Source organism: Prunus avium, chromosome 1 (genome assembly GCF_965620075.1).
Source record: "Prunus avium chromosome 1, drPruAviu1.hap1.1, whole genome shotgun sequence".
NCBI classification, from domain to species: Eukaryota; Viridiplantae; Streptophyta; class Magnoliopsida; order Rosales; family Rosaceae; genus Prunus; species Prunus avium.
Genome location: NC_142284.1, coordinates 4,896,034 through 4,956,981, shown reverse-complemented (window position 1 = coordinate 4,956,981; position 60,948 = coordinate 4,896,034). Strand labels below are relative to the sequence as shown.

Sequence of the window (60,948 nt, the reverse complement as noted above, 5' to 3'; positions counted from 1 at the left end):
GTCAGGGAAAATGTTTTCTTGACAGAAAAAAAGCGTCAAGTATGTGGGTACCCTCACTGGCATTCGTGATGCTTTTTAGCCGTCAAGTAAATAGATTCATGACACTTTTTAACCGTCACTAAAGGCAGTTTTTCTTGTAGTGAAGAATAAACATCCTTCATTCCCATCTTGTAGGGTGGGTTGATTCAATGTGGGGAGGAGTATGGTCTCTCTTTAAGCCTAATTAATAGAACAAAAAGGCGAGGAACATAAAGTGGTAATAATGACCACATCCCATGGGCAACTTTGTCCCCCTTCATTTCCTCTCTCCTCTCTCGTCATTAGCAGTTCTTGTCAATGGACAAATTGCAGAAGCAATAACAAATAACTAAAATAAAGTGGCATTGGTGAGTGGGGTATACCCGATGAATATTTGTGAATTCCCCTTTTCCAATTGTTTGTACTAAAAAAAATATTATTGAAATTACCACACTAAGTTTATTGTAAGCATAAATTAAAAAAAACCTCATTAATAAGCTCTTGGAGTTAATCGAAGTGGTGAGAGAGAGTGAGATGACGAGTTAATATTAAAATACCTAAAGTTATTTCTCCCCTATGTAATATTAATATATATAAATTTTTTTTATTTTAAAAAAAGCCTCATAAATACCAAATCGATAATATGTAACCAAGTCCACTTGAGTTTTGAAAACCATTTTCCGATTTAGTTAATTTCATTTTAAGACTGGGTTGCAGTTAGTGGGTGCGTATAAATATGGTTCTCGAGTCCTAAACTTTAACTATGCTTGGCTCCTGTGTGGTGCGTATATATTGATCTTCAGTAGCATATGGCATATTGGCATGCACAATATGACTTTGGAAATCAGCCCCACACCATATCATGTGAAAGTGCAACAAATCAAAGATAATGAGCACATTTTTAATTAGTTATCTTCAATTTGGCCATCCACAGGGAAACCTCACACTTACTAGAACAGTTCCTGATGCTCCACTACATAAACCCCAAACCACTGCGATTATGGTCAGGCCATTTCTCTCCAAGTAAAGAGAGATGAAGAACTTTGCTGTTCTTGGTCATAGACTAGAGATGCTTTCTAGCTATTCTTGCAACAAACTGCCTTGCTTCTCCCAATCTTTTAAAGCTCAAATTCGATCAATTTTTCGTGTCTTGCTCTTTCATGCCAACCCTTTCTATGTCCAGCTTGTTTATTTTGTGATGCTCTCTCTGTTGGGTTATTTGGCTTTGATGTTCACAAAGCCAAGAACTACTAGGTCCAAGGACGTTGATGTGTTCTTCACATCTGTGTCTGCGACAACAGTCTCAAGCATGTCAGTAGTGGAAATGGAGGTCTTTTCCAACACCCATCTCATTATTTTGACCATTTTGATGTTATTGGGTGGGGAGGTTTTCACTTCCATGCTTGGACTTCAATTTACAAAGTCCAAAATTATTCCCAAGTTTCATGATCATCAAACAGACAGTAGAGGTGATGTAGTCGATACCAAAAACCATTTCCCAGACTCTAATGCTGATCAAATTGAGTTGGGTTTGGCTACTCATTCACATTTAGAGAATGAGAAACGGCAAATTATTGATCACATAGATGGTGTGAACAACAACAACAACAATATCAAGTATAACTCTATTAGGTTTTTGGGTTATGTAGTTTTGGGCTATCTTTTAGTGGTTCATATAGGTGGCTCAATTTTAGTTTCCTTGTACTTCACCCTTGTTCCAAGTGCAAAACATGTACTTGAAAAAAAAGGCATTGAAATCCAAACATTTGCTGTCTTCACCACAGTTTCCACCTTTTCAAACTGCGGTTTTGTCCCCACAAACGAAAATATGATAGTTTTCAAGAACAACTCAGGTCTTTTGCTTCTTCTCCTTCCTCAACTCCTTCTTGGCAACACTTTATATCCAGCATGCCTAAGATTTCTGATCTGGGTTTTGGAGAAAATTACCAAGAGGGTGGAATTTAGTTACATGTTGAAGAATTATAAAGGCATGGGCTACAGCCATCTGCTATCTAGTCTTCGTACTTTTCTTCTGGCCCTTACTGTCTTGGGCTTCATAGTAGTTCAGGTTATACTATTTTGTGCCATGGAGTGGAAATCTGAAGCCATGGATGGTCTGACTGCCTATCAGAAATTTGTGGCCTCAATCTTTCAGACCATGAATTCGAGACATGCCGGTGAATCCGTTATTGATCTCTCTGTTATCTCCCCTGCAATCTTAGTGCTCTTTGTGGTGATGATGTGAGTCTTTGTCTCCTCTCCGTCTCTTAAATCTACTAGCATTCATTAAATCCTTTATCAAATTTTGTTCATCAAGTGAGATTATTTTCTCAATATTTTTTTTCTCGATATTATCAAATTTCCACAATATACTAAGATTGATGAAAGAAAAAAAGATAGTCACACATTCACAAATAATTTAGTGAGTAAATTTTATTAACAAATTTGATGACCGTAGCATTACTGCTTATGATCATTTGTATGAATATGGAATATTAATTTCCTTTACATTTATGAACTTTTAATTACTCTCATCATATGTGAGAGTGCATGGACAAGTGTGAAAATCTATTTTTCTTTGATTATTGAAGGTCAACTAATAATTTTGAAATTAAAATACTATTTTCTTTTGATTATTTAAAAATAATCTCGTATAAAATATTTAGCATGCATGTTATGTTGCAAGATTATAAATTAAGATCATACATCCAGATACATGTAAATTTCTCCTAATCAATGATTTTGATTCATTTCCACTAAATCAATATAATGTCACTATCCTAGTGATTAAACCCACGCATGCTCAAATTGTCCAATTCAATATAGCTTTCTGGTGTCTTGTGATTTCATTTCATCTTCTCTTCTTCTCTCCGGCCGTATATCATTTTCGTATTTGCTCTCATCAATTCCTGTAACTAAATCCATCTTTGTCACTGCGCAAACCTATTTCTGCCCAGAAAATTGGACTACTTTTGAATATAAGTGTATGCACTTTCCTTGCTAGAATCTCTCATATATATTTCTAGAATAAATTGGAAAAATATATATATATATCTCTCTCTCTTATTCTCATTACCAGAGATCCATGACTTCATGGTCAAATATCTAAGATACTTTTCCGGGCTCAAATTAACTTATTGTTTGCACTGTATAATATTCTTGCCAAAAGAAAGCATGCATGACTTTTCACTGTATGAAAGTGTCTCTTTGATGAGATTTTGCATTTGTTATTTGATCCCACTCTTTTGGTGTTCATGCCAGTTGGGGTTCCTTATTCTTGTAAGTATAAAAGGAATAAAGTCAATCAAATATGGAGCTGATGCTCTACAAATTTAGGCAATTGGCCGAACCTGATCCATATACCATCATTTCCAACTTTATGTATATATTGCATGGGCTTGTAGCTGAAGTGTTTAAGAGCATTGAGGTCCTAAGTTCAATTCTTCCCTCCTCTAATATCGATTGTAATAAAAAAAAACTTGAAGTATATATACTTTTGGGAAGAAGTATATATAAAAAAAGATAAATAAATTGCATATTGTGGTTGTGAATTTTAATAATTTCTTTAATACAATTCAGGTATCTTCCACCATATACTACATTTCTTCCAACAACTAGCGATTGCGAAGACTCTGCCTCAGCAAAGGGCATTCCAAACGCAAGAAAGACTTTGGTGGAGTCTCTAATATTTTCACAACTGTCTTATTTAGCAATGTTTATCATTCTCATTTGCATCACAGAGAGGGAAAAGATGAAGGAAGACGCCCTCAACTTTAGTGTTCTTAACGTCATTATAGAAGTAATTAGGTAAGTATATACGTAATTACGTGCTTTATTAATTGTGTTCAACTTATGTTTTACTATATTTAGTTCTCTGCCTTCAACAAGTACACTGGTGTTTTCACTTAGGGGCCTTAGAAACTCACAGACGGCCCTGGCGGTAGGAAACACTAACAATCCGTTTGGATGGAGTGATTCTAAATCTAAGGATTTAGATGACATTACAAGGTTATTAAGTCGTAAGATTACACATTGCTACAATCCATGCCAAGATTTTAAAAGCATATGAAGAAAACAATGGATTTCAACTGACTCATTGCATATAGTCATCTCAAATCTATTACAAATGTACTAGTCTGATGTTTTCTAGCTTGATATCAAGTTTAATTAGCCTTGTTTTCAAATACAAATCGTTTCTTTCAAATACCGCTGTCCAAATGGAGCCCAATGTAATTAACAAAAACTGCGTTTGATTTGTAGTGCATATGGGAATGTTGGGTTCTCAACTGGCTACAGCTGCAAGCGTCGACTGAAACATGAAGGTGATTGCAAAGACGCATGGTCTGGATTTTCCGGAAGGTGGAGTACCCAAGGAAAGTTTATACTCATCACTGTCATGTTCTTTGGGAGGCTAAAGAATTTCAGTACTAAACATGGCAAAGCTTGGAAGCTATCTTGATTCTAAATTAACTGATCGTTTAGGTTTAATTTCATACATAACATCTTGTACATATGCCTGCAAGCGAGTTGCATGTAGTTGTTAGATTCCTGCAAATTAGCATATCAACGGTGTGTTCCAAATAGATGTAACGAGAGCTCTTCCCCATTACATGTAATGTACAATAGAGTGTTTGGAGACAAGTACGATCCTCTTGGGCTTCTTTAAGAACTTCTATCCTTAATGTTGTGGTATTAAACTAATGGGCGCGTTAAACTAATTGGGCTGATTGGGCTTTAGTATCTAAAAGTGGATATATACTTTTGACTAAAAACAACCTACACAGATATGTTCTTTTTTATACAAGCTATTTTTGGAGAACAGAAGCTTGAACATATGACCTTGGGTGTAAGGATAAGTGCTCTTAACTACATCACCTACAAACCCCGCAATATATCAAACATTATGGGTTATAATGGGTTGTAAAAGAGCAGGGTGGCTAAGGCTAATGCCTGGCTTTTGTTGTGCCCATCTAGGTAGTTATAAACATATATGGCATCCCTAGCATTATTACTATAATAGCATACTAATTAGCCAATTTTCCATCTACGTAAACAATAATACTAGAAACACCAACTTTTAAATACCAATCGATGAGGCAATTTTTACAGTGATTAAATAAAGTCTAAAATAATAAGCACCAATTCAAAACAAATGAAAACACTGCACCGTCATATCATTTTTAAAAGTTGGTATAGTAATTTTAGTGTCTACAATATTCCTTGTAAGTAAATAAATTAATAGTGGACACGGCTTGTACGCGGAGGGGTATCTAAATATTCAAGTGTAGATGTTGTCACCTTGGTCATCCATCATCAATAATAATGTTCAAATTAATCTTAAATTATTTGAGAAGATCAATCAGACTTTTAGAATAAACAAAACTCACCAACTTTCTAAGACCTTTTCTACTTTAATTCCATTTCAAATATATTCCGTATGTCATGTGGGCAACTATTCTTATGTTCGAATTTTCTATGGCAATTTAGATGTATGTGATGTGGTTTTACAATTATGCGCATTACTTCCTATACTTTTCCACACTCAATGTATTATGTATGCACACATTGTGCCATATATATGTTGCCAATTATAGTGTCTTAATTTCCTAGTCCTTATTCTAGATCCAACTCACATTCATTGTTTGTTATTATTGGCATATACATTTCTACCATGTTTACTAATCCGTAATCAGATTGAGGAGGATTCGAATTGAGGAGAGTTAGAATCCGAATTCCTATGAAATTATTTACTAAACTATATGGAATCGGGGTAAGAGTGGTACTGATTCCTTATGAGCTGTTTACTAAATTACCATGAATCGGGGTAAGAGTGGTATTGAAATCCAATTTGATTACTAAAATGCCCGTGTTATTGGGTTAAAGTAGATGACAAATTTGGAATTTTAAAAATTGTGTGAGGATATAATGGGTAAAAAAGATAGACTCCAGATGGGTTAGTTCTCTAGGAATTATCGAGAGACATTGTGGATATCGTATAAAAAAACCAAATAACTTTCAAGACGGAAGATATCTCAGAGTGAGATTGGTCATTCACGCATACTCAACGTACATCATTCAGGGCTTGTTTGGGACTGCTTCTTTAGGAAGCACTTCTGCTTATAACCGCTTCTAACAAAAGTGCTTTTATTATAAAGACGTTGAAATTTTCATAAGAAATCGAAGTGCTTCCTGGAAAAGCACTTGGGAGTGCTTCTTGAAGAAGCACATGTCAAGAAATGGATTCTCGCCCTGCGTTTAACAAGATATGGTCACTAAATTGGCGAATTTAGAGGTGATTTTAAATAAGAGAGACTTTTATTTTTATTTTTTATACAAGTGATACTAGAGGAGGGAAAATTCAAACACAGGACCTCGGATGTAGGGTAACTGCTCTTAACCACTTAAATTATAAGCCCCTTGTTAATAAGAAAGACTTTAGTTTCCCTTATTAGGTATATCCATAACAACTACGTGATTTGGTAATAAAAACTATCTTCTATGAATACGGTGATAAAATTTCTAAACATGTCTCAACAAAATTCATGTTGTGATGTACCATGAATATGAATGTTTTATGCAATGGACCAAGTCATAAGATTGGATGATGTACCGTTACATTAATATTTGATCAAATGAAAGAACCTATGATACTAAAAAAAAACTACTCCACGTGAACCTCTATTATTTCCTCAATCATTCAATTTTATATTTGTAAGTATTGTATATAGGAATATCCTATAGCACTTGCATATTGTTAGACATGTAGGCCTGTTTGGGAGTGCTTCTGAAAGGGCTAAAAGTGTTTTTTGACAACTAATAGCATTTATGACAGAGTTTGGCAAAAAAGTTTAGAAGCGCTTTTGGGTCATATAGTGCTTCTCCAGAAAGCAAACCACTTGGATTTTTTTATTTATGAAAATTCAGAAATTTTATAATAAAAGCGCTTGTGAGCAGAAATACTTTCTAGAGAAGCGGTCACAAATGAATTCACACACCTATAGCATATTCTTTTTATTTTGTTTCTCATCCACGTGTCTTAAAATTCTACAAATAAATAAATCATCATTTGACATATAATGGCTCAAATATTCGTTGTTTGCGAGGAAATATTCACTGCTTTCGAGGAAATTTTGAATCCAAGTTATTGTTTAATTTTAAATAAATAAGAAGAAAAAAAAAATCCATCAAGAACGTTTTCTTCATATATAAATACCCCCACCCTATACGCACAACCATATGCCACACAAAAGTTTCCTTCAAAACGATTACTAAGCAAAGATGAACAACTTTGTTTGTTTTGGCAAGAAATTGCAACATCTTTGTAGTTGTTCATTTCTCAAACTAGCCAGTCTTAGCAAATCCATGGGATTTCTACTTGTATGTTATTATCGGTTCGTCCTCCGTATGGCAAAGCCATTTTGGATCGAGCTAGTCTATTTTGTCACCCTCTCCTTTCTTGGTTTTGGGGTTCTCAAGGCCTTGAAGCCAAGAACCGATCCTTCTTTTCGGCCTAGGAATTTAGATTTGTTTTTCACCTCTGTCTCTGCCTCAACTGTTTCTAGCATGTCCACTGTTGAAATGGAGGTTTTCTCCAATGCCCAGCTCATCATTTTAACCATTTTGATGTTCATAGGTGGGGAGGTCTTTACCTCCATGGTTGGACTTCAGCTGTGGAAGTTCAAGCTCATGCTGCTAACAAAAGAAAAAGTTGCTTCAGCCAGCAGTGATATTAGTCCTTCATCAACACCCACAAATAATATTGTTTTTTATCATGTTGAATTGGGCTCATTGGCATCCAAGCCTGAATTCCAAGACTTCAATTTGGGTGTGGATGTTTATGATCAGGACCAAAGTGATAAACCATTAGATGGTGAATCTTTGAAGTTTAATTCAATCAAGTTTTTGGGTTGTGTAATTGTAGGTTATCTTTTAGTGATTCATGGTCTTGGGGTGCTAATGGTTTCACTTTATCTAGCAGTTATTTCAAGTGCAAGAAATGTACTAAAAAACAAGGGGCTAAACGTGCACACATTCTCACTCTTCACCACAGTTTCAACCTTCTCAAGCTGTGGCTTTGTTCCAACCAATGAAAACATGATGGTCTTCAGCAAAAACTCAGGCCTCCTCCTCATTCTCATTCCTCAAGTCCTTTTCGGCAACACATTGCTTCCCTCATGCTTGAGATTTTCGATTCGGGTTTTGGGGAAAATTTTCAAAAAGAAAGAACACTTATGTAATTACCTTTTGAAGCACACAAGGGAAATTGGGTTCCTCCACTTGCTTCCAAGTCTCCATTCTTCACTTTTGGTTGTGACAGTTTTCGTGTTCATCATGGTACAGTTGATAGCATTTTTGTCCTTGGAGTGGAGTTCAGACAGCTTAAGTGGCCTGAATTCTTACCAGAAAATCACTGGCGCTTTGTTTCAAAGTGTGAATTCAAGGCATACCGGTGAAACTATTGTCGACCTCTCGATCATTTCTCCGGTCATCTTGGTATTATTCGTCGTGATGATGTTAGTTTCTTTCTCTTTGCATCCATCCATCCATCCATGCATCTAACTATTTATTATCTATAAATACATACAAGTAAGAAAAATCTTCTATGTTTGACAAACATGTTTGCTGTCCAATTGCCAATCATAATAATTATTCGTTAAATAGAATCGCGTTTACATCTATAGTCCTATGATTAATTATTATAATTAATCATAATATTTATAATATAACATATTAGACTGTCATAAAAAATATTTTTATTACTTTGTAACATACTAATTGTCGCATCATCATGAGATTCGAACCAAAATTCGGTTTTTAGTATATGGAACTTAATGAATTTTGGCAACAAAAAAAAAACAAAACCTTAATGAATATAAATTGATCCACAGAGAAGTAGATGAACAGAAAATTAATCCCAACATGTAAGAGTGGTAAACTAGTCAGTAAAACGAGAAAATGTTGGACTAGTTAGCCAATGAGCTCTTTTTCCACACATTGTGGATGACAAGGGCAAAAAACAATGAATGAATAAAAAAAAAACCTAGTTTTCATAGCCCAGATGCCAAAAGAGGCAAATAAAATGAAATATTAAATAAGCATATGCTAACCGGTGGAGATCCTCACTTAGAGGCACCAACTCAGCCTAGGCCTAGGGGAAAGGGACCCACATGCATTTCTACTAGAATTATAGAAGAAGATGATGACTTTTGGTTTAGGTTTTGTTATTGTTCTTCCTTAGTTTGCCACTAACTAAAGACATCACAAGTAATATATCAGACAAAGACTAACCTCAAATTACATGCTTGTTTCAATCTCTCTCTCTCTCTCTCTCTCTCTCTCTCTCTCTCTCTCATCAATGACACAACTAACAGATGCATCCCAACTCAGTTTTTATTGGAACTAGATGAATCCTCTGTTGAATTAATAAGGTCCCCTACGTAACCATGCCAATTGGTTTTTCTTTACTTTCTTGCAATAATAATGCTTCTTAAAAAAGCTTTTTCTTCTCAATCAGAATGCTAAGAATTAAATAACTCAATTATTTTGCAGTGGTTGCGAGTCTTATTTCATAAAACAATATAAAAAGTTCCTAGGTTGTTGTTTAAATCCATCATCCCATGATCTACACATATATCTTAGGCATATCGTTAGATTGGATAACACATCATTATCAGAGTACACCTAATAAATAGGCCACTAACCCAATGAAATTCAATTTTATCTGTTGAAACACAATCTAGCAACATAGAAACTTTTATATATTTTAAATATTTCAAATTAACCTTGTTAAATTCCTTAAAGGCCAATTAAATTATAAGCCTGCAAAACATGACTGATCCATTAAATTAGGCCTATAAGTTTTTTTGTGTTTTTTTTTCTTCATAAAATGAGCTGCAATTGTGGGTTATAACAGTTGTTTTAATCGAAGGTACCTTCCTCCTTACACTTCGTTCCTTCCCATAAAAGATGATGATCAAAATCCTCTACAACCTCATGAAAGGAGGAAAACGAGAAGAGGAAAGTTGGTGGAGAATCTCATATTCTCACAGCTCTCGTATCTGGCCATCTTTATCATCCTAGTATGCATAACTGAGAGGAAACAGATGAAGGAAGATCCCCTCAATTTCAATGTGTTGAATATCGTGATTGAAGTCATCAGGTAAATCAGATATACGAAACCCGATAAATCTTCAGTAACCCTTCTCGAGTATTTCTTTGAAAAGAAGGGCTTCACTAGTACTGCTTACAACTGAGATTTTGTTACTTGTGTTTGTAAAATTTTAGTTGGTTTAATTTTCTTTTAATATATTACAATGCATTTTGCCCTTTGCAATTTCGCTAATTTATTACCATTATCTTCTTTCCCGCAGCGCTTATGGAAATGTAGGGTTTACTACTGGCTATAGTTGTAAACGACAGATCCATCCTAATGGCGATTGCCAGGACAAATGGTATGGATTTTCAGGAAGATGGAGTGATCAGGGTAAATTAGTTCTCGTAGCAGTTATGTTTTTCGGAAGACTTAAAAAATTCAATATGGATGGAGGTAGAGCATGGAAGCTTCTGTAACTGAAATGCTTTTGGATACGAGCGATAGTTTTAAACTACTCTAAACTACTATAATCTTTTGAGAGAGTTTCAAACTTGGGTGTAAGAGGGTGGACATATTGAACAATTGACATTTCCATGTCATCGAGTACATAAAAAAAAAATTCGAATTTAGCGAAGACCTCGAATTTCTCCTTTATAAAATAAACCCAAACCTTCTTTTTTTTTTTTTTGGTCAACTAACCCAAACCTTCTTAGAAAAATCATCCATGAATGTGACGAAATAGCGAGCTCCAGTCCAGCCTTGGATTTAACCGGTGTCGACCCTCATACGTCTTTGTGAATATATAATCTAGCACACCTGTTCTCTTTGTTTTGTTGCTTGAATACCACAATTGGTTATTTTTCCATGGTACAATACTTGCATAACTCAAGTTTATGACCACTTACACCATCCAACAATTTTCGGTTGTGTAGTTCTTGCCTAACTCGCTAACTCATATGCCCCAACCTCAAATGCCAAAGCAGAGAGTATGGTCCGCTGAGTTCTTGCTGGTAGATATAGTTGCTCCACCTATCACTGTTGTACCAAAAAGTCTATATAGGCAGTTAGGTTGAATCTCACTTCATAATCACAAGTGAATCCTTCGAGACTATGATTTTCCCTCTCATGGTTTTGTACATGTAACCATTTTTATCAAAAGTACCAAGGGAAATTAGATTCTTAGGCAAACTTGAAATATATATTACCATCCTCAATGTCCTAACAATGTCATAATGCATTAGCTTAATCATACATGTGCCCTCGACTTTACAAACTGAGTCGTCTATTATCACAACTTCAACACCATCGACTTTCTCATACGTGTAAAGACACTCCTTGTTTGAGCACATATGATATGAGCACTCAGAATCCAAAATCCAGCAAGAAGAGGATCTCCAAGAAGATATAGAAAATAAATTACTATTAGTTTTATCCACAACACATAAAACCTCACCGTTGATATCCATAGCAACCCCGGCCGTTGTGCCCACTAACTTCTTCCCTTTGTTCATCTTCTCTTTCCATGTGGGACAATGCTTCTTCTAATGTTCTTTTGACCCATGCTCAAAACAACCATCTTTAGCCTTGAATTTTGACCTACTCATGTTACCTTTCTTACCTTAATGCTTACTTGAACGATCCCTCTCACCGACCTTTGCAACTAGACCTTCACCTTGAGAGCTCTCCCTATCATTTATCCTATGATGGAAGAGAATATCTTTCACAACCTCCTCAAATTTGAACGTGCTCTTGCCGAACTTAAGCGTTTTCTTGAAGTGTTTATATGATGAATGTAAGGATCTCAAGACAAAAAGAGCCTTATCTTCCGTATCATACATAACTTCCATTCTCTACAAGTCTGCAACACACTTATTAAAGGTGTTTAAATGCTCTAAGACATCTCTACCCTCTTCTATTCGAAGATTTAGGAGTTCATCCTTCAAGAAAAGTTTTGTTTGAAAGTGACCTTCCTACATACATATATTCGAGCTTTTTCAATGTTTGCTTCGCAATGTCTTCAATCATATTGAACATAGCCTCAGCAGCTATATAGTTCTCAATTGAACCCCTACCCAACTCGCTGACCGTGTTCCACTCCTCTGATGTCATGGTTTCCAGCTTCATGTCTTTGCCTGCCAAGACAACACTGAGACCCTGTTGGCCTAGGGTGTTCCTCATCCTTCTTTGCCATAGTGTAAAGTTATCCTTGTCGATGAACTTTAGCTCCATCATCTCCAACACACTAACGTCCTTTAAACTATAAGAACACTTGGGCATAAGCCAGCATTCGCTGCTAATGCAGTTCTGATACCACTTGAAGTGTGGAAAGACTCTAAGACCTTGTTATCGATAGAATATGATGAATAGAACACACGCACACACACACACGCACACACACACACACCAAGCAACAAAACAAACAAACAAAGAATACAAAAATTTATAGAGATTCTGTAACATCCCGACCCAAAATATTATTAAGTTTGGATTTTAATTTAATTAAATTTTGGAATTTCCAATTTTTGCCTTTGAAGTGGGGGCAAAAAGGTCAATTTTTATCCGGAGAGATTTTGGGGCAGCAAGTGGTGTTTTTAGAAAGGTGGTACTGAGCCGAGTCCGTAGACACGCGGTAGGCTCGATTCGGATTTGAAACGAAGAAGTTATGGTCGAAAAACCGTTAAGGGCTTAATTGGAAATTTTCAGAAATGAATTTTGTTAAAATCAGAAAATCTGATTATTTCTCATTTCCCTCTCTCTCTCCCGTGCGTCTCTCTCTCTCCCGTCGACTCCCTCTCTCTCTGCAAAACCCCCAGCCACCACCACTGACCACCGTAGCCCCCACCGTCGGAGCCAAGCTCACAGGCCCGGCCCTGCCGTCTCCTCCCCCGCCATCTCTGCCGTCGCCAGCCGCTGCAGCCGCCGGAAAACGCAGCAAAAGCTGCTGGAAAATTTCAGAAAAATCATGAAACTTCAACACCTTCGTTCTCCTTCGTTTCTCAACCGATTTTGACAAGTAAGGTATGGAAATCTATCTATTTTTCGTGCTCTAGCTGCCTGTTGGATAGGTTTCCCGAAATTTTGAGAGATTACAAGTTAAATTTCGAAGTTTAGCTACAGCCGGTTTTCAGTTGAAATTTCCGGCCACTTCCGGCCATTTTCTGGCCTTCACCCAAGAAGAAAAGTGGTTCCAAATTAGGTGTATTACCTAGGTTAGGAGTTTGGAGCCAAAATACTAAGTTTTTCCGGTCACCGGAATTGTGATCAAGCCACCCGCGTGCGGCAGCGCGTGGGGCGGCGCGTGGGCAGTCCGGCAGAGGCCACATTTTATCCTAGAATGATCCTTACGTTGTCACGAGCGCGTAGGAGTTTACGGATCTCAATTTGGATATCGTTTGGGCCTCGAACGAATTTTACCTAATCTGTGATTTTTGGGTTCGATGTGTTTGGCCCGTTGGATCAAACCCAATTTCACGTATGTTGTTCCAGGTATTCCTAGGATCGCATAGGAATTCACGGATTGTGAATCGGAACCCCGGATGTTCCGGTTCAATAATTTAAAGTTTATGATTTACGTTAACCGTTCGATCGTGAGTTTTGACCGTCCGGTTGACCGAGTGTTTTCCGAGACTTTTTCAGCGTTTGAAACTCTTAGGTGGACCCTAGGAGTGTCTCGTTCCTCGTGCGTACTAGAAACCCGGGAAAATTAGGATTTTATTTTAAAGTCTTATTTTGAAGAGTTGGATTTTTATATCGTATTTCTATTCTGAAATAGGTAATCCGACTCCGCCTTCGGAGCAGTCAGGACCCTCTCGGGGTCACGCAGCTTGGGACTACTTGTGAGTGGACTTTGTTTTCAAATAAATAGCATGGATTTATCTTGGAAATTGCATGTATAAGAATTTAAGGATTTACTGACAGTTAATTTGTGCTTTAAAGTGAAACTAATATGTTCGTAAGTATTTGGTATATTTTCTGGGTTTTGATATTCTTGAGTATATATAAATTGATATATGTGAATTGTTATCTATCTTTGAGGGCTATGTGTGGGAAGTACGGGGTTGTTTTATGAGTTGTGGAAAGATGTGGTATAGATTGTCAGTTTGAAGTGCTATAAGCACTACCCCGTGTACCTCCCCCTGGATTTGTGAATGGATTATGGAAATGTGATACTTGGAAATATCGGAACCCGGGGCATATCTTAACGGGGTGTCGCTGTAGACCCTTAATTGGGTAGTCTGCGCGCGTAGGACTGTTTACAGGCGTACGGGTCTTGATTCTTCGTCCGTACGTGCTGGCTGAGAGTTAGTCCCCCAGTTGGACGGCTTGTCCCTAGCCACATAGTCCGCTTGAGGGCTGATAATTGTGAGCTAGTCAACAATCCCCTGCTGGATTGTTTCCCCGGTACAATTAGGTGTGTCTTATATATATACAGAGTGTATCTCTCATATTTTAGTATTATGCAATTGTTCTTATTTTTGAGCGAGGATACTTCCCCGCTCGTCGTGCCGGTGGGCACGGGTTTCGAGAGTTTGATTTGAGTTTTGTAAGGAAAGGTTTGGGTGGGTTGATTTGCAAGTTTCACTGAATTTCGGATTTAGCTCGGATTGAGCAAACTATATATGTATGAATATAATGGTTTTTAATGTATTGAGTTCATGCATGGTTTTCTAACAGTGGGGTTATATTACTTTGGTTTAAATTGAACTAAACTTTGTTTTGTCCACTCACAATTTTCTGTTTTGCGCCCCACAGCCAGTAGTGACTGGTACGAGCAGCAGAGTTGTGTCGTGTGCCCTTGAACCGTGAACTTTGGTGCTCCGAGCTTTTGTAGAGCTTCGGTACCCTGTTAACTCGTAAAACTCTATTCTTACTGGTTGGTTGAATTCTGTTAGATGCTCTGTTATTGCCCAGTTAGAATTTGGTATTTTGAGGCCGGAGGCCATGGTTTGTAACACTAAGCTTTGTGTATATTTTTTTACGCTGGCTGTTGGGTTGAATAAATATCTGTGTTTTTGACAGGTTGAAATTTTTGGGTTATGTCCTGTTTACAGGGGAGACTGCCAAAATTTTGGTAGAAAGTCTCGGGTTTTAGTACATGGGCCCGGCATCTGCGGAATGCCGGATATTTAGGCGGGATCCGACTCGGGTTCCGAGGAAATCCGGGGCGGGTCCTGTCAGATTCTATATTGTGCATGCATCGCCCTGATAACTTTCACTAGTAATAAGAACACCGTTTGTTTACAAGAAAAGCCTCTTGGCTCTTATGAACACTAGATCTCAATTTCTCTCACATCCTTACTCAAGCCCAATTTGATGCCTTTTGTGATCTCTCTCACTTTAACCTAGCCCCCAAAAATCCTATTCATACTCATAAGCTTATGGACTACAAGTTTACAATAAATAGAAAGCAAAACCCTATTAAAAATAGAAAAAAAAACCCAAAATAATCTAAAATCCATAACAAATAAGCAACACACGCACTGCATCCAAATATCCCCATTAACTTTGTCGTTTTTACATGAGATGGACTCTTGGTAACTTCGTATCACCATAGCTGAAAGTACCCTTTGATGGAAAGGTGGAGCTCTTGTAACTTTATTTCACAATAGCTGAAAGTAGCCTTTGATGGAAAAGGGGAGTTGCGTTTTTGAATTTAGCTGCTCTGTGAAACTTGTGTAAGGCTATTGATAAACAAAATTTTAAATTTGTGGATTGATTATATTAAAAAAATCATTTTAATTTTTTTTGTTTTTAACTTCTGCTACCAATAAAAATCTGATCCAACCTGTTTTAAATATAAAAAGGAATCGTCACATAGTGTGTGAAACAAGGTATAATAGGAATAATAGAAAAAAAAAATTGTTAATTTATTTTGTAGAAATACTCTTTTGTTTGGGCTCGAGCACCCAATTTTACCTAAAAAAGGTCTTCGCTTTGCTATTCCAGAGAAGACTAGGTTGCCAGAAGTTAAGGGCATAACTAAACATAGAAATAACCATCATCTTTTTCTGGATAGTTTTCCGTCGGGAGCTTCTAAAAATGGACGTATAGAGAGGGGCTATTTTTAGACAGAGAGAAGCAGGACAAACAAACATGGCAATGGTTATATAGAGGCATGCATTTCCATAGTTGAAAAGGATTTTTAGAAAGAAAATCCCTACATAGAAGGGCTTGGGTTCTTCCTTGAGGTCCTTCTATGTGACAGAGAACACCCCAATATGGCCAATGCAAGAATATCTGACATCATGGGACTGAATGGTGGTGTTATTCTTCTAGGCTTTGCTGCCTTGGCTATGTTTTCTCGCGTGGCCGATGGTTTGTCCGGCGAATATCTTTTGAGTGAGGGTGTCCGTCGAAGCCTTGCCGAGAATGACACTGCTCAGGTGAGTAGTAAAACTCATATAATACATCTATTCTGAATTTTACCTGTTTTTTCCATGCCTTCTAGAATATTATTTGGTTTTGGTGTGGTGAGAAATGTCATAAGTTGATTCCCTTAATTTTTTTAGATCGCAACTTTGTTTTTTTAAAGATAAAAAATTAGCTACAACTTGCTTGATTAAAATATGATGTCAAAGGTACAAATTTAAAAGGATATGTGCTCAACTATAAGGTGTGGTGTGATTGACAAATTGCCACCTCCAATTGGTGAGTTACTTGGTGCCTCAATAGTAGGAGTTCAAAACCCTTTGGAAGCACTTTGTGACTAGGGGCAAGCTGAACTCCGAGCGGGGATTAATTCCACCATTCGATTATAGGGACACCTCATGGTATTTACCAACAACCAAAAACTGTGCTACAATGGCAAAAGAAAGTTGAGAAAATATCAATGTTTTGGATAGGGTTCGTGTTTTTGGTTGGGTTTGAACCGATTAGATTTTATTGGGTTCCAGGCGTAGTCTTTCTCAGGCCGACCCAAAAAGCTCTAGGCCCAACAAATCATTTTTACATCCTATACCCAACAAAGAAAAATCTTAGATGTTGCACATGTGAAGCGAACATATAGAAGAGAGAGGAGCCAACGGGATAAGAGGTTTCAGGTTCCAACCCTCATGGCATCTTAGTTGTGTATGTGTAAGAAATTCTTCCTTTGTTGTAGTTTAGACTATCGCTTATACTGAAAGAAAGGAAAAAAGAAAAGAAAAAGGAAAATTTAAAAAAAAATCTACAACTTGACACATAAACTGCAGCTTGCAGCAAATAGTTCGTACAGAAGCAAGTTGTAACTTGGCAACTAGGAACCATCCAAGATAAACAAGTCAACTGGCAAAGTTTTCTATCACTTTCCCCTTTCTTTTCTTTTGACCACCGGTTGCAAAAGCAGGGGAGTGTTCACACCCACAAGAAATGGATCCCACAACTACTCACAAACATCTAACCAAAAAAGTCCCCCACAAATATCTATTAGAGAAAATTATCCAATTAAAAGATTACACGTGTTCAAATGTATTAGACCCGTCACCTAATACTAACACGTAGCCAAAAACAATCTCGTAGATGTTTTTCTCTAAAACATTGTTTGGCTTCTTACACGTAAGGAGCACTTGCTTTTTTAACTACAAATCACAAGTTATGCACGTGTTAAATTGTGATTTATAAGAACGACTCATCACGTGTAAGCAATTAAATATTTTCATGCCACACAACATATTTTGCTAATAATAGTTGAAAAATGTTTTCCCTCAGCCCTCCAGCATTATTCCCAGTACAAAAACGGTTCAGTCCCTTAATTCAAAGAAAACCAAAAAAACAAAAAAAGAAGGTAAAAAGGAGATTAAAAATGTGTGTATGATTTTGGTAAGAGATGAGAAGGAACAGTACAAAAACATATCACGAGTCATTACAAGACAAAGCCAACCTCTGCTCTTCCCCCATCTCACTCCTCCTCCTCCTCGTGGCTACATAGCCTTCTCAGCTATTTTCCACACCTCTCACTTTCTCTGCCACTCTTTTCTATAAAAATTTAAAAAAAAAATTCAGAGCATTATTTTCAAAAGCAAGCCCCTCAAATTTCAGTGCATTTTTCTCTGCTTGCTTTTCCCAACCATGGTTCTTAATCTGTCCTTGAAGTTTGTTCTTGCCCTCTCTTTTCTTGTCCTCTACTTTAATTCCATCCATGTAAATGCCCTTAACATTGGTGTTCAAGCCACAGGTGCCTCTATTGTTCTGGTTTGCTCCTTGCCATCATCTTCTTAATCTTCTTCATCATCTTACTTTTAATATATGTTCTTTTGGTTCTCAGTTGCTTTCAAATCATAACATGTTCTCTCTTCCCATGAATGCTAAAAATTTGCAGAGTAAAGATTGCAGTAGACAGTGTGAGTCAGAGTTCTGTACAGGTACTAATTTTATTTTAATTAAATTTAGTTAATCATCCCATTAAATTAAATTACCCCCTTTTTTTTGTGTGAATTTAATTTGTTTTTATTGTTTTTAATTTTGGGTGACAGTGCCTCCATTTTTAAGATATGGAAAGTATTGTGGACTCTTGTACAGTGGATGTCCAGGGGAGGAACCCTGTGATGGCCTTGATGCTTGTTGCATGACCCATGATGCCTGCGTTCAATCTAAGAACAGTAAGTTCATTTCTTAATCCTCCAAATTATTTTACAATTTTATTCTGCTCTTCTGGGATTGTTCTTCAATTTGTTCTGTTTTCTCCATGGGGTGGAAAAATTAAAGCAAAAAAATAAAATAAAATAAACAATGGTTGGTAAAGATGATTCGTTTCTTTCATCACAAGTGGTGTAATTCTTTGAGATGGGCCCCATTTACAGCTATGAAATGTACAATAATATCTAACCAGCAAACATGAATTTGAAGTAATAATTCTTCAGTTGAGGAAAGATCATGCACACTTTTGAAGCAAATTGATAAAATTAATTTGCACTCATTACCAAAAAAGAGAAGAAAAAAAAAACCCCAAAATCATCCCTTGTGTTAAATTTGATTCTTCACAAGATGTAAACTACAGACAGACAATTTGATGAGCTTTTGTATTGTCGGTGGTGTGGTACAGAGATGGGACTAGGAGCAGCCAAAACTTTCCAACTAAAACAAAACTAATCTTTTGGATGGTAGTAATATTTAATTAGGTGGTTGATAAAAAAAAATATTCTAAATTTTGTTTTGGGGTAAGCTGTCTCTGTACATGATCTAATACCAAAGGCAAGCCTCTGTCTTTTCTTTTTCTTAATTTCTTATATATTTTTTTGGTTTGGTTTTTATATACGAGATTAGAACCAGAAAATAAAAATTGGGGTGTTGTGGTTTGTGGTGCAGATGATTATCTAAGCTCAGAGTGCAGCCAAACGTTCCTAAATTGCATGGCCGAATTCAGAAACTCAAAAGGGAAAACGTTTCAAGGGAACACATGTCACGTTCAAGATGTTGTTGAAGTTATAACTCTTGTCATGGAAGCTGCGTTAGTTGCTGGAAGATATCTTCATAAGCCTTGACACAGAGAGAGATAGAGGGAGAGCTTGCAGCTCTTCTCTTTTCTTATTGTTTCTGAATTTTTTTTTTTTTTTTTTTTCATGTTCTTTCTTCTTGCATAGGTGGATAGCACACGCCCTTATGCCTTTACTTAAAATTTCCACAAAATTTCATTGCACAATTATCTCACCAAAACCAGCAAATTTTTCATTTCTTGTGTCTTTGCTTCAGGGGAGGGGGGAAAATGAAATGGGAAGAAGTGAAGATTGTAAATTTCATTTGATACTTCAATTTTGCAGATTTTCAAGTTGATATGTTATTTTATCCCTCTCCCTTTATCTATTGCAAACCCTGCATGCAATAAATTAAGCCCTATATTATTATTATTATTATTTATAAATGCATATATTGCGTGTAAATCAAGTGCTAGAATTGCAATTAAGATTAATACTCAAATCAACAATTAAGACTGAAACATGCAAGGGGCTTGTAGCTCAAGTGGTTAAGAGCATTTACCCCTGCATCTAAGGTCCTATGTTCGATTTCGCCCACCCCCAATATCACTTGCACAAATTAAAAATAAAAAATTAAGAAAAAGAGACCGAAACCTATTCAAACAGCACCCAACAAGTCTAGATGTACTGATAATATCCAGCACTTCCAAATTGTAAAGAACCCTCCATCTCAGTGCCATATGATGACAGCTCAGACTCAGAGAGCATCCAGGAGATCAATTTGTTCTTTCCCTATAAAGATGACCAGAAGTAAGAGTGCTTTCATGGAGAAACTAGCATTGGGGCTGTCCCATATGTCCCATGAATTTTTCACAATCTATCGAAATAGTCCCAGACCCAAAATAGCATTGGGAAGAAAATATTTGATTTGGGGGTTGTCTTGAGGTAAAAGGAGTAATTGATGCAAAGAATGGTGATAACAGTGGAAGAAATATACTGTAGAAGGAGAAGTAGATTTAAAAAAATTATTTGGCATTTGGTAGCTGAAGAAAGTTGAGGTTCCACCCCAAAATCATTTGGCAACGGGGGTAGTAGCTCAACTCCTTATAAACCCAAGCTTGGTCCCTTAACTTTTCAATGTGGGACAAATACTCTCAACACCTCCCTGCACATGTGACAAACTTTCAAACCTAACACGTGAACAACACATATTGGATGACGTGAGAGCACGTGTGGCTGTTGGGCCCAACACGTGAAGCCTTGCTCTGATACCATGAAGAAAGTTGAGGTTCCACCCCAAAACCAATTGGCAATGGTGGGAGTAGCCCAACTCCTTATAAACCCAGACTTGGTCCCTTAACTTTTCAATGTGGGGCAAATACTCTCAACAGTACCATTAAGCATTTTGCGGTGTAATTACTTTGCCTTGGCAAACAAGAACAACAACAAAAACTTTAATACTCAAATCAACAATAAGAATAAAAATATCTTCAAACACTAATCAATCTCTCCATGTATCGATAATAATTGAGCAGTACGAAATTGTAAGCCATTCGAATGATGTCAAATGCACAAGTAAATAGAATTTTTCTAATCGCAAACATTCTTCATCTTACAACCAAAACAAAAAAATACACAGCAACAGCATGGGAGAGAAATGCCATTGCCATCACACACAAGCCAAAGTCTCCATATAATGGTAAGCATCTCGCCATCCAACTTGCAATGATCTCTTACTCTCAGTGCCTTTGGAAGTTAACTCACAAGCTTTCTCAAAGCTCTTATCCCTCAGATTATAAGAGATGACCTTACAAGGAATATGCAACAGCAGAGATGAACCCTCTTTGTTTACTTCTCGAGCAAGAAAGAGAACAACAAATGCATAATACCAAGTTTCCTCCTTGCTAGGGTCATCAAGATTATGTTCTGGGACCATCTCGGGAAATGCCGCGGCTATTGGATCAAGATCAACGTGGTACTTGACAAACCAGCCAGAGTAGTCCCTCCCCATCTCCATCACGTCAAATTGAGTAACACAAGGCCTATAAATTTCGATGAGGTGCAAATGGCCGCGAGACTCTCCAAAATATCTATACTCCCTCTTGCGAAAAACATTGTAACTCGGAGGCCTAGACACCATTCCATGATTTTCTTCATCTATGTTATAATGTAACACCCTACTTGTACGGCTAATCCAATTGATTGCGCCATTGAAGTACACCCCGTGGCTAAAGTCTATATGGAATGGCCTAAGAAAGGTGGACTCACGAAGTGTCCAATTTCGAGTCTCAGACGAATAAATCTCTATCTGGAAAGATATAACAGATCCAGCAATGCACCGAATGCAGAGGACCTTGTAATGAAGCGATTTGGAAGGGTCAAAAGCCAAAGCAACCCCCAAAATGCTTGTGGATTTAGTAGCATATGGTGAATTAGTGATAGCTGAACATTTGTTGGTTGTGGGATTGAGAACAAAATAACGTCTGGGGGTACAACTTGTGTTTGTAATTTCTCGTAAGGAACAGCACAAGAGCAGGCCATTGCAGGATTGCAAAATCTTGATGCGCGGTGGGTGTTCGATGATCCTGGGAGGTTTCAAGAGGGATCCAGACTGGTTTTCATTGTTCGGAATTGATATGAAGTAGAAATCATGTATTGCCGTGTGAAAGAAGAAGGCCGAGACATTGGGGTACGGGTTTTTGGAGGTGTGGATGTCACAAAATTTAGGGTTGGAGATGAGAGCGAACCAGTTCTTGCAGACGCACTTGAAGCGAAGTAGAGAACGGGCTGGAATGCATAGAAGGACCGGTGTTAGGAGATCTTGGTTGCTGGCTATGGTTTCTGCTGGTGGGGAGATGTTGGGTGGTTTGAGACAGAGACTCTGCATTTTTTTTAATTTGCTTCAATGTGTGACAGAGAGATATAAGAGCAACTCCAACGTTCTCATGCCATTTAGGGATTATCAATGTCTAAATGGTAGAAATGCTAAAATTTCAAGTTTGTTAAACGTTCTCAAATGGTAATTTGCTATTTCTGTATGAATAAAAATATATATACATATTTGTTTCAAGTATGTGGATCCCTTTACCAATAAATCCGTTGTCTCATCTATGATTAGTTTTTTCACTTTTTTAGAAGGGAAGTTTGGATGTGAGCCCTCTTCAATGCCGTTGCAAAATTTGGAGGCAAATTTAGCATAAATTTCACCTGTCCAAATAAAGCCCATGTTGGATGCATACATTCAAAATTTCACGTATTTGGGCCATTCTACTTTGCAAGGCGGGGGGTCTTAAGTGATGATGTAATCACCGAACTCAGATTTATTTGGACCAACATGTTGGAAAATGATACGGGCACATATGTATATATATATATATATATATATAGCAATTTGGAAAATTTTGGAAAACAAATTTAATTCGTCTTCCTAAAATGGAAAATGAATTTTATTTCTTATAACAACTTTTTATTTGTTAAAGTGAGGAAGGGGAGGGGGAAAAACTCACACACACAGGTATCATGAAGCTTGAATCCAGGATAATTTGGGAGCACACCCAAGACCTGGATGTATCTTATTGTTTTGGCCCCTTGATATTAGATTGTTTTCTTTTATATTCTTAAGTAAGGGCATTTTTGGGGTTTAGAGAATTATATATAGCTCAGGGTTATTAAAACAGTTTACTTGTAATAAGGGCCTAATTGACATTTTTTTTGGAAAATACTTCCCTCTTTACCATGTAAATAGGAGCCTCTTATATTCCTACCAATATATGTGCTACATGTGTGCATAAACAAATACATTTGCCGCCATGTAAACCCATCCCCACGGAGTTTATACATGAGGATGATGAGATTGAAAGGACATATTGTGTAGCCAGTAAAAATCATCACCAATACCCACCACCAAAGCTGGCAAAACTGAGTCGCCATCACGAAGGTGAGTGAGCACTGTCAAGAACGGTTCATCTACAACACTCGATTAACGGAACGCATGCAGCAATGGATAGATTGGGGCGCACCATTGAGAACGGAACCCAAAACGAATCTTCCTCTTCATCGGCGTTCGAACCGAGTGGAGGGTCATGCTAGTCTTTGTGCGAACAACTCCGTTGGCAATAGAAAATCCATGGTCGTGTGTGTGTGGTTCCCGAAGTCAGTGACCTCCAATGGCGTAAGCCGAGGGAACGAGAAATCAACAACAGCAAAGACAAATGTCGACGGAAGCCACGGCATGAAAATGTGTCTGATAAATTAATTAGAAAACAAATTCAGAAAATAAAAATAATGAAAACATGTCTAGTAGTACAAATTGAGAATAATATTATGTGAGTTATTTTTAAGTGTATTTTTGCTAATTTCTGTTTTTTTTAAATGTATAAAAAATTGTATAATTTAACAAATAAAAAATTATATTGTTTTTTAAAAGCTAAAACTATCTTTATCTCCTTTCTTCTTCTTTTTTCTTTCCTTTTTTTTTTTTTCTCCTTTTTCTTTTTTTCTTCCTCTTTTCTTCTTCTTTCCTTCCCAAACCCATTCCTTTTTCTTTCCTTCTTCCTCTTCTCTCCCTTCTCTTTTCTTCTTCCTTCCCTCTTTTTCACTCTCACTCCCCCTTCCTTCCCTGGCATAAATCCCCATCAACCCACCAATCTGGTTCCACTAATTAATGGCTGTGGTGGTTAGATTGGGTGGTGATAGTGGTTGAGCTAGGTGTTGAGCTAGGTATGTGGTGATTGCTTTGGGTGGTGATAGTGGTTGAGCTAGGTATGTGGTGGTTGCTCTCTCTCTCTCTCTCTCTCTCTTTACCCCCTCCCTTCTCTTTTCTTCTTCCTTCCCTCTTTTTCACTCTCACTCCTTCCTTCCATGGCATAAATCCCCATCAACCCACCTCACCTCTCTCTTGTTCCACTAATTGTGGTGGTTAGATTGGGTGATGATAGTGGTTGAACTAGGCATGTGGTGGTTGGTTACTCTCTCTCTCTATGTTTTTTTCTTTTCTTTTCTTCTTCTTCTCTGTCTTTTTTTCCAGTTGCAATTCTGTGTGATTATGAGTTTTTTTTTCTTGAAATTTTGGGGCTGATTATGGTTGGAAGGAGGAGATTTGATTGTTTTGGATATAATTTGATTGGATTGTTTTCTCATTTCACAGAGAAGAGCTGGCTTTGATTCGGAGTGGCTTTGATTCGGAGAGACTGAAAACAAAAACAACTTTATGGCGTTTTCAACATTTGTTCATACTTTTGGATTCATTCTCATAAAACAATTTCAGCTTGTTTCTCAAAGTAACCCACTGAACACATTTTCACGTGAAAATAGAAAACAAAAACAGAAAATGGCCCTTGAAAATGATACCGAACAGGCCTAGGTCACTGAAGTGAACAATGTTTAGTGTGTTTTGGATCAATGTCACTTCATCTTGACAACCGACAGGCTTTTGAAATGTGTATTCGTAAACCACCGTATTAGATATCCCACGATGTTGCTTATATAACCACTGACCTAATTTGTGGCCAATTTTAAAACGACACGATATTCACGTTTCGACGTCTTTTAGGTGACGTGATTTTGCAATATTGGCATTATTGCAAAAGTACCATCATGAAATACAAAAAATATTCCTCCACTAAGGAGGGAACCCAAGGCACCGAAAGAATGTCCAGCTCTCCCATTTTTCTCTTCCTTTTCAGCCACCAACTGTTAACCATGCATGCAAATTCCATATATGCATTCATGTGCTTTGAAAGAGGAAAAATAACAGCCGCACATCTTTGAGTCCACTAAGGAGGCAATCCTTTCAGTCCACTAAGGAGGGAACCCCAACACTTTGAGTCGAGGTTACCAAAAGGAAAGAAAAAGAACCTTGAGTTGAAACTAGTTAAGGTTTGCCAACGGAGTCTAACCTAGTGAAAAATGGTCTTACATTGCACACCAATGGTCTCAGGTTCAAACTCCCATAGCACATTGGCAAGTGTGTGTGAGGAAACCCCCTCCCGATTCCTAACTTTGGCAATAAAATAAAATGAAAAACTAGTTAAGGTTTCCCATCTTACCTAGCAGATAAATGACAGTTTTCTTCTGCACTAGGTAACATTATTGTTAACCAATAATGCTGTTAGAACAACAACAATTTGTAATCACGTGTGTTGGGGAGAACCATGGAGAGATTTGCGATATTGTGATGTATTGTGAAAGGATCGAGCTTGACAATCGTAATTTGATATAGGTTAAACTCAACTCCTACAAAGTTAGAATCAATATATATTTATTTTTTTCCCAATGATAATCAAATTTTCTTAAAAGATGAAATTTTTTTTACATATTTCTCATTCTCAATATTCTATTCTCTCTTCCTTCTCCCCATGATTCTTCTCGTGTTTCAACAATAATCAAACATAAATTCTGTAAGGTTTTACAATGTCATTTCTAGGACAAACAAGGTGAAACAAATTCTTACAAAAGTTCTATTAACCTACAAGTCGATTAAGTTCAATTACCTATAGGAAGAAGCAATTTAAAGTTGCAGTACGAAAATTGCCAATTACCATTCTTGTATATGACATGTATCACTTATATTTTCATTAAAAGCATCACAATACCCATAACAAATTGGTCTCAATTTTAAAAAGTACCAATATAGACCTTAATTTAGTTTAACACAATTGAAGAAAAAGTGTAAACAAAATAAAGAAAGAAAGTTGCAATGAAGTCTAGGATTGAGAAAACAAGGTGAGAGGCAGTACCTCTGCTTAAATGTATCCAAGTTCTTAGTGAGGAGCAACAGAAATGAAAAAACATAGAAATGGATGTAATTGCTTTCTGAAATAAACATAAAGAGAGCCCATTAATGAATGAGTAGAAGAAAAAAATGAATGTAATTGCTTCTGATAAGGGTTACCTCCTCCTTAAATTGCATCCCATATCTGCAGAGGAACTCCATTCTTTTTCTCATGGAGCCTTTTAAATATGTAGCATCCCTCTCTGCTTTCTAAGGAAATGAAACCAGTTTGGATGGACTACATTCAACAAAACAGAAAGAATTAAGGCTAAAACCAAACTCCCAGCTCAAATGAAAATTAGACCAAGACCAAAACAGAGAGAAATTAGGCTTAAAGGTCCAGAAGCAAGTTTTATTGAAGTGTAGGCATATGCAGCTCACCTCACAAGCTTCCCTAAGAAACACCTCCTTGTGGCTGTATAGAATCAAATCCATTAGGCGAGTGACCTGCAATTAGTTTTAAAGTCATCAACTTTCCATTCCAAACTCATAAACCAACCATAACCTCACATAGTTAATACAAAAACGATAAAATAAAAACTTCAAATTTCATGAGTAAAAAACAGCAACACTAAAGGAGAGCACATCAGATAAAATTCCACAATCTCCTTCTCCCTCCCTCTTTGCTAAGTTATTATCCCAGGCACATCAACCCATGACACCCCAGCTCCAAATGCTCTATGTTTCTTCAATTTGTTTACTGAAATTAGCCTGCAAACAAATTAAAAAATGCTTTATATCAGTAGCATATGCAGTGTTGGGTTCGGTTTATTAATGTGCAGTAGATATGAAGTTCAGTAGCATCCCTTATTGCAGAAGAATGGAGGAGGCTTGCAATTTTAGTTCAAACATCTTTAACTTTAAACGTTAAAATAAATTGATATAGAATTCAGTAGCGGATAAGTACCAGCAATTGTAGCACCATCCCATATCCTTGTAGAATGTTACCAATTGTAGCAACAATGGCAACCATCACAGCTCCCCTCATATATTTTCACCAATGAATGAGACCCACAATGTCAAATAAACCTGAAAGGAAAAAGTACTCACATATCATAAAACTAATAAATCATTTCCACCTTAGAAACCATTGTCACACCCCAAAACTCATGTGTAACATCAAGGAAAAAAAAGGATTCTTGCATACAAACAACAGAAAATAAAACTTTCTTAAAACTTTGAAACTTTGCTGCTAGTTCCGAAATAAACATTGAGACTGAACAAGGAATCTCCACTTCTCTATGTTCTCAAATTGCCAGCACATGTCACCAAGACAAAATCAGCCAAAGAAACAGAAAAGACAGCTCCATGCAGCAAGCTTGCAAGCAATATCCATCAGTTTCTTATCGCTGGAAATTCTTGTGACTTAGCAAGAAAAACCATCAAACCATATAGCACCAGGCTTAGCATCTCTAGATTACTGCACATGCATATCATGATTAATACAATAGCAACTGTGAACCAAGGACGCAAGCTAATATAAATTAAGTAGCATATGCAAGGAGCTCTACCAAGATAGTAAAGAGCAAGTGTGAATTGCAAAGAAACAAACACAATGGAATATGAATCTCACCTTAGCATCTCAGCAAAGCTCATGGCTTCATCAATTCTTGGAATGGCATTTGCTAGCTCAGAGAACAAATTGTCCATTCCATATGTTCACATGTCTTCATGCGCAACTGTGGGATCCACTTCCTATGGAGGATCATAACCAAATAATGAGACTGCACATAATCAAATTCACACACACACACACACACACACACACACACACACACATGCAAGCATATAGAAAATTTTCATAATAAATACAAATATCAAACATGGATAAAGAAGAAAAGATTCAGCAAAGGCATTAGAGAAACTAACACAATTTCAGCTACTGTGTATTAAACTTTGAACTCAGAATTAAACACCCTAATCTCAATAAAAATTTACCAATTTACATGCATCCAGAAGCTGATTAAATACACTTTGAAACCATATAAAATTTGACAGAAACGGAGCTATAAGGCAGTCCAAAGTAAGTGTTTCAAAACTGAAACTGCAGCCCCTGTTTTTGACAGATTTTGTAGTCATACTTACCAAACTCAGGTATCAAACTTAGCCAAATTACATGCTATTAGAGGGCTTTTAATCCTGGATATGTATAGTTTAAAACTAAGTACTTATATCTCAAAACTAACGCACTGTAAGATCCAACCCCTATTAGCACAAACCATCTCTATATTTCCCCAAAATATGCCAAGAAAGAGAGCTAGTGAACCAAAAATCAGAATGGTCTGTTCTGTGAAATTCTTCCACAAATTATCCATTATTCGCTCAAGAAAGAATTTAACGGCCAGATGCATCCGCCAAGAACAAAAATCCTTTAATGCCATTTTGTAAATCATTTTCACATGGTTATTGATGACCCCAACTCAAATGCAACTGGACCAAAGACATGGGAAATAAAATAGTGATTGTTAATCCACTTTTTGGAATCAGGTTCGTAGGATACTGACCTACTGTGAGTTCCCAAAAGCTACAGTTGACAGCGTCAGTAGCTAAGATGAACAAAGTAGGATATGTGGGCACTTCATAAAACATGTGTGAATCGACATTAGGCCAAAGCTCAAGTTGAGGAAATCCGCCGCTTCTAGTGGTTTGTCACCATCAATGTCAGCCTTCGTCTCATCTGCAATATAAAAATAGTCAAAATGATTTGCCGCTATGTAAACCCATCCCCACGGAGCAACAATGCGAGGAAAATACATTTGTACATGAGGATGACGAGATTGAAACGACGTATTAAGCAGCCAGTAAAAATCATCACCGCTACCCACCACCAAAGCCGGCAAAACTGAGTCGCCATCACGAAGGTGAGTGAGCGCCGTCATGAACGGGTCATCCACGACACTCGATTAACGGAACGCGTGCAGCAATGGATAGATTGGGGCGCTCCGCTGAGAACGGAACCCAGAACGAATCTTCGTCTTCATCAGCGTTCGAACCGAGTGGAGGGTCATGCTAGTCTTTGTGCGAACAACTCCGTTGGCGGTGGAAAATCCACAGCCGTGCGTGTGTGTTTGCCGAAGCCAGTGACCTCCAATGTCATAAGCCCAGGGAACGAGAAATCGACGGCAGCGAACGCGAATGTCGACTGAAGCCACGGCAAGACAACTCATCTCTCTCTGGCTCCACTAATTAATGATAGTGGTGGTTAGATTGGGTGGTGATAGTGGTTGAGCTGGATATGTGGTGGTTGGTTTCTCTCATCTCTCTCTCTCTCTCTCTCTCTCTCTCTCTCTTCCCTTTCTCTTCTTCTCCCTCTTTCTGATTCTTTCCCTTATTCTTCTCCCTCTCTCTAATTCTTCCTCTTCTTTTTCCTCTCTCTGTATTTTTTTCTTTTCTTCTTCCTTTGTCTTTTTTTCTCAGTTGCAAATTTGTGTGATTATGAGTTTGTTTTCTTGAATTTTGGGGCTGATTATGGTTGGAATGAGGAGATTTGATTTTTTTGGATATAATTTGATTGGATTGTTTGCTCATTTCATGGAGAAGAGTTGGCTTTGATTCTGAGAGACTGAAAACGAAAAAGACTTTTTGGCGTTTTCAACATTTGTTCATACTTTTGGATTCATTCTCAGAAAACAATTTCAGCTTGATTCTCAAAATAACCCATTGAACACATTTTCAAGTGAAAACAGAAAATGGCCCTTGAAAATGATACCAAACGGGCCTAGGTCACTTAAGTGAATAATGTTTAGCGTGTTTTGGATTGACGTCGCTTCGTCTTGACAACTGATGTGCTTTTGAAATGTGTTTTCGTAAACTACCGTATTAGATATCCTACGACGTAGCTTGTATAACCGTTGACGTGATATGTAGCCAATTTTAAAAGAAAGACACGCTATTCACGTTTGGACGTTTTTTTTTTGATAAAAAAATGGTGGCAAAGTGTTCAACCACTCCGAACTGGGGAGGGGTTAAGGTTAAAGCTCTCCCCATGAGGTTCTTTACACATGCGGAGCATCGAACGCAGGACCTCACTGAGGAGCCTGCTAACATTCGGCCAAACATGGTGGACCTAGCCCCAACCACTAGACCAAACCCACATGGGTCACGTTTGGACGTTTTTAGGTAACGTGATTTTGCAATATTGGCATCATTGCAAAAGTACCATGATGACATACAAAAAATATTCCTCCACTAAGAGGGAACCCAAGGCACCGAAAGCCTGTGCAGCTCTCCCATTTTTCTCTTCCTTTTCAGCCCCCAACTGTTAACCATGCATGCATATATCCCATACATGCATTCATGTGCTTTTTTTTTCTTTTTTTTTTTTGGTCTGAGCATTCATGTGCTTTGAAAGAGGAAACATAACAGCCGCACATATCTTGAGTCCACTAAGAGCATCTCCACCCATGTAGGCTAAGGCAAGGCTAAGGCAAGACAAGGGCTGGTACTATTTATGTGAATAGTGCCAGCTTTGCCTTAGTTGGTTCCACCTTTGGAAGGCTTGCCCGGGCAAATACTATTCATTGTACTTTATTTTCTATTTTTTTTATACTTACCATTAATTTTGATAAGTTTTTCAGATAATATTTTCGGTTGCCACGTGTCACTATTTATTATAAAATTATCACCTCAAATTTCAGATAACATTTTCGGATAAGATATTTGGTTGCCACGTGTCCATGTCAGATAAGATTTTAAGATTTTTTAAAAAAAATTTATAATCTCATATTTCAAATGAGATTTTCACCCTATAAAATTACACCACGTGTCCTATGTCAGATAAGATTTTCAGATTTTAAAAAAAAATTATAATCTCAGATTTCAGATAAGATTTTCACCATCTAAAATTGCGCCACGTGTCATCTCTATCTTCTCAATCCCTCTATAAAACTACACCATCAACTCATACATCTCACACCACATCTTATCTATTCTTTCAATTCTCAGATTTTACAAAACATATTTTACTCTCAATGTCAAACTTGAGAAGGGTGTTGGAGAGGCAAGAGAGAGAAGAGGAAGAAATCCGGAGGAGACGTGCTGAGGAAGATCGGGAGGCCGATGAAGAAGAGGAGGAAATGCTTGTAGCCTTTGCTATGCTTAATGAATCAAGGCAACACCACCGTCGTCGTGCCCAGAATGTGGATAGACGTAGGCAGTCTCGTGGTAAGAATCTCATGGAAGATTACTTTATCCCAAATTCCTTATATCATGTTTCTAAGTTTCGAGAGAGATATAGAATGCAGCTACATTTGTTCCAAAAAATCATGCATGATATTTGTAATTACGACACATACTTCATTCAGAAGTATGATGCTTATGGAGTTTTGGGTCTTCTCCCAGAGCAAAAACTTACAGCTGCTTTGCGGATACTTGCTTATGGGGCATCTGCAGAGCAGGTGGATGCGATTGCAAGGATGGGAAAATCAACTATCCTAGAATGCTTGGTGAGATTTTGTGATGCAGTAGAAAATCTCTACACGAGGGAGTACCTTCGCAGACCTTCTCCTGCGGACCTACAAAGGCTTCTAAAAAAAGCTGATACTCGAGGTTTCCCAGGAATGATTGGAAGTATCGATTGCATGCACTGGCAGTGGAAAAATTGCCCAACTGCCTGGCAAGGAGACTATGGGAATCGAAAGGGCCAAAAAAGTATAATTCTGGAGGCCGTAGCTTCATTCGACACTTGGGTTTGGCATGCATACTTCGGAGTTGCCGGATCTCAGAATGACCTCAATGTGCTTGGTCAATCCCCAGTATTCAATGATGTATTGCGAGGTCATTCCCCCCAGATCACGTACCAAATCAACAACACTGTATACTCTGGTGCGTACTACCTTGCCGACGGAATTTATCCTAGGTGGACGACATTCGTGAAAACAATTCCGAATCCTCAATCCCAGAAGGAAAAAAGCTTTGTTGCCTTTCAAGAAGGTTACAGGAAAGACATGGAAAGGTGTTTCGGTATCTTGCAAGCTCGTTGGGCTATTATTAGGAGCGCTGCTCGGATGTTAGATGAGGAGGTGCTGCGGAGCATTATGATGACTTGCATCATCCTCCATAACATGATTGTGGAGGATGAGTATGATTATGAAGCTACAGAGGAGTTTGAACCGGATCCCATGAACACGTCATTGACAAGAATTTATGAAAGGCCGATGGGACCAAATGGACATCCATTGGAGCATGAACCATTAGTTCGAGATGGTCGATTCAACAACCCTATGATTGATCGTTACCAGGAAATGCAATCTTCGTATGTTCATGAGAGGCGTCAAATTGACTTGATCGAGCACTTGTGGGAGATGAAAGGCAATCACAATGGATGAAGACAAGATTAATGCTTTGTTTTTAAGATTGCTTTATTTTGTGTGTGGTGTGTTTGGAATTATGTTTTGTTTTTAATTATGTTTTGTTCTTAATTATGCTTTATTTGTGTGTTGTTTGCAATAAAATAAGGTTTGTTTTTAATTAAACTTTGTTTTCATTTGCAAATATTTTTAATACATATTCATATTATTTAATGCTTTCTTTATTGAATAAAAGGGAAATAATACAACAATTCTTAATACATGACAAATCTTTTAATCCAACCTAATGGTTTCCATCATTTAATCAATCCGTATTGCTAGGTCCGTCATCATGAAAAAGTTTTCTTCTCATCACATCCCTTCGTTTCATTTTCCAGTATGACTTTGTGTCAGGAGACATATGGGTGGTATCCATGGCCATGATTTTCATCTCTCTATCCTCCATGTCTTGTTCTTCTGCCTTCGCCCTTTGAATTGAAAATGCTTCATGTCGTGCCCTGTCCACTTCTTCTCTTTTCAACTCTCTCTCAAGTCTCAGTGCACTATTCTTAGCCATTTGCTCCAAAAATTGTGCACATTCATTGTTCGAAGTGCTCCCTTTCTTTGCCTTTGCCGCCTTTCTCCCAATAGGTCTTGGCGCATGTGGAAGTGGTGAGTCTTGATCCATTGGGGAGTCCAATGGCGAATCGGTTGTCGACGAATCGTGGAGCGGCGTCTCATTCAACACAACCTCCGGAACAGTGCAAATGATTTTGAATCTCGAACAATTCTTCACAATTTCCCAACATTGGTGACTTTGGAAACTTTTTTTGCCTTGCCCCGTGGCACCGAACCACATTTGTACTTGTATGATCTATTCAAAATAAATAATTGGAAATGCAACCAAAAAATGAATATGGAAGAAAATATAAATAATTTGGAATTGCAAGAAAAAAATTGATTATGCAACAAAATATAAACAATTTAGAAATGCAAGAACTAAAATGATTATACAACAAAAAAATAAATATGTAAGACAATATAAACAATTTACAAATGCATGCAAAAAAATTATTATGCAACAAAATATAAATAAATTAGAAATGCAAGAAAATATAAATTTAATATGCAAGAAAAAAAAAAGTTACGTTCAATTGAATAAAACGAGAATTATAAATATTTTACCTCATCAGTAAGATTTTGACCGCTTCTCATGTTGTCCCTCGCTTTTGTCAAGGCATCCCTCCATTTCCCTAACTCTTTATTCAAAATTTTCCACCTAGATTGCAAGGCCATTTCCGTCCGAGTCGAACCGGATCTAGCTGCAAATTCTTCATGAATTTTTCTCCACATATGAGAAAACTTCATCTCATTGCCTGTTATAGGACAATGACTAACTTTCACCCAAGACTCACACAACACAATATCTTCCACAGTAGTCCAAGAGCCTCCGGCTTCGACAGAAGAGGCCATTTGTTTTTTGATACAAATGGAAATTAGTAGAAAAATGTGAGTGAAATGTAAAAAATATTTGAAGGAGAAGAGTGTGTATGAATATTTGGTGTGGAAAGTGAGTAAAATTGATAGGTATTTATAGGGAAAAAATACAGTATTTTTTTGTATTTTTTAAAAAAAATTTTGACTTTTTTTGGAATTTTTTTGGCCAAAAAAAAGAGGGCGGTCAGATTTCTGTGAAAAAAGCCATCGCAGCGCCCAGGAAGCGCCATGTGGCATTTTTCCGTTGGGCCCTGTCAGGTGCTGACGTCAGCGAGCGAAAGTCAAATTTTTTTACCGTTGGCGCGTGAAATTCACGCGCCAACGATAAAAAAATTTGAACTTACCGCTCGCTGACGTCAGCGCCTTTGGGCTGCTGCCCAGGCAAGATCTGCCGTGGGCTTGCCCAGTTTGATGGGACCCACCATTTGCCCGGGCCATTCTTCTTCCGCTGGAGCGCCTTTGGGCTGCCTTGGGGGGCCTTTTGCCCAGTCTTGTGCCAAGGTTGGAGATGCTCTAAGGAGGGAATCCCAACACCTTGAGTCGATGTTATCAAAAGGAAAGAAAAAGAACCTTTTTTTTTTTTTTTTTTTTTTCAGGTTACAAGGAGGGCCGAAGCCCAAGAAAAAACCAAAAAGAAAACTACACTGGGACAAGCCTAGTAGTGGTCATCCTAACAGAGTCATTTGCCAAGAGGCTTACAATAGAAGGAGGGGGAAGATCAACATGATAACCCAAATTGGAGCTTTGACCAATATGTGCCATATGGTCAGCAGCAATGTTTTGTTCTTTATAAATATGAGAAATGGAACACTCTCAATCCCGCAATAGCATGTCTTTGCAATTGTGGATGAGGCTAGAGAGAGGGTGAAAGAAAAAGAACCTTGGGTTGAAACTAGTTAAGGTTTGCTAATAGGGTCTAGCCCAATGAAAAATAATGGTCTTATATTGCACATCAATGGTGTCAGGTTCAAACTCCCATGGCAACTTAGCAAGTGTGTGTGAGAAAACCTCCTCCATATTCCTAACTTTGACAATAAAATAAAATAAAAAATTAGTTAAGGTTTCCCATCTTAACTAGATGATAAATGACAGTTTTCTTCTACATTAGGTGACATTATTGTTTACCAATAATGCTATTAGAAAAACAACAATTTGTAATCACGTGTGTTGGGGAGAACCATGGAGAGATTTGCGATATTGTGATGTATTGTGAAAGGATTGAGCTTGACAATCGTAATTTGATATAGATTAAACTCAACTCCTACAAACAGCAGCGGACCCATGAATTTTTCAGCGGAAGTGCAATTTTTAAAAGCTAAGAGCTCAAAAAAAAAAAGACAATTAAACATCCTTATAATTTAAACAATACTAATGTTATTCATAATTAATTGAAAAAAAATAACATTACAATTAACCTACAATTGTTGCCGACGAGGTTTCTTATCATGAAAACGTCACATTATATTTGCATTACTAATACAAAAAAAAAAACATATTTCTCAATGTAAACAACAAGGACATTTGAGAGTAGTCTCTTACTAATACAAAGAGAGCTAAATAAGAAAAAATTATTATTAAAAAAAGAATAAACAAAATTGGTGTTTGCTCAAGAAAAAAAATATATGCATATAACTTACTTTGGATTGGCGTACTCAAGAAGGAAAAAAAACGCAGGATTCTTGTGATGCACACACACTTTGATGAAATTGGGTGATGTTAAATTGGTCCTTTATAAAGAGAATTCCCAAAACCCAATTAAATAAAGAGAACTCCAATTAAGTAAGGAATTATAAAAACCCAATTAAAACCCTATAGAAGCCCTTTTAAAAGCCCACGAAATGACCCAGCTGTTTCCTTTTTTTTTTCTTTTTTTTAAAATTATTTTAAACACTGGTAAAAAACGACGTTGTTTTGGCTAGGCTTCATTAAAAAAAAGAGGCACGCGCAGTAGACAGTAGCGCAACGACCAGGTCGTTTGCGCATTTCATGGAACAGGTTGCGTGCGTCTCTGGTCTGAGCAGAGGTGCAACTCCAATAGCTTTTATGAGTTTTCCGGTTGCACCTCCTTGCACCTGCGAACCACTCCCGACAGAGTTAGAATCAATATTTATTTATTTATTCCCAATGATATTTTCTGGGACAAACAATATTTGCCAAGTTGATGTATATAGTACTCTTCACATGCGTCTTGTGGACTTACATGGTCACTCCAGCCACAATTAGAAGTTAATGGAACCAACAACCAAGTTTGCTGAATTTAATTCAGTCCCCACTTTTTTTTTTCTTTTTTTTTTTTGGTGCAAAATTAAATTCACAATGTACAAAATGAAGAAGAGAGACAGCCAATGAGAGAATAAGAATTTGTTGGTGAGTTTGGATAGGAAAGTTGGATCCTGAGCCAATTCTTGCACATGCGGCCAATGCAAACTAATGCACTGTTAACTAGTATTGATGAGATCTGATCATTCTGAAAACAGAAAAATGGCGTCTCTCTGTCCCATCAGCAACTTTCTCAGTGATCCTTTCCCGGCAGCAGAGGAAATAGCTTGCAACCAAGACCTCATCACGCTGATCCTCATCCGCCTGCCCGTTAAGTCTCTTCTCCGATTCAAATGTGTCTCCAAGAATTGGCTCTATCTCATCTCCAATCCACAATTCAGTACCCGCCATCGCAGTCTTGCCTCTGCAGGCATCATCTTGTGTCCAACTCCCGGTCTCATTGGTCACCTGTCTCACCATTGCAGAAATTCTGAGCAACCCTTTACGTCTCTCAACTTCATCGGTGACTCAGCCGGTGTTAAAGTCTTGCAGTCCATCAATGGCCTGGTCTTGTGCTGTAGCTATCACGAACCGGGGAAACGCCGCAGCTATTATGTCTGCAACCCTTCAACAAGGCAATTCTTGATGCTTCCTCCACCTAATGCGGATGGCTGCGATTCGTGCACAACCATTTTCTGTGTTAATTTGGCCTTCGATCCCTCTAAGTCACCTCACTACCAAGTTATCTGCGTTCAAAATTGCTCTTCGTCATCAACAGCATACGGTAATTACCAGATTGAGATATACTCATCTGAGACTGGAACTTGGAGGCTATCTGGCTCTCCTTTTGTTGTTCCATCGGACATGGTGTTTGAAAATGGGGTGCTTTGGAATGGCACAATTCACTGGATTAGCCCAAAAGGGGCTACATTATGTTTCGATATCGATCAAGAGCGCCTCGGATCAATGCCTAGTCCTCCATCACATGAGAGATGGGACAAAAGAAGGTTCAGATATTTTGGTGAGTCTGGTGGTCATTTGCACCTTGTTGAAATTTATGGTCCAAGCACTACTCAATTCCAAGTCTTTGAGATGGAGACGGATTACTCAAGATGGATTCCCAAGTATGATATCGACATTGCTGCAATCGTAGATGAACTTCCGGGGATGGTTAGGGAATACCTTGAGCCCCTTGAATATGGTTCTCGTTTCTACGCTTTTGTTTTGCTTTTTATCCAAGAAATTGAAGGGGGCCCGTTTCTGTTGCTGCACATTCCTGGTAAGTTTATATCTTACAATATTAAAGATAGGAGCATCAAGGAGATTTGTGGTTTTGGTCCCAAATCCACCGAAACAAATACTTCTGCGTTGCAGATTGGATGCTTTAATGCTTATCAGTTTGTAGAGACTCTGGCTAGTGTTTGAACATTTCAATATATTATTTTCTATCCCCTTATTATTTGTACCATTGAGATTAAACCCATGGTTTGTAATAATTGTATGCCTTTCAAGATTGGGATTCATAATGTAATGATTTTTCTATTGATATTCTCATATAATAAATTGTATATTATTTTCTGAATTTGTACTATTCCTGGAAATCTTTTCTTAATCTAAAAATACGAATTTCATTAAGAAGAAGTGTTGGTTACTCTAAGTCCAATGTCAATACAACCAATTAATCAATTTGGACTTTCTTTCCACAAATAGAACAAACCCCGCTTCCGCAATCGATGACTTGTGCCACCGTATTGCAGCAGCGAGGTTCTAACATTTTCTTGAGCTAGAACTCTGCTTCATATCCTCTACAAACCGCTGCCCAAATTTCTTCCTTTATATTCACCAAATCAACTCTTCAACATAAAACGGCAAAAGTCAGCATCAACCGAAGCATACTAACATAGTATTCTATAATTTCTCTACATTTTATGGAGCTGTCTACTATCTCTGCTTTCTCTCACATGGTTCTTGTAATCAAAATAAATTCCCTAGTATTTTGGGGTGTACTCATCACACGTCTCTCGTGGATTTTCTTTTGTTTTTCTTTTAATTCATTCCACCATCTTTTACGCTTTCTTATGTGGAAAAGTTGTCCATGACTATAAAGAAATGGTTGCTGCAACAACTACGACACTTTGGCCCAATAATTGATGTTTATATAATTTGAATTCCCATTAAACTAAGCTCAATAATACGCAAAATGATGAAGAGAGCCAATTCTTCAAGGGACAGCGAGAGACCATACAGATCAGATAGATGTCACAAATAAGAAACTTGAATCTCAATCCAATTCTGGCACATGTGGCCAATGCCATATGCAAATAGTTTTCCATTGACTTTGCTGAGAATAAGTCTGCATTGTATACTTGTTTATTTATTTTGCCATATTCACGTTAATGCTCTGTTCAGTATTTCTTATGAGATCTAAAAGCAGAAGAAAAAAAATGGTTTCTCTCTTTGACATTAGCAACTCCTCCGACGATCCATTGCCTGCAGGTGAGGCCTTAGTTAGCTTGCAACCAAGACCTCATCATCACAGAGATCTTTATTCGCCTGCCCGTCACGTCTCTTCTCCGATTCAAATGTGTCTCCAAGCTGCGTCATCTCCATCCCCCAATTCTGTAGCCTCCACCGCAGTCTTGCCTCTGCTGCAGGCATCATTTTGTGTCGGATTCACTGGTCTCATCAATCACCTATCTCTCAGTAACTGCAGATATTCTGAGCAACCCTCTTAAAAAAAAAAAAAAAATTATACCACTATCGTATACAGTATATTAATATTATTATAGAGCTACAGAGTACAAGGAACAATTTAGGCCTTCCTATACGTCTCTCAACTTCATCAATGACTCAACAGGTGTTAAAGTATTGCAGTCCATCACGTTGGCGAGATTCACTCCTTGATTTCCTATATTAATTTCCCATCCTATTTGGGTTTTTTATTTGTTATCCAACGCATTTTTCCGGATGATTATACATTTTTCCGGATGATTACAAAGGTAGAACACTTTTTATATAGGTCGGGTTGCCTGACTTTGTGTACAACACATTTTTCTGGATGATTACAAAGGTATAACACTTTTTTATTATTTTTTTTATTATTGTATTATACATTGCACGACTACAAAGGTACTCATCAACTTTTCGGGATGATTTCAACGCATACTCAAGAGATTCGGTATTTCAGCTACTTTAACATCCAAGAAAGACAAAGGTAGATTCATAGTATATCCTGTTAGATTTCTTTAATATACAATCTAGATCTTTCACACAAATATGTAATACGTAAAAAGATATGAAGACATATTAGGAGCCATTTTCCTTGAGTATACAACCTCTGAACTCATCCAATTCGTAGCAACAGCAAACCTAGCAAGAACAGGAACGGCTCAAGACTTCTGCTCTCTCTCAGAATCTATTTCATCTCTCTCTTTATGATGAGAATAGGTTTAGAGAACGTATCTAATGAGAGCAGGGCCTTAAGCTTATATAGGGCTAGGTCAAGTCATCTCTACTCATCACAAAGGACCGACTTGACTAATATTCCAAGCCCACTTAATCGGTTCAAGCAAAAAGGAAATAAAATAGGACTCCGTAATAGGCCTCAAAACCCTTCATTTTTTCACAAGGTTTTGGGCCTCAAGGTACAACTTAATTTAAACCCTTATCAAACCTGATATAACTTAGTATCTAGTGCACTGATCTAAATAGGAAAACATAACATTCTCCCACTAGATCAAGCACTAGAACACTAAGCTTCTGTATTTTGAAAGGTTTGATAATCTTTATTGGCCATGAGTTTAAAACAGTTAAGTCATTCCCCTCAAGCTACCGTGAAAAGTGATTAGACAAAACGAACTATAGACAAGCACTGCTCTCTTTATTAAAAACAGGCCATCTATAATCACATAATGCAATCTCAAAACACATGAAGCACCTACAACGCGAACCTTAATATGTACTGATCTTTAATGTGAATCTTTATGCAATTTCAATACAAGTACCCCTTTAAGACTTAGCAAGAGTCAATCCGCAATGTTATTAAAAACAATAGTATCTCAAAAGAGACCATAAACTCACATGCATAAACAAAAATTGCATAATAAGTTTAAACAGCTAAATAGTCAAAATGGTAGAATTTATTCCATAATAAATAAAACTGTCAACCAAATTAACAACTATAAATGCAAATCCCTCAATCCAGAAAATAACAAAATAAACAAACTTGTAAAATATCATAATGGGAAACAAGACTCCAACTAGATTGCAGCATCAAAACTAGGAAATAATCCCATTGTCTCAACATGTCTCAGAAAAGCTTCTGAAGGCAAAATTTTTGTGAATGGATCTGCAATCATATCCTGAGTTCTGATATGATCAAACCTGACTAGTTTGTCCGCCACCTTCTCCCTCACTATTAAATATTTTCTGTCAATATGCTGAAGTCCAGAAGACATCTTGTTGTTCATGCAGTGAAAAACAACCGCAGTGTTGTCATTATATATCTGTATCGATCTAGAGATCGAGTCCACCACCTTAATGTCTTTAATAAAATTCCTTAGCCATACTGCATAAGAAGTGGCTTCCTAGCAAGCTATGCATTCTGAAAACATGGTTGAACTCGAAACACCAGTTTATTTAGCACTCTTCCAAGCAACAGCTGCTCCTGTCATCTTGAAAAGAAAACCTGAAGTAGAGATATAATCATCCTCTGCTTTTCCAAGATTCGCATCTGCATAACCAACAAGCTCTAAATTCTATGTGCGTCTGTAAATCAACATATAAGCCTTTGTTCTCTGTAGGTACCTCAGAATCTTCTTTCCAGCTATCCAATGTTGCATTCCCGAATTTGACTGAAATCTCCCCATCTTGCTAATGCACAAGGCTAGGTCTAGCCTCGTATACACTTGTGCATACATAATGCTTCCAACTAGAGAAGCATATGGCTTGTTCCTTATCTCATCTTCTTCTTCTTTATTCTTAGGACAATGCTCCTTCTTTAAATCCCCTTTAGCTAACGGAACTTTCTTGTGAAGACCCGTATTTTTAAAAGTGTTTATATTAATCATTTGAAGAAATAAATATTTTGTTGCATATTTAGTTATATATTTAAATTGATTATATATATATATATATATATATATATATATATATGTATGTATTTATATAGTTGTCTTACCATTTTAATAATATAAGCTGAAGGTGGATAACATAAGCTAGAGGTGGCACTATTCCTTGGTTGCTCAAGGTACGTGTAAACACACAAGGGACACCCTTGTTATCCAAGTAGATAGCTATCTTCACTTCATTAAAATATTATCTTAATACCAAAGTTCTTATCCTCAACCGCCTAGAAGGATAATTGCCGACTTTACTCTAGTATAAATAGGAAGCTTGCAAGTTTTACTACTGCTTCTAATGATAACAAACATGCAACGTGAAAAAGAGAGAGAACGTGAGAGTGAGAGAGAGAGAGAGAAAGAGAGAGAGAGAGAGAGAGAGAGGTGATGAATTTCTTGTGGGAGATATAGGACTTAGCTTGTATTTTCTTAACTTGGAGCAATGCTTTGGAATCGAGGTAGGGATTTCTTGGGGTGCCTCTACGGGGATTGATTTAATTAAATTTCGTGAGCACTATATTATGCATGATATTATTATTTGAAAGGCATAATTATATCATGTTATCGATGATGGTTGGAATTCTTGGGTTGATAAAGGAAGTATGGAAAAGAGGGTAATGGGAAGAATCTTTTGTGTAGTTGAGTCTAACTCTTGGCAGGTACCAGGTGTCAGGGATCCCACAGTGCACATGGTTTTTATTTGGTGATTCGGGACTGGTGAAAGGGAGTTAGACAAGATGACTAACAAAAAGGGAAATTATGGGATGATTGGGATGGGTGTTAGTTCATATAAATGGACATTCAAGACCAAGTGGTATAAGCATGGTATGGGACGTGCAGGTCTGCTTGTCCAGTTATATGAATTAACGGGAGTAGAATTGAAGCTCGTTCATGCATTAATATTATTAATTTGATATTTCGTTGTGTGATTGCATGTCACTTAATTTAGTTATATCAATCTGATGTGGTAAGGTCTCATGTCCCTACTGAGCAGTGGTTGCTCACCCTTCATCCTGTTTAAATTTTTTCAGATGAATTAGTGGACAAGGTGACAAGGACTAAACCAGTTGAGGCTGAATTAGATGAGAGTAATAGAGCTTTATTTATTAATTGTAAAGTTGTAAGATTTTGGAGCTATTTTTATAAGAGAAGTTTATTTTAAACCTTGTTTCGACTTTATTTTTATTTTATTTTATTTTACTCACGCACTGGGCGCGGGGTTTCTGTTGGTTTTAAAACATTTTTAAGAAGTTGATTTGAACATTAAACATACAAATTAATCAAATTAATTGCAGCGGAAGAATATGGTGGTTGTTTAAATTCAAAACAAAACTTCTTCCAAGTATCTTAAGCCATGAACATTGATATGTTTTTCATAAATGAAAATTCAAGAGAAAGGATAAGTTCTAATTACCCTTGAAGCTATAATATGAACCAAGTTGTGTTTTGGTCTTCTCTTGATGATTTCCCTTTATTGATCTCCTCTTGATCTTTCTCCTCCTTGTGAGCCACAAAAGTATATGGCCTCTAAGTCTCCACACCAATGGAACCTTGAGATGAGAAGAAGTATCTTGAGAATACAAGGATGCTAGTGCAAGATCCTCAAGATTGGTTTCAATCTAAACCCCTTTTGAAAGATGATTGTGTTTCACTCTTGAAAACTCACAACTATCTCTCTTTGATCTCCCAAACCTATTTGGTTGATGTTGGATTGTGTTTGTGTGTAAATGAGCTTGTGGAAACAATTCCCATACACCTTTACTTAAGCATTTTCGGCCAAACCCCATTGGGCTTCCAAAATTGGGCCTTATGACACTTAAGCCATAATTTAGGTGTCTTAAGTCCATGGGCTTGATACCCAACCATTTGGGCTTATCATAAACTATTACCGAGGCCCAAATATATTTTTACACGTAGTAAATCATCCACATCAAATCAATCAAATTGATTTCTTCATTCTCATTTGTATTACTCAAAGTTAACCATTTAAGGTGTGCGATCCATTAGGTTCTAATTTAGCAAGGCAGTGGGAAAACATTAGAACTCTTTCTAACCAACTGGAATTAAAACCCCCTTTTAATTCTTCCTTTATTTGGATCGATCACAATCAATCCTAGGACTTCCACAAGCCAAGAGTGACATCTAGCAATATATCATGACTACCCAAGCTAATTAGAATAGATGAAGAACCTATTCAGTTGGAATTGCAATGCAATACGATCCTTCTCTTATACAATGTTTCCAATCATATTATTAGGGTACGGATTGATAATGTCAAACCCCTAATATGATTAACCTCATATGATTCAATAGAACATAATTAAAACACTTTTTAAATCATGTTCAAGTACTTCGGCCGAAGATTCACTGAATCATATCTTGAAACATTCTCCTTTTCTTATCAAAGGTAGAGATTCCTTATTGTACATTCACATATCTCCATGATGAATTAAGAGATCCCAATAACACATAAGGAAAATCTTTTACGACTTGCCTTTGTGAGTTATCAAAGATCAATAACGCATCACAAGACAACCATGATGCCTCAGGTATAAGGACTAATTTGCATTATTGCAACTATAAGTTCTCGTTTGACATATAGATAAATACTCCATACGAGAACTGCGGTTGATCGCGTTCAGTGTACTCATTCACTAATGAGCACCCACATACTTGTATTAGTGTCAACTACACAAATGTTTTGAGACCAACCATCCTCATCATTGAGCATACATAGTATGTGCCAATCTTGACGGTTTATCAATGCCCATTTGATAACCTTATGATTAGGAACATTTTGGGATACTACAGTTAGAGATTAAAGGTCTCCCGAATCTAAACTTCTTTAGATTACTTTATCTCTTATCTAGTACACCCTGGACTTTTGTTTCTTTACACGACATAAAAGATAACAAAATAATATTGCCCTTTATTTATCATATACGAAATGTATTCTAAGGAGATTACATCAAATGTATTGGCTCTTAGGGCACATTTCTAACAATCTCCCACTTGCACTAGAGCCATTTAGCCATGTATCTAATACCCATTTTCTCTGTATGTCTATCCAGTTGTGACTGTGACATAGGCTTAGTGAGTGGATCTGCTACGTTGTCTGCTGATGCAACCTTTAGGATGCACACATCACCATTCGAAATGAGTTCTCGAATCTTGTGGAATTTTCTTTCAATGTGTTTGGATCTCTGATGAGACCTTGGTTCCTTGGCTTGAGCTATCGCCCCATTATTATCACAGTACAAAGGCACTGGTGACATTATGGTTGGAACCACATTTAGTTCGGTAATGAACTTCTTCATCCAAACAGCTTCCTTTGCCGCTTCTGAGGCAGCAATGTACTCAGATTCAGTGGTGGAGTCAGCCGTAACACTTTGTTTACAGCTTCTCCAACTAACAGCGCCTCCATTCAGAATGAAGACATACCCAGATGTGGATTTACGATCATCAACATCAGATGCGAAATCAGAATCGGTAAACGCTTCCACTTGTAACTCTGATGTTCCTCCATAAATAAGGAACATATCCTTAGTTCTTCGTAAGTATTTAAGGATACACTTAACGGCTCCCCAATGATCTAATCCTGGGTTTGACTGATATCTACTTGTTATACTAACAGCATAACTGATATCCGGTCTTGTACAAACCATGGCATACATGAGACTCCCTATTGCTGATGCATAAGAGATTTTACTCATCTGCTGTATATCTTCAGGAGTTTTCGGACACATGTTCTTAGAAAGGTGAAGTCCATGTCTAACTGGAAGTAACCCTTTCTTAGATTGTTCCATATGAAATCTCTTTAGCACCTTATCTATATACAAGAATTGAGATAATCCAATTATTCTCTGAGATCTATCACGATAAATCTTTATACCAAGTATATAAGATGCCTCTCCTAAATCTTTCATTGCGAATGATTTAGTGAGCCACAGCTTCACTGAAGATAGCATTCCTATATCGTTTCCAATAATCAGTATGTCATCTACATACAACACTAGGAATACTACCGAACTCCCACTGACCTTTTTGTACACACATTGGTCATCCATGTTTTGCATGAAGTCAAACGATTTGACAACTTCATCAAAGCGGATGTTCCAACTCCTAGAAGCTTGCTTCAACCCATAAATGGATTTATGTAGCTTGCATACCTTATGCTTATCAGCTGTAGAAATGAAGCCTTCAGGTTGATCCATGTATAGTTCTTCCTGAAGGTGGCCATTAAGAAAAGCCGTCTTCACATCCATTTGCCAAATCTCATAATCATGGTATGCAGCTATTGCAAGCAAAATCCGAATAGACTTTGTCATAGCAACAGGAGAGAAGGTTTCTTCATAGTCAATCCCTTCTCTCTGCTTGTAGCCCTTTGCTACTAGCCTTGCCTTGTAGGTTTCTATTTTCCCATCTGAGCCTATCTTCCTCTTAAAGATCCATTTATTTCCTATTGGTACAATACCAGGAGGCGGATCAACTAGAGTCCAGACTTGGTTGGTATACATAGAATCCATTTCGGATTTCATGGCTCCAAGCCATTTCTGTGAGTCAATGTCTGACATTGCCTCATTGTAGTTCGAAGGGTCTTCAATATCCTTACAATCACTTAGGAGATTTAACTCTCCTTCGTTTTCATGAAGGAAACCGTAATACCTCTCAGGCATTCTTCTAACCCTACTTGAACTACGCGGAGTTTGTGTCATATCAGTTTGTGGATCTGGGATTGCATTCAGTTCAGTGTTGATTTCTAGCTCTTTGGACAATTCCTTGAGTTCTATCTCATGTCCCCCTTTCCCATCAAGAGCGTATTCTCTTTCCAGGAAGGTAGCTGACCTTGCGACGAACACCTTTTGCTCGTCGATGTGATAGAAGTAATATCCCATAGTTTCCTTGGGATACCCGATAAATCTACACTTCACTGACCTTGCATCTAGTTTATCCACATCTTGTCTTTTGACATATGCTGGACAACCCCAAATCTTGATATAACCAAGACTTGGTTTCTTCCCAAACCACATTTCGTATGGAGTTTGTGGAACAGACTTGGAAGGCACTCTATTTAACAAATGAATTGCTGTTTCAAGTGCATATCCCCAAAAGGATATAGGTAAATCAGTATAGCTCATCATGGAACGAACCATATCCATTAAGGTTCGATTTCTCCTTTCAGAAACCCCATTATGTTGTGGAGTCCCTGGTGGAGTCCATTGTGATAAGATGCCATGTTCCTTGAGGTAATCAAGAAACTCTGTGCTTAAGTATTCACCTCCTCGATCGGATCTAAGGATTTTAATACTCTTGCCTGTTTGGTTTTCAACTTCATTTCTGAATTCCTGAAACTTTTCAAAAGATTCAGACTTATGCTTCATTAAGTATAAGTACCCGAACCGTGAATGATCATCAGTAAAGGTAATGAAGTATGAATAACCTCCCCTTGCGTTTGTAGACAAAGGTCCACAAACATCTGTGTGGATTAACCCCAACAACTCTGTAACTCTTTCTCCTTTTCCTGTAAAAGGAGACTTGGTCATTTTACCTTGTAGACAAGATTCACAAGTAGGCATAGGAGCAGGGTCTAAAGATCCAAGGCATCCATCTTTTGCCATCCGGTGAATCCTATCCAGGCCAATGTGTCCAAGTTTGAGGTGCCACAATTTAGTTGAGTTATCCACTTCTCTAGGCCTTTTAGGTCTAGGTGCATCTTTATCTATACAGTTAATACTACCATTCATTTCTAAATGAAAAAGACCATCAATCAAATTTGCATAAGCAATAATTCGATTATTATGTGAAATAGAACAAAGTAGTTTGTCAAACAAAACAACAAATCCGTCTCTTAAAAGCATAGAGACAGATATTAAGTTCTTTACACAACCAGAAATGAAATAATAATTATTCAAATTCAGGGTCTCCCCGGAAGGTAGATTGAGACGATAGGTGCCTACAGCTTTGGCAGCTACCTTAGTGCCATTACCCACAGTTAGCACCATTTCTCCTTTTCCGAGTCTTCTACTTCCTACTAGTCCCTGCACACAATTGCAAATATGTTGACTAGCTCCTGAATCAACTATCCAGGTAGAAGTATTAACTGTAAAAACTGATTCAAGAACAAGAGTGTTACCTTCCGAAGGCTTGTTCTTTAAGCTTGCGAGGTAATCCTTGCAATTTCTCTTCCAATGTCCATCCTTTCCACAGTGAAAGCAAGTTCCTTTCGGTTCCTTGCCTTTCTTTGTTATTTTTCTTTCCTTGGGTTTTAGAAAACCTTTCTTCTTCTTTCCCTTATCCTTACCTTTCGGTTTGGATTTGGAAGAGGAGGAAGAACTCTTTTCAAACACCGCAACTGTCCCTTTCAACCCTTTATCCTTTGAGATATTCTTTTCAGCTACTATAGCCATATTGAGTAGCTCAGGTAAGGAACTTTCCATTTTTCCCATATTATAGTTCATAACAAATTGGGAAAAATCTGATGAGAGGGACGAAAGAAAAAAATCTTGTTGAACTTCAGCATTAAATGGACAATCCAATTTTTCCAATTTCTCAAGCAATGATATTATCTTGAGACCATGCTGATTAACCTGAGTCCCTCTTGTCATCTTTGTGTTGACAAGTTCACATATTGTATTGAATCGCAAGCTACGAGTAGCTTCACCATAAAGCTCTTTAAGGTGAAGCAATATGGAAGCACAATCATCCATATCTTCATGTTGTTTAAGTAGCTCATCATTCATGGATGCTAGTAAGTAACATTTACCTCTACTATCATCCTTAACATGCTTCTCATAAGCAGTTATTTCTTCCTTAGTAGCTTCTTCGTCAGGAGCAATATGTGGTGGGGCTTGTGTCAACACATAATCAATCTCATCCATTTTAAGGACAAGTTTCATTTTGCGAAGCCAACCCGGATAGTTCGTGCCATCAAGGATGTAATTGTTAAGTATCGATGAGATTGGGTTTTTAACGGCCATTTGAAAATTCTGCAACAACGTAAACAAATTTTAGTTTAGATTAATCTTCTACCAAAAACTTAGGGTCTTTAAGTCATGATGGTAGCTCCCACTATTTTTGGCAAATTTCATATCCCTCTTGAAATCCGAGAGTTTCCGTTGAAACTCTTAGTGGGGATGGGAGTCTCAATTTCATATAGTTTTCCTCAACCTAACAGTTTGTTGGATTGCTATCTTACTAATGAGAGGATACTCTTATCCAATCACATCATTCATGTGAATACCCATCACTATGGCCTCTAGAGAACTAGACCTCAACCTAACAGTTTGTTGGTTTCGTTCGTCTTAGTTAAGTTATTCCCACCATGCTTGTGGGTATAGGGTTTCAAGCATGACCTCAACCTAACGATTTGTTGGCCACACTCATTATCTATCCGCACTACATCAAGTATGTGTAATAGGCTTCCCTTGGATGGTTACAAGTACTGGATGTTGCCTCACTGAGGTACAACAAAGTGTAAATGTGCCACCCAATAAGAGACTACCATGGTGGAAGGCCACAAAATAGCATTCAAAATGCCATTTCGCTTATCAACTTAATATTGCTTTGAGGGTAGTTAATTTGGTCTCATTTTAATCCAATTTTAATCCTGTTAAAATTACCTATCTAATCTCATTAAATGGTTCCCAATGCAACATATTAGTAGCACATAATACTCCCACTAAATATTTTAGAAACCATTTGCTTAAGATAGCGAGAATACATGGTGCTACTAATTGGTTAATTATTCTCATTACCGAACATTCAAATTGCATTGGGCTTATAGGATGATTATGGACTTTCTTGTTGATCCAACACGAGCCACCATGTTGGATCATGGTCTTGGAAGGTGATTCATTTTAATTACGCGCGCATAAAAAAATAAATTAGGCATGAAAGCCATTTTATTATTACATAGCCAAATAAATTAGGCATGAAAGCCATTTCATTATTACATAGCCAATCAAAATCGAATACATATCCAATAAGCGGCCAATCACATAGCTCAATTGTTTGGTCTAAGTCCATAACCATCCTTTAATTATTTAAATGCTTTAAACAATTAAACTAGCAATGTAAATACATGCTCTTGGGTTGCATACATATGTGGGTTTAATTCAAGTGGTAACCATATTCAAAATAAATTTACCATGGAGTGAAAACGTTTTACTACAATAGCAAAAGTAATTGTGGAAATCTTTTGGACATAGTTACACTTATCATATATGGTAATTAGGTCCAAAACTATTCAACAATTAATAATGGATCCAAAGTTGATCCACTAGGGTGTGGGGTTAAAGCATGCATTTGTATAATACAAAGTGGTGATCATGATTATTCCAACAAGGTGAATAATCATGAATGTGACTAGGTAGGCCAACCACACTCACCAAAGTAATCAAAATTAATTTTAGTGTGGTGGGTAAATAATTAGTGATGGGAATAATTTGAACAACTTTTGCATTTTATATCAAATCAACATAATTTAAATCTAGATAGCCCCACACACTCACCAAAGTAATCTTATTAATTTTAGTGTGGTGGGTAAATGTTTATTGAGTGGAAACATTTTGAAAAACTTTTAATTTTATAATAAAACACCATCATCATCTTTTGACCTATTTTGGTGGAAAATTCCACTAAACACAATCATCAAAATTAGTCACCTAACTTATGGATCAAAAAGATCCCATAACAAGAACATCAAGAACACCAAGAACATGCATATGAACTTATATGAATGTTCATGCTATTTCCGGAAAAATCCATATTCCATTTTAACCATCTCATGCTCTTAGTATCAAATATTTCATGAAGTTAAAATCATGGGGTTTTAATGCAACTATGCTCTAATGTTCATACATACATATATGCATACAAAGAGAGCATCAATCATCAAAACATAAATCCGGAAATTCAAAATCCCAAACAACCCCTTTCACTCCATTTGATTTACACTTAATCATATCAAAATAAATCAAGTATAACCATTATACTTTTAAATGAATTTATAACCCACATATGCATCTCTAAACCCTAGAAACATATCAAGTTCATGACCTATGGCTCTGATACCAATTGTTGGTTTTAAAACATTTTTAAGAAGTTGATTTGAACATTAAACATACAAATTAATCAAATTAATTGCAGCGGAAGAATATGGTGGTTGTTTAAATTCAAAACAAAACTTCTTCCAAGTATCTTAAGCCATGAACATTGATATGTTTTTCATAAATGAAAATTCAAGAGAAAGGATAAGTTCTAATTACCCTTGAAGCTATAATATGAACCAAGTTGTGTTTTGGTCTTCTCTTGATGATTTCCCTTTGTTGATCTCCTCTTGATCTTTCTCCTCCTTGTGAGCCACAAAAGTATATGGCCTCTAAGTCTCCACACCAATGGAACCTTGAGATGAGAAGAAGTATCTTGAGAATACAAGGATGCTAGTGCAAGATCCTCAAGATTGGTTTCAATCTAAACCCCTTTTGAAAGATGATTGTGTTTCACTCTTGAAAACTCACAACTATCTCTCTTTGATCTCCCAAACCTATTTGGTTGATGTTGGATTGTGTTTGTGTGTAAATGAGCTTGTGGAAACAATTCCCATACACCTTTACTTAAGCATTTTCGGCCAAACCCCATTGGGCTTCCAAAATTGGGCCTTATGACACTTAAGCCATAATTTAGGTGTCTTAAGTCCATGGGCTTGATACCCAACCATTTGGGCTTATCATTAACTATTACTGAGGCCCAAATATATTTTTACACGTAGTAAATCATCCACATCAAATCAATCAAATTGATTTCTTCATTCTCATTTGTATTACTCAAAGTTAACCATTTAAGGTGTGCGATCCATTAGGTTCTAATTTAGCAAGGCAGTGGGAAAACATTAGAACTCTTTCTAACCAACTGGAATTAAAACCCCCTTTTAATTCTTCCTTTATTTGGATCGATCACAATCAATCCTAGGACTTCCACAAGCCAAGAGTGACATCTAGCAATATATCATGACTACCCAAGCTAATTAGAATAGATGAAGAACCTATTCAGTTGGAATTGCAATGCAATACGATCCTTCTCTTATACAATGTTTCCAATCATATTATTAGGGTACGGATTGATAATGTCAAACCCCTAATATGATTAACCTCATATGATTCAATAGAACATAATTAAAACACTTTTTAAATCATGTTCAAGTACTTCGGCCGAAGATTCACTGAATCATATCTTGAAACATTCTCCTTTTCTTATCAAAGGTAGAGATTCCTTATTGTACATTCACATATCTCCATGATGAATTAAGAGATCCCAATAACACATAAGGAAAATCTTTTACGACTTGCCTTTGTGAGTTATCAAAGATCAATAACGCATCACAAGACAACCATGATGCCTCAGGTATAAGGACTAATTTGCATTATTGCAACTATAAGTTCTCGTTTGACATATAGATAAATACTCCATACGAGAACTGCGGTTGATCGCGTTCAGTGTACTCATTCACTAATGAGCACCCACATACTTGTATTAGTGTCAACTACACAAATGTTTTGAGACCAACCATCCTCATCATTGAGCATACATAGTATGTGCCAATCTTGACGGTTTATCAATGCCCATTTGATAACCTTATGATTAGGAACATTTTGGGATACTACAGTTAGAGATTAAAGGTCTCCCGAATCTAAACTTCTTTAGATTACTTTATCTCTTATCTAGTACACCCTGGACTTTTGTTTCTTTACACGACATAAAAGATAACAAAATAATATTGCCCTTTATTTATCATATACGAAATGTATTCTAAGGAGATTACATCAAATGTATTGGCTCTTAGGGCACATTTCTAACAGTTTCCACCTACCCCCGGGTCCGGGGCATGACATTTCTGTCCAGAACACATACTCATGTCAAAACGCTTGAGGATCCTCTCAATGTATGTCTTCTGTGATAAGCCTAGGAGGCCTCGGGCTCGGTCTCTCTGAATTTCAATGCCCAATACAAAAGCAGCTTCTCCCAAATCCTTCATTTCAAAATTATTTGAAAGTAGCTTCTTAGTGTCCTTCAGTAAATTGTGATCATTTGTAGCCAATAGTATATCGTCGACATACAACACCAGAAAAATAAATCAACTCCCACACTTCTTCAGATAAATGCATTGGTCAGCTATGTTCTCTTCAAAACCATAAGATGAAACAGTTTGGTGAAATTTGAAATACCACCTCCTGCTTGCTTGCTTCAGTCCATAAATTGCCTTGCCAAGTTTGCAAACCATATGCTCTTTTCCCTCCTTTGCAAACCCTTCAGGTTGCCTCATATAATTTTCTTCTTCGAGTTCACTATTCAGGAAGGCAGTTTTGACATCCATTTGATGCAAAAGTAGGTCATAATGCGGCACCAAAGCCATAATGATGCGGAAAGAATCTTTGGTGGAAACTGAAGAAAACGTCTCAGTGTAGTCAATTCCCTCCCTTTGGGTAAATCCTTTTGCTACCAATCTAGCCTTAAATCTTTCGATTCTTCCATCTTTATCCTTCTTTGTTTTAAATACCCATTTCGAGCCTACCAATTTTTGGCTCTTCTGAGGTTCAACTAATTCCCATACTTGATTATTCTTCATGCTTTCAAGTTCATTCAATATCGCTTCCCTCCATTTTTCTGCATTCTAACTCTCCATTGCTTCTTTAAAACTTGTTGGATCAGCCTCATCTCCAATGTCAAAATCTGCTTCTTGTAAGTACACATAATCTGAATTTGTTGTGGATCTTCTTGGTCTGTCAGATCTTCTCGGTTGTACTGGTTCTTGTGGATTATCCAACTCAGGATTCTCGACAACTGGTTCTTCAAACTGAAGATTTTCCAAAATAGTTTCACTTAAAGGAATAGGGGATGTAACATCTGGTTCAGCATTCTCAATCACAGCTACATCACCTTCTTCTTCAAAGATAAAATCTTCATTCTCAGTGGCATTCTCCTCATGCTCTATAAACTTTGCACAACCAGTCTCAACAATTCGGGTACCATAATTTGGACAATAAAATCTAAAACCCTTTGACCTTGCGGGATAACCTATAAAATGGCATCTAATCGTTTTAGGATCAAGCTTCTTCTCTTGAGGGTTATAGATTCTAGCTTCAGCCTTGCAACCCCATACATGAAGATGTCTCAGACTAGGCTTTCTGGTAGTCCAAATTTTGAAAGGTGTCTTAGGCACATACTTGCTAGGCACTCTATTAAGTATGTAGTTTGCTGTTTTGATCGCTTCTCCCCATAGACTTTTAGGCAAATCAGTTTTCAAAATCATGCTGCGAACCATATCCTTCAAGGTTTGATTTCTTATATCAGCTACACCATTCTGTTGCGGAGTTCCGAGCGTTGTGTACTGAGCAACTATTCCATTATCTTGTAAATACCTTGCAAAAGGTCCAGCACGTCGTCCTTCTTCATCAAAACGTCCATAATATTCACGCCCTCTGTCTGACCTCACAATCTTAATCTTTTTCTCAAGCTGCCTTTCTACTTCAGTTTGAAAAATCTTAAACATTTCAAAAGTTTGAGACTTTTCTGCTATGAGATACAGATAACCAAAACGAGAATGGTCATCTATAAAAGTGATGATTTCTAAGAGGTCATTACTGCGAGTTGCACCTTTCTTCTTGGTCTTAGTGAGCTTTCCTTTAACACATTCACTACAAATTTCGTCATCACGGAAAGTCAATGATGACAAGATTTGTTCCTTAACAAGAATTTTCATTCTTTCTTTTGAAATATGCCCTAAACGTCTATGCCATAACCTAGTGGATATTCCTTCACTTCTAATTCGTTTCTCACTCGATCCAGCCATTAAAACCTCACCCTCTTTATTATAATTGAGACAACATAATCCATTTGAGAGAAAACCAGTAGCAAGAATATTTGAATTCTGAGATAATGTAAAGCCATCTTTATTGAATTGAAAAACAAAACCAAGTCTTGATAATCTTGAAACAGAAATCAAATTCCTCTTCATTGAGGGTACTAAAACTACATCATCCAACTCTAAAATAAAACCAGAATCCAATTTCAGCTGTACTACTCCAATGGCTTCTACATCTACTTGCTCTCCATTCCCCCACGAACACTTTAACTTCATGCTTTCTTGGTTCCCTCCTTCTTGTGAATTCCTGCACATTATGAGCTATATGAATCGAGGCACCCGTATCTAACCACCAAGAATTAGAAGGAACATTCACTAAATTAGACTCAAAACTCACTAAGGCTAATTCTTTATTACCTTTGTTCTTGTTCTTCTCAAACCACTTCTTGTAGTTGTTGCAGTTCTTCTTCATGTGACCTTCCTTCTGGCAGAAAAAGCACTTAAATTCAGTGGTAGGGGTCACGCCAAGAGGTTTGTTCTTTTGAAACTGACTCTGCTTCTTTACTCCCCACTTTGCAACACCCTTATCCTCATACTTCTTGGCAGTAACCACGTTAACCACACCACCACGAGCTTTTGTCCTATTCTCCTCAAGAACAGCAATTGTAATCAAGTCATCCATTGTCCAATCTTCCTTCAGAGTGTTGTAGGTGGATTTCATCTGATCAAAAGGTAGGGATTCCAGCACAATATGCACTAGATAATTTGGGGCAATAGGCACTTTCAACTTGCTCAATTTGGAAGCAATATCCATGAGTCCCATGAGATGTTCTCTTACGCTGCCTCCTCCTTCATACTTCATATTAGCCAGCCTACACATGAGATGTTTCGTTTCAGCCTTACCAGATTCCTTAAATTTTGTTTCAACGAATTCCATAAACTGCTTGGCACTTTTTGTTTCTGGAACTCCACCAAAAAGAGCTTCTATCATAGTCTTCTTCATAACTAGCAGACAAACCTTATTTGCCACCCTCCAAGCTTCATGCACCCTTTTAACTTCAGCAGGGGAATTCGCAACGGGTCTGGTTGGCTCGTCTTGAGTGATGGCATAATCGATACCCTAAACCCTAGCAAGAACAGGAACGGCTTAAGACTTATGCTCTCTCTCAGAATCTGTTTCAACTCTCTCTTTATGATGAGAATAGGTTTAGAGAACATGTCTGATGAGAGCATGGCCTTAAGCTTATATAGGGCTAGGTCAAGTCGTCTCTACTCATCACCGAGGGCCGACTTGACTAATCTTCCAAGCCCACTTAATCAGTTCATGCAATAAGGAAATAAAATAGGACTCCTTAATAGGCCTCAAAACGCTTCCTTATTTCACAAGGTTTTGGGCCTCAAGGCACAACTTAATTTAAACCCTTATCAAACTTGATATAACTTAGTATCTAGTACACCGATCTAAATAGGAAAACATAACATATCCAACTTACAAGTGTGAAGTTGATGGCAATGTTTGCATCATTACTCCTGAAATCAACTGCATGTTAGAGGAATGGGGAAAAACAAACCCTCTCGTAGATGGAAATGATGTGCTAAATCCACAATTTATCAAAATATTAAAGTAAATTCATTTTGCGTTGCTTTATGTAATTTTTTCTATTTGTATATAGATTATGAAGTTTTATCGTTTGTGATATATAGATATGAGTTTTACAATTTAAATAATTGTTGTTTTTTCCAATAAATATTATGATGAAAATGTTTTGACATAAATGATGTATATATATTTTTTTTATATAATAAATCTTGTATTTTAAAATAATGAAATATTAAGCGATCAAATGCATTTTCATTTTCCCTTTCCTCTATTATTTGTAAGTTTTTGTAGTCTATAATATAAAATCAAGAGTAATGTTATGGATATCATATTATTGGATTGGAGATTTACAATGTGATACAATAATGTGGTTCATTAACATTTTCTTAAAATGAATTGGCAATAGATGGAGAAGGTCCAAAATCTTTTATATAGACTTGCTATAGGCTTTGTTTTCAGGATGTATTTCCACCTTGTTGAAATTTATGCTCTAAGAATACCTAATTCCAATTCATTGATATGGAAAGGGATTACTATGAGTGCGTGGGTTCCAACCTTAACCGCCAACAAGATGATTCTCGTTTCTAGCATTTATTTTAGTTGCGGCACTTTTGTGGTAGTGGATAACTTTATTTCTTATCATCTTAAGGGCATTATTCTTAATTGGGGCTCTACAATGGTGGATAGAGCCCCTTTTAATCCAACCATCTAATCATCAAAAAAAGTTTATTGGATAGCAAGATTGAACCCCTCCCAGAACCCCCTCATTATAGCATTTCCGTCTAAATATGGAGCCCAAGCCCTGCCAGAGCAGTCTCTATATCTATGGACCTAGATAGAGCCCCTTGAGCCCGAGCAGGCTCCATGCCAATAAAAGCTGAAGCCCTTGTTAGGTTCTGCTCCCACTCGCCCAACGCACTGTTGGCTTCGTTTTGCCCATTTTTTCTTAATTGGGGCTCTACAATGGTGGATAGAGCCCCTTTTACAGCTTCGATGAAATATTCTGGGTTCTAAAGGTATTTTTCTAACAATTGAAGGCTTTAAATAGAAAACTAAAGGAAAGGGTTGTAGGTGATTTAAAATGAATTTTATGGGTCTAAGCTCAATTTATTATTCTCTATAAACTGATATGCATGGAAGGACGCACAACCAAATTCATTAATTTTATAGATTTTGGACCAAAATGATAAAGCTTACTAAGCTCCTAGGCCATCCCCATGGGGTTCCTAAATGGGGAGATGCAGATAATACCCAATGACTAGGATCCAACTAAGCAAGTTACCTAATATAACTTAAAATCTGATTTATTGTATTTTTTGGATTCCAAAACTACCCCTATTTATGACTGAATGTGTTATGGGGGTGTAACTAATGACACACATTGAATTTGGAAAGATCTCCAAATGGTTGTAATGGATGTAGGAATTAATTTACAAACTTATTTGAAATTAAATATTAAATTCAACATTAACGTATTAGTAATCTATTTTTGAATTAATGTTGTTTTCCTTTTATGAATTACGACTAGTAATCTATTTAACGTATTAGTAATTTAAATTCAATATTAAATTTAGGAATTAATGTTATTTTCCTTTTATGAATTATACGACTAGTAAACCATCTTTCAGCTAACCTAGCCTCCTCTGTCCCTCGGGACCAACAAGGGGTAGTACAGGAATATTCACCTGTTGTCCATCGACTACGCCTTTTGGCCTAATCTTAGGCCCTGACTCACCCTTCATGGACAAACCTTGCGGAGGAACCCTTAGGTTTTCAGGGCATTGGATTCTCACCAATGTTTGCGTTACTCAAGCCGACATTCTCGCTTCCGCTTCGTCCACCGCCGCTTGCGCAGGTGCTTCCCTCTAGGCAGAACGCTCCCCTACCAATGCATAGAACACATAAACATTCCAGGAAAACCATTCCATTGTAACAAAAATATTAATCAAATAATCATATCACACATAATATAGTGTTCACGAAATTTAATTAGATCAATCCCCGTAAAGGCCCCCGAGAAACCCTTACCTTGACACCAAAGCTTTTGCTAGAAATGTAAGGTGTTTTCCCAATTTTCCATCGCATTCACAAACTCAGTCTCCCACTCTTTTTCTTAACAATTCTTCTTCTCTCTAAATTTCTTTCTAATTTCTCATGTTTTGAAATTATAAGGTTATGCTCCTATTTATAGTGGGTATAGGGATAGGATAAACTTCAATATTAAAAGGATAAGAACATCCAAATTTATCCAAAAGATAAATATCTTAACAAGATAAGATCATCCAAGTTTACCCAAAAGATAAATATCTTAAAAAGATAATATCGTCCAAGTTTATGCAAATGATAAATATCTTCTTTTATCCATTTAAAATATGGGTCTTCACAGCAGCCTAGTTTTAGAGCTGCTAGAAGGGTTTAGTGCTCAAAGAAATTGAGAGTCGGGTAATAAATGCTGGAAGAAGGTGCGTTCTCTCTGCTTACCCATAGTGCTCAAAGAAATTGAGAGTCGGGTAATAAATGCTGGAAGAAGGTGCGTTCTCTCTGCTTACCCATTCAACGGGCTCAAGAAAATGGGCTTGGATTTTGGGCTCCCTATTAGCCCAAAACCTACATTCTTTTGAACCTTTAATGAGTCTCATGGATCCTTGTAACCATCCACACCACAACCTGATCAGCAAGGCCCAGGCATGTATATGGCTTAGGCCCACATAAGCTTGTCAAGTGATTTAGCATAGGAAAATGTATTATTTGTTTGCCATGACATGTACACTATTTTTATATTTATTAATTAATTAATTCCCAAAATACAATTTGGATTAGCAAGTGGCAATTATTGTATGTTATACTGGGTTTTAGATATCTTTGGGCTTCTTGTGACTTTTTGGGCCTCAACATATATATAATGAGGTGGGTTCAAATTTGGGATTAATACCATCTCCGCCTCACCTTGAACGCCATACCCCGAAATTTCCTCAAACTAGTCCACATACACGATTTTTATCCTTCATATATGAAAAAGAAAATCATTGAGAAAAATAAACAAACAAACAAAAATTAAGTCCGGATTTAAGTTTCCAACCAATCGGCAACTACTACTTGCAGCTACTAATTCACCGACTATTATCATCATCATTTTATTTTTACTCCTAAACTTGATACTTAGAGAGTCATAAAAGTTTTTTAGTTCAAATTTAGCTAAAAACATATAAAAGTTATTTTAGGAACTCCAGTCGTACTCTCTAGCTTAGAGAGTCATAAATGTTATAACTCTTTTTTGATTGGTCCATCTCTATAATTAAAAAAAAAAAAAATACTTAGCATTAATTAAAGGTTTAAAATACTCATAAAATAAAGCAACATTAAATTATAGGGAGCCACTAGGAGTTATTTCTCTCTCAGATTTAGGACCTCCTAGAAGTCTCCCTATTTTAAGAGGTGGATAGGGAGCATGGTTTGAGTTGTATTTTTCCAATTCCTCCCTAAAGTTTGTCTAATGAGATGATTTAGGGAGCCCATTCTGGATGCTCTTATGCAACTGTCTTTTCTCTTGTTTCATACATGTACATAGAGAGAAAAAAAAATACATTAATGTGAAACAAAATTCATGAAAAAAGAATTATACCAGGTCCAACTGTTAGATGTTTTGATGTTACCATTCCACTATGTAAACTGACATCCACAATCATGCTTCCTAAGTTAAAATTTAGTTAAAAATACACAAAAGCTATTTTAGGAGCTCTCTATAAAATTTGAACTTCAATCATACTCTCTAGTTTAAGGAGTCATAAATACTATAATTATTTTTTAATTCCATATAATTGGTCCATCTCTTATTTAAAAAAAAAAAGTTATCATTAATTAAAAGTTTAAAATATACATAAAACAAAGCAACATTAAATTATAAAAAGCCACTATGAGTCATTTCTCTCTCCTCAGCTTGTGCTTTAGAAACAATTTGTAGCAGTAGCAACTAGGGCTGGGCATTCAAACCGGTAACCCGATCAAACCGCCCAAACCAAACCGATGGTTTGGGTTGGTTTGGTTTTTTTTCAATATTTTTTTGGTCATCGGTTTGAATCCAAACCAACCCGAAATATATGGTTCAGTGTGCGGTTTGCAATATTCAAAACCACGGTTTAACCAAACCGATGGTATTAAAAAAATATTATATATAATATTATTACAAGAAATATATATAATACATAGTTTCCCTCTTCTTTTTTTTCCTCCTTCTTCTTCTCCATCTCTCCCTCTTTTTCTTCTTCTCCTCTTCATCTCTCTCTCTCTCTCTCTCTCTCTCTCTCTCTCTCTCTCTCTCTCTCTCTTCTAAGAAAACCAAAAAACCCAAACCAAACCAAACCAACCCAACAAGTCCGATTAACCGAAGTGATCAGTTTTCATCAATCATGGTTTGGTTTCGGTTTCCAAAATAACCAAACCAAGGCCTACGGTTCAGTGTTCGGGTTGAGCCCAAAACCGAACCAACCCAAACCGAGCCCACCCCTAGTAGCAACACATGAAAGAAGCTATTTTTTTTATCATTCTCAGACCAAGAGATAAAAGCAAGCAAGAAAGAAATAAAGAAACAACTGTAATTTGTAAATTTGCAACCTAGTCAAATCTCAGTCACAAAGCTAAGTTCTACACCTCCATCTTTCTCTGCAAAACTATTCGATTGAACAACTCATAACATGTGATCACTGTAAAATAAAAAACATTACCAAAAAAAAAAGCATCCTTATAAAAGCACAGGTCTTCTCATATGCAAGCAAGAGTCTCAATGCATTGGTAGGATTTAGACGTCCAATGAAAAAATGAAAACTCACTGTAAACGCAACCTCTCGGCAGACCCCGGAGCTTCCTTGAGGTCTTGTCCTTGGCATTATACTGGACCACACCACCTGGTATTTTGAGCAAAATGTTCAAGTCCTCTTCTCGTTCACCTTCAAACAGGTTCATCAAATTAAACTGATAAGGCCCATGGGCAAACCTTCCCATCCTCGGAAAACAAGCCACCAAATTCCCGAAATCGCCTTGACACTTCACCAACCACC

The 60,948-nt window shown here is 37.1% G+C and overlaps 6 protein-coding genes and 2 long non-coding RNA genes across 17 annotated transcripts in view; 5 read left to right on the top strand and 3 right to left on the bottom strand.

Annotated features, from left to right (window-relative positions):
• Positions 1-853: 853 nt before the first annotated feature.
• LOC110766201 (cation transporter HKT1;3-like) lies at positions 854-4,702 on the top strand. Its single transcript, XM_021969486.2, has 3 exons — positions 854-2,259; positions 3,598-3,825; positions 4,279-4,702. The coding sequence occupies exons 1-3, from the start codon at positions 1,052-1,054 to the stop codon at positions 4,475-4,477; spliced, it is 1,635 nt and encodes a 544-aa protein (XP_021825178.2). The 5' UTR covers positions 854-1,051; the 3' UTR covers positions 4,478-4,702.
• Positions 4,703-7,282: 2,580 nt separating this feature from the next.
• Positions 7,283-10,587, top strand: LOC110766193 (cation transporter HKT1;3-like). 3 transcript variants are annotated; one of them, XM_088247470.1, is made up of 4 exons: positions 7,283-7,729; positions 7,790-8,531; positions 9,947-10,177; positions 10,389-10,587. In XM_088247470.1, exons 1-4 carry the CDS (start codon positions 7,297-7,299, stop codon positions 10,585-10,587), a joined length of 1,605 nt encoding a protein of 534 aa, XP_088103596.1. In that variant the 5' UTR covers positions 7,283-7,296. The 3 variants fall into 3 exon arrangements, with proteins under 3 accessions (XP_088103596.1, XP_088103595.1, XP_021825165.1); XM_088247469.1 differs by having other exon boundaries at positions 7,283-7,843; positions 7,886-8,531; XM_021969473.2 differs by having other exon boundaries at positions 7,283-8,531.
• A 2,287-nt stretch (positions 10,588-12,874) lies between these two features.
• On the top strand, positions 12,875-15,129 carry LOC148297179 (uncharacterized). The gene is made up of 3 exons (XR_015836273.1): positions 12,875-13,129; positions 13,884-13,947; positions 14,864-15,129. It is a non-coding gene; the product is annotated as an uncharacterized LOC148297179 (long non-coding RNA).
• A 1,122-nt stretch (positions 15,130-16,251) lies between these two features.
• PLA2-ALPHA (Phospholipase A2 family protein) lies at positions 16,252-19,853 on the top strand. Of its 2 annotated transcripts, none has more exons than XM_021969461.2 (4): positions 16,252-16,494; positions 18,408-18,450; positions 18,562-18,687; positions 19,394-19,853. In XM_021969461.2, the coding sequence occupies exons 1-4, from the start codon at positions 16,330-16,332 to the stop codon at positions 19,567-19,569; spliced, it is 510 nt and encodes a 169-aa protein (XP_021825153.1). In that variant the 5' UTR covers positions 16,252-16,329; the 3' UTR covers positions 19,570-19,853. The 2 variants fall into 2 exon arrangements, with proteins under 2 accessions (XP_021825153.1, XP_021825155.1); XM_021969463.2 differs by lacking the exon at positions 16,252-16,494 and adding an exon at positions 17,933-18,280.
• A 1,316-nt stretch (positions 19,854-21,169) lies between these two features.
• LOC110766174 (F-box protein At5g07610-like) lies at positions 21,170-22,396 on the bottom strand. Its single transcript, XM_021969453.2, has one exon. The coding sequence runs from the start codon at positions 22,385-22,387 to the stop codon at positions 21,170-21,172; it is 1,218 nt and encodes a 405-aa protein (XP_021825145.1). The 5' UTR covers positions 22,388-22,396.
• Positions 22,397-23,230: 834 nt separating this feature from the next.
• Positions 23,231-29,992, bottom strand: LOC110766173 (uncharacterized). 7 transcript variants are annotated; one of them, XR_002528122.2, is made up of 8 exons: positions 29,027-29,985; positions 28,777-28,949; positions 27,846-27,967; positions 27,180-27,301; positions 26,654-26,983; positions 26,393-26,510; positions 26,238-26,313; positions 23,231-23,743 (listed from the first exon to the last, which is right to left on the bottom strand). It is a non-coding gene; the product is annotated as an uncharacterized LOC110766173 (long non-coding RNA). The 7 variants fall into 7 exon arrangements; XR_015833082.1 differs by lacking the exon at positions 23,231-23,743 and adding an exon at positions 27,420-27,692 and having other exon boundaries at positions 25,783-26,313; positions 29,027-29,991; XR_015833085.1 differs by lacking the exon at positions 23,231-23,743 and having other exon boundaries at positions 25,793-26,313; positions 26,654-26,719; positions 26,858-26,983.
• Positions 29,993-36,287: 6,295 nt separating this feature from the next.
• Positions 36,288-37,897, top strand: LOC110766195 (F-box protein At5g07610-like). The gene has a single exon (XM_021969478.2). The coding sequence runs from the start codon at positions 36,508-36,510 to the stop codon at positions 37,738-37,740; it is 1,233 nt and encodes a 410-aa protein (XP_021825170.1). The 5' UTR covers positions 36,288-36,507; the 3' UTR covers positions 37,741-37,897.
• Positions 37,898-60,652: 22,755 nt separating this feature from the next.
• The window catches only part of LOC110766176 (F-box protein At5g07610-like), a 1,185-nt gene continuing 889 nt past the window's right edge, over positions 60,653-60,948 (bottom strand). Inside the window, exon 1 of the mRNA XM_021969455.1 lies at positions 60,653-60,948. This exon is cut by the window's right edge and continues 889 nt beyond it. Within this exon, the coding sequence (XP_021825147.1) occupies positions 60,653-60,948 (296 nt within the window).

What these genes read in the sequence shown, in the direction of transcription:
- LOC110766201 (XM_021969486.2), top strand. Translation starts at nt 1,052, where the DNA reads ATGAAGAACTTTGCTGTTCTTGGTCATAGACTAGAGATGCTTTCTAGC. An exon ending in GTGCTCTTTGTGGTGATGAT is followed by an intron (nt 2,260 to 3,597) that starts GTGAGTCTTTGT and finishes AATACAATTCAG; the next exon opens with GTATCTTCCACCATATACTA. An exon ending in GTCATTATAGAAGTAATTAG is followed by an intron (nt 3,826 to 4,278) that starts GTAAGTATATAC and finishes TTTGATTTGTAG; the next exon opens with TGCATATGGGAATGTTGGGT.
- LOC110766193 (XM_021969473.2), top strand. Translation starts at nt 7,297, where the DNA reads ATGAACAACTTTGTTTGTTTTGGCAAGAAATTGCAACATCTTTGTAGT. An exon ending in GTATTATTCGTCGTGATGAT is followed by an intron (nt 8,532 to 9,946) that starts GTTAGTTTCTTT and finishes TTTTAATCGAAG; the next exon opens with GTACCTTCCTCCTTACACTT. An exon ending in ATCGTGATTGAAGTCATCAG is followed by an intron (nt 10,178 to 10,388) that starts GTAAATCAGATA and finishes TCTTTCCCGCAG; the next exon opens with CGCTTATGGAAATGTAGGGT.
- PLA2-ALPHA (XM_021969461.2), top strand. Translation starts at nt 16,330, where the DNA reads ATGGCCAATGCAAGAATATCTGACATCATGGGACTGAATGGTGGTGTT. An exon ending in CCGAGAATGACACTGCTCAG is followed by an intron (nt 16,495 to 18,407) that starts GTGAGTAGTAAA and finishes AAAAATTTGCAG; the next exon opens with AGTAAAGATTGCAGTAGACA. An exon ending in CTGCGTTCAATCTAAGAACA is followed by an intron (nt 18,688 to 19,393) that starts GTAAGTTCATTT and finishes TTTGTGGTGCAG; the next exon opens with ATGATTATCTAAGCTCAGAG.
- LOC110766174 (XM_021969453.2), bottom strand. Translation starts at nt 22,387, where the DNA reads ATGCAGAGTCTCTGTCTCAAACCACCCAACATCTCCCCACCAGCAGAA.
- LOC110766195 (XM_021969478.2), top strand. Translation starts at nt 36,508, where the DNA reads ATGAGATCTGATCATTCTGAAAACAGAAAAATGGCGTCTCTCTGTCCC.